Source organism: Phaseolus vulgaris, chromosome 7 (genome assembly GCF_000499845.2).
Source record: "Phaseolus vulgaris cultivar G19833 chromosome 7, P. vulgaris v2.0, whole genome shotgun sequence".
Taxonomy (NCBI): Eukaryota; Viridiplantae; Streptophyta; class Magnoliopsida; order Fabales; family Fabaceae; genus Phaseolus; species Phaseolus vulgaris.
Window position 1 is genome coordinate 8,400,767 of NC_023753.2, and position 60,948 is coordinate 8,461,714.

The following is a 60,948-nucleotide window of genomic DNA, read 5'->3' on the forward strand; positions in this document are numbered from 1 at the left end:
TCTAAATTGAAAACTACAATTTTAGCCTAAAACGCTAATTTTGAGACTAAAAAAGAGTTTTATGGGATTTAAAATTTAAGATTCATAATATAAAGTTTGAAGATTAGACTTTTAAGATTTAAAATCGTTTTTAATAGTCAAATTTACTGTTTATGGACTAAAACTATATTTTATCAATTTCAAAGACTAAATTTCATCAATTTCAAAGACTAAATTTCTTTTTTCTAAAATTGAAAATTGTTCCAAATTTTAACCATTTAAAATACAAATAAACTATATTTATATATAAGAGAATTTTCAAGACTCGAACTTCATTCATTATTTATTATTAATTTTATTTAATTTATCCTTTAAAATATTATGTAACTTATCCTTTGGAAATATTATTTAATTTAAATATTAATATAATTACTTTTCAATTAATATGAAATATGCTTATCAACAATGTTTTTTATAACCGTCCAAAAACTATTTCCTAAGAATACTAGTGAAACAGATACATGTAATTTATTAAAAATTTGTATTAATTATGTAGCAACAAAAATTAATATATAACAAATGAAATTCACCACTTATAAAAAATAACATCAAAATTACATGTCAACGTACTTATTTATGTGATTAGAGTATCAATAAAATTATGTTGTTGTTTTTTTCTTTAATAAGTTGTGTGTTCAAAGTTACACAATATTTACTTAATATCATCATCACACACTCACTAAGGAACAACGTACTTCAAAAGACAACAACATAACCTAAAAAATAACAATACACCCTTAAATAAGAAATGTATGACCATATATATTCTGAATTATATATTTCAACATTTTATTCGTATCCATAACAAATGCATCACACACATACTCTTTTTATCTTATTATTTATTTATTTATTTTGTTGAATTCATTTTTGTAATAATAAAATCTTCAATCAAATTATTTAATTTTAAAAAAGAAATAATATAATTTTTTAAATATTAAATGAAGTCCTTTAATTGAAAACATTTTCATGATCCTTTAATATATAAAAATTAACACTTTTATATGTAAGGATTTAGAAAATAACCTTATGGTAGTAGAAGTGAGTATATTTTAAATGACACCTGAATATTTAATTATTAAAATGAAATTAGTATATAAATAGGAAATTTAGTTATTTAAGTTTTATTTTAAAATAATCATCATCTCTCTAAAAGTTATTTTTTTCTTTCTTTCTCTTCTCACTGAAATTCTTATATCTTCACTTATTAAATCAATGATCGAAGTCCGTCATTAGACTTGTAGCAACGAACTCTACAAGACTGACCAATCAAAATCCTAAGAACTTTTTTCGGCAAGTGCACCGCATTGTCAAAAGTAATAATGTGTTCCTATATGACAGATATCGAACACACAAGGAACAGTTGAATAAAATATTCAATAAATACAAAATAGAATAATTAAAGTTTGTTGAGAGTTGTTATGAAGGCAAGAATCAACAAGAAAACAAGTCAACGAGTTTGTTGCTTCAAATGGAGAAAATAGGATTGGGTTTCATCTTTCCTCACTCTTTTGTATTTTGATTAACATGACAATATTGTGCCCTTTGATTGATATTGATATCCGTATAAAAATTATTTATATCCATTCCTCATATATAAAATTATTAAGATGCTTCCTAAATATCGATTTCTCGCATATTTATAAAAACAACTTTTCATTAAGATTAGACGTTGATAACAATTAACATTTCAAATTTATTCCTAGCATTCAAATATGTTAAGCATTATTGTTTAGGTCAGAATCTTATAAGTATTCTCCAGCCAAATCTAAAATTCTAGATCAGGGTAAACCAAACATTATAAGCAAAACAATAATATCAATCATCAATCAATAGCCTCAAGCCCCTTATTTAACCTAATTTGCTAATGTTAAGTGACTTCTTGCGTGGCTTTGATGGGCTCGTTTGGGTGAGTAAAACGTAAAAAGATCCAATGTTCTGGTGTTATCTCGCTCAAGCAAGATATAGCTCACTTGAGCAAGCAAAGCGTCAATTTTGTCCAATGCTGCTGGAGCATTCTCACTCAAGAGAAAATGGGCTCGCTTGAGCCAGATGCTCTGATGTTGATTTTGGCTTTTTTGTGCGCTTGTGCATTCCAATCCTTCCACCTTTCTCCTTTTAGCTTATATTATTCTTCTTTAGCCCAGTCATCTACATTCTTCCCTGAAAACCTAAAATTAACACCAAAGTTGATATATAGTAGGTATATACAGATTTTCCTGAATATCTCGCTCAGGTGAGATAATTATCACTCAAGCGTGAATAGATTGAAAAATTGGGTGGTCTCGAGTCCGTTTTCGCCCAATGCGCATAGGGCGAGACCATTTTCGCTAAAAAATTGGATGAATTTTTGGATGCTCTTGGGTTCAATCTCGCTCAAAAGAGAGGATTTCCGGTTAGGCGATACCAATTATCATTCAAGCGAGATGATTTTTGCTAAAGCTAGAGTACAAAAAAAACTTAATTTTAAGTTTTGTTTATGTGTTCCTATTTTATTATTGTTTATTATTTTTAATTATATTTTATGTGAAGTATAATTATATTTAATTGAAAATCTTTTAGTTTATGTATTTTACGTGATTTTTTAGATAAATTTTGTTTTGATTGAACTTTGAGTTTTGGTGTGATATGAGATATAAAATATGAAAAATTTGATCGAGATATAGTACATCCGTGTTGAGCTTGTTAGGATGTGCATTGACTAGGAATTCATCTAGAAGGAGGTATCATGACTCTACTGATATAATGAAATCATATAGATGATGTGATTCAGGTGGTGAGAGTCGAATGAGATTCATATGAATGAGTCAGTTATTTGAAAGATAACTAATTTGACCTGTTAAGAGTTAATTTTGTCATACTAGGAGATATGATATTGAAATTATTGATGTGTAGACTTCACAGTGAATTAGTATGACAGATGCACATCTTTGAGTCTAAATCAATGCACGAGTATTCCGGAACTAAAGTCAAGTGTCTGAGTATGTGAGTCCTTAGAAGTCTGACATGAGTAAAATGTGAATGATGAATTATGAGAGAAACTTGATGGTTTGTTGAAAACTTGTATGAAAATTTGATGGATTATGCTTGTTATTAAAAATTTATATTAGAAATCTTAAATATAGCTAGTTTACATTGAGGTTTGTTTTGTGTTTATTTTCTTTAATTTGCGATGATCACGTGTTAATTTACACGGGAGTAGATGACGTTACATGTGAAAGAGCTAAGAGCTACATATTAAAAATATGACAATATTTATTTTCTTTATATTTTGTTTATACGTCTAATAAATATTAAAATTCCTATGAAAATTGATATATTTTGAGATATTTCATGAAATAATTGTATGTATGTATATATTTATTTATGTTTATATATTAATTTTGATAAATTATGGTTATTAGATATGATAAAATTAGGAATCTTACATGTGCATTTGTTATAAATTTTGTCACGTGTAAATTAAAATTGCCAATATTGATTAATTAACGATTTTATTGTTAATTGTATGAAAAATGATTTCATGGTTGAGTTTTCAAATGTTGCGATATTTAATTAAAGATTTTATTAATAACATAATTAAATAAATAATAAGATTAAAAAAATTATTTCATTTTAAAATAATTAAATTCAAAAAATTGAAATAACACTATCATATTTTATGAATTAAAAATAGAATTAATTTTGTGTATTTAAATTAGACGAGTTATAATGTTTAATCGATTGCACAAATTATATAATTGCACAAATTTTAAAATACAGGGACTTTTTAATATAGTTGTTTGAATTATGAAAACTTTACTAAAAACTTATTAAAACTATGGGGATATGTAAAATTTATTCATAATTTTAAGCATCATGTGTTTGTCACTCGTGTCGTGTTATTATATTATACATTTCTTCGTTTCTATAAATTTTCTTTCTCTTGTTACGTATATTATTTTTTCTCTATTTTTTTCTTTTCCTTTTGTTATTGGTATTCATAGGCACCCTAAAACAGAATGGATCTCAAATAGTATACTTTCCATTCACAAAACACGTGAACGCATACAAAACTTTAGGAAAAAATAATCATTAAACTAGAATAACTAGTTCAATCGTGTATTTAATTATAAAATCACAAAAGATCACGTGAAACTAATTTAAACCATCTATTTTGATTTGATGATTGGAATATCATTCAACACATTCGTTCAAAGTTTTGCGGATTCTAAAATTTATTGTTTTCCTACGCATCGCATTCATAATATGATTGAATATCATACATTAATTATAGAGAAATGATATTTAATAAAATATAAGTGAGTGAAAACTTTAAGTTAAATTTAAAGTTTATTTCTTAATATAAAGCATATTTATTCATAATTTATTGTAACGAGAATTTGTTTGACTTATTAAATTATTCAATGAATTTGTTTGACTTATTAAATTATCCACTGTCGAATTTTATAGTATATAAGTGGAGTAAACCTGATGTTATGATGTTAATTTTATAGTTCACTTCTTAATTGTCAAGAATAAAGAGATTGGTTTCAAAATGGGATGAATTCTCATTGAAAAAGTGTAGTATATATATACAAACAAAATTGTAACTAGTGAACATAAATATAAAACCTAATTATATTTATTCAATCAACTAATTATGTCACATAATAATTAATTATATCATATGATAACTGATATATAATTTCCTTAATAACTATTAAGTCATATAATGACTAATAATATCATATGATAACTGGTATATCCCTTAAGACCTCCCCCCCCCCCCCCCCCCCCCTAAGTTGGAGAGTGCAAATTAAGAACTCCCAACTTGCTGCATAAAAATTCAAATTGCTCTGTGTCAAATGCTGAAATATGTGAAAGTTGTTTGATTATCACAAAATAACGAAGCTGGGTTGTGCAATTCAACCTTCAAATTCTGAAGTATATATCTCAATCAAGCCAATTCCAGACAAGTATTTGCCATTGCTCTGTTTTCTGCTTCGGCCGACGAACGCGCAACGCTGCTTCCCAATGTGGCTTTCGGGGTGTGTTCATGAATTGACTAAGGGTACGAACTGAATAAACTATGTCAGGTCTGGTAAATGTCAAGTATATTAATCTTTCAACCAGTCTCTGATACTTGCTCGGATCATGAAGTATTTCGCCATCTTCATTTGTCAGTTTCAAGTTTTGCTCCATTGGAAATTTTTTTGGCTTCACACCTGATAATTTTGTGTCTTGTAAAATATCCAATGCATATTTTCTTTGAGACACAAAGATCCCTCTTTTGGAATGAGAGAATTTTATCCCCAAAAAATATTTCAATTCATCGAGGTCTTTAATAAGAAAATGTTTGAGCATATGAATTTTGAGCAACTTGATTTCATGTAAATCATTACCAGTCAACGTAAATGAGAATAGTGGTAAACTTTTTACCTTAAGATTTGGTAAAAAGTGAATAATCTGTCTTTCATTGTATGGAACTAGCAAATTAATTTAACAGTAGTTTCAAAAGTTGGGAACCAATCTCGTGATGCTTGTTTTAAACCATAAATAGATTTGTTAAGCCGACATACTAGACTCTCTCCCTGTCAGGGAAGACCAGGAGGTGGAGTCATATACACCTCTTGTAATTTCCCATGAACGAATGCATTATGCACATCAAGTTGATGGGTATACAAGTTGCGGACAACAGTTAATAAACAACGAAGAGTGGTGAGCTTGGCAGTAGGAGAAAAAGTCTCCTTATAGTTTATACCTTCAACCTGGGTGAAGTCCTTGACGACCAAACGAGCTTTATATCGTTCAATGGTCCCATCAAAATTATACTTGATTTTATATACCCAGCGACAACCGATTGGTTTATGCCCCGGTGGAAGAGAAACCATTTGCCATGTGTTGTTGCGTTATAGAGCTTGAAGTTCAATAGACATGCCTTGGCGCCAAAGTAGATCATGATCAACTTGCTCGAAGGAAGATGGTTCTTTTTGTGTTGTTAAGAGGGCAAAAAAGAGACGGTGATAAGGAGAAAAACGAAAAACAGACAAATGAGAAGAAAGGGGATACCTTGTACTTTTACGAAAACTTGATTACATCGGATAATGATTAATATGGGAAGACATGTCGTAGCCTTTTTGCCATGCAAAAGGTTGAATATGACGAGTGGAATAACGAAGAGAAGGTTCACCGAGGGTTGATGATGGATTGGAGGGTTTTGACATCACCGAAGGTGAGGAAGAAGACGAAGTAGGCAATGGAGAATGAGATGAGGATGGTATGGCTATTTCTGGGGATGAGGATTCTGGATTAGCGACATCAGAGGAAGGTGTAGGTGATTCGGGATTGTGATCAAGTAAAGGAAGCATGGAATTGGGAGGAAAATCAGGAGAGGATATCGGTTGAATCGGTGTATCGAAAAAAATGTTGTGAGATAGAGGAAAATATGGTGATTAATTTTGAGGAAACTGAAAAAGGAAAATATTTTCTTGAAAATATACGTCATGGCTGATGGATTTTTTTTGGTTTGTAAATAAAAAAAATTATACCCCTTTTGGCCATGTGGATACCCCATGAAGACACAAATAGATGCACAAGAGTCAAATTTTTGTTTAGGGTGAACATTGGTCGCGTAACATTCACAACCAAAGACCCATAAATGTGCAAAAGAAGGAGGGTGGTTATATAAGACCTCAAATGGAGATTTGTTGGATAACAATGGTGTTGAATTTCAGTTGATGAGGTAAACTGTAGTTAAGACACATTCCCCCCATAATTCAAGTGAGACATTTGATTGAAACATGAGAGAACGAGCAACATTCAAAATGTGTCGATGTTTTCGTTCAACAAATCCATTTTTTTGTGGAGTGTGAATGCAAGAATTTTGGAGCTCAATTCCTTTATTTTGAAGAAAATTGCAAAGATGAATAAATTTTGTGACATTATCTACTCTTGTCGTTTCAACATTTGTTTGAAATTGAGTTTTGACAAACTTATGAAATTAGTGAATAAAAATTGTGTCTCTTGTTTATGATGCATGGGAAAAATTCATGTGCAACGAGAAAAATTGTCAACAATTGTAAGAAAGTAATGAAAACCAGTGTGTGTATGAATTTTATGAGGACCCCAGACATCACAATGTAAAAGTGAAAAAGGAAATTTTTTGGTTATTGAGTTTTTGGGAAAAGGCAGACGTGTCTGCTTAGCCTTTGGACAAATTGTACAATTAAGAAAAAGAGAGATGACCCATGCGTAAATGCCATATGTCGGACGACTGAGAGACATGGAAAATAGTCGATTTATTCTTTGATGGATGCATGTAGTATAGACCACCACACTATCTACCCAAGCCAATCATCTTCCCTAAAACCAAGTCCTGCAAAATACAAAATTCATGAAAGAATAAAATGCAACAATTTAGGTATTTTGTGAGTTTACAGACTGAAATCAAGTTCAAGTTAAAAGATGAGACACATAGGACATTTTAAAGTGTGAGTTTGGAATTAAAAATAACGGTGTCAGTGTGTGACTTGTGTCGTAGCACCATTCGGTAAATTAACACTTGTAATATTGAAAGATTTAGGTTCAATTAAAAGAGACATGTGGAAAACAATGTGATTCGTGGCGCCGATATCCAAAATCCAAGAACTTGCGCAGAATTAATCGACACAAGAGTTGATGGAATCAAACCTGTGATATTTGTGTATGCGTCAATATTACCAAAATTATTTTGATTTAATACATTGATTGCTTGAGCCAATTTTTGAATCTGCTCCACAATGAATTCTTGTATGCACTAGAAGAAGTAGAATCAGATACTTCCTGAGATTCTATTATAAGATTGAGGTAGTCAATTCCACCTCTTAATAATGATTGCGACAAGAATATAGAGAAAGTATTTTATGAGTCAATTGTGTTAATATTTTGGAGAGGAAAGCAAAGAATGAAAATGAGGAAAGTGGGGATGGTTGGGTGAATTTGATATTGGAAAGTTGGAATTATTGGAGGGAGAAGGGGAGTGAATAATAGAATAAAATAGTGGGTTTGTTTGTTTGTTTGGTGCGTTGCGTTGTCGAGTGCACTGTGATAGATATTTATTTGTGTTGTGAGGAAACTAATGGTAACGTTTTTGCACATTACGCCATTCTCACCCTTCCATTTTTGTGCTCATTCTCCTATTATTCCAACTCACATCAATCGCCTCTTTTACAACTTTTTCTTCTCATAACTTTCTCAATTTCATGTCAAAACACATGATTTTGTTTATATTAGAAGAGGAAAAGAAGAAGAATTTAAAAGTGATGGCATTTAAAAAGTCAACGAAAGGTTGACAAAATTGGGAGGTTCATAATCTTGGAATGAGTGGTGATGCGTGGCAGACATAACTTATATTCTTGGCATATCAGGCAAAGGCTTCTGGTTGACTTAAACTCATTGGCTTCTCTAACCCTTCTTTTTCTTTTTCGTCAAACAAAGAAAAAACCATTTTTTTAGTTCATCGAAGAAGATGGATCATTCGTTTAAATTTGCTCAAAGTGGAAAAATATTGATTTAGTAATGAGTAGTGCATTTTTTTTTTTAATTTTAAAATTGGACACGTTGTTTAGTGCTTGTTGAAAGGTACCCTCGGTAACTGCTAGTGCTACTTGACATGGGAGATTCTTCTTTGTGTAGAGTGTTTTTTCTATGTGTAAAATATTAAAGCAACCTAAACTAGGGGAAGTGCTTTTCCAGTTGCAGTTTTCTTTTCCCAACTACCATAATGATGTAACTTCAACATGTCTCAAAACCTTCAACATAATTATGTAACTTGAGTTTTATTTTGTGTCTTCTCGTGTAGACTAGAGTTTCACATATTAAATGAATTTATCATTCATTGTTAAGTTCACTATAGAGGATTTTTTTACTTTGTATAAAATCAACGTTAACTTAAATAAATATTAAAGATATATTCATAACATATCTTCTAAGTAATAGAAGTATTGATTTACTAAACAAAACAATTTTTTAAAAACTAAATACATCATTAAAATCTAAATTAGCCAAAATTCATATTTTTCAATTTGATTACACATGCACGTGACAATCTATCATCCATGCAAACAATATAAGTATCACAAATTTTAAGGAAAAATAAAAGAAATTATTTTATTAAAAATCATGTTCACTACTCTTAACATATTCAATACCGCGTAACCTTTTTAATCTTAATTTTTTATGGAACTAAGGGTGGGCAAAAAAATTCAAATTGTCAAATTCAATCCATAATTATCCAAATTCATATTTTTGAATTTTAAGTCTAATCTATTTAATTGGATATGGATTAGATATAGATTGCATATTTTTTTTATTATCCAAAACGAATTTTGGGTTGAATTTTGACTTGGTCCCAACTTAGGTTGAGCCGAGTCAATCCGGGTCCAGGTCGAGCAAAGTCAACCCTAGTCCATGTCGAGCCGAGTCGGTCTAGGCCAAATTCGAACCAATTCGGCCCGGGCTAAAGTCGAGTCGAGTCGATCTGAGCCAAACTCGAACCGAGTCGACCCAAGCAAAAGTCGAGAAGAGTCGACCCAAGCAAAAGTCAAGTTGTGTCGGCCCAATCGATGTCAAGTTGTGTCTACCTAGGCCGATGTCGAGCCGAGTTGGCCCGGGTCCGTGTCGAGCCAAGTCAGCCCTGACCAATGTCGAGCCAAGTCGACCCGGGTTGTATCGAGCCGAGTCGGTTCGGGCCCGTGTCGAGCCGAGTCGGTTTGGGTCGATGTCAAGCCGAGTCGACCTGGGTAGATGATGAACCAAGTTGGCCCGTGCCCATTTTGAGTCGTGTCGATTCTGGCCGATATCGAGCCGAGTCAGTCCGGGCCCATGTCGCATCAAGTCAAGCCGAGCCTAAGTCGACCCAATTTGACCTACGCCAAGTCTAGTCGAGTCCGCCCGAGTCCAAGTCTAGTCGAGTGGGCCTGAGTATAGATATAGCCGAGGTGATCCAGGCCTAGATCGGGTCGATTTAGGCCCAAGTCGAGTCAGGTAAGTCTGTGTCCAAATTAAAATGGATTTAATCTAATTTACAAAGTGAATTTAATCTAATTACAAAGTGGATTTAATCTAATTTAGAAAGTGGATGTATACCCCAAACCCTTTAAATGGATTTGAATATATCCAAATAAATTTGATCTAGTTAAAATGGATATGAATTTTAATACAATTCATTTGTTTGGATTTGGATTTAGATTGGAATTTAAAGAATCTAATTCATGACCACCCTAATTGGAACTTGAAGGCAAATTCTCACTCCACCTTAGTAACTCTCATTTTTCACTTTCATATTACTTATAAAAAATCGATTTTAACCTTTTAATTTTTTTTAAATAAAACTTTATAAAACATAATCTCACATTTTTAAATAATCTCAGTTGCACCCTACACCTTCATACCTTATTTTCAACTGCATCACTTTCATTTTTATCAAACTGCAACGTTTGAGAAAATAGTTTCATCATTGAAGGTTGACGAAAAGATTCATTATATTCAACATTCTCTAATGTTAAAATATTTTTTTTTTTAGTTTTATACTATTTTTTCACCTAGTTGATTTTTTTCTTTTAATTTTTTTTTTTGCTGTTTAAATTTAAATATGAAATTTTGTTCTATTAGTTATTTTTTCACCTTGCAATAATATGTTTTCCTATAGTGTACAACAAAAATATGAAAGTTCTAAGCATAAAACGTCTGACCAAAATACTATATTTGCTTAATTTTAAAATATTGAAATAAAAGTAAAATAAAAAGAAGAAGAAGAAGAAAAGTATTGCATGAATGAACAAAACATAAGAAAATAAGTTGATTTTTTTCACTTCTCTAGATGTACAGAAGAATGGGTGAAAATATTAATCATTTTATATATTTTTATATTAATATCAGATACTAATATCACTCTTAATATAGTTGCTCAGCTGAATTCACTATATCTTACACTAAACTCTCAATACTGTAATTTTCACTGATTTAATGAATTTTCGTACATAATCAAAATCAAATATAATTTTTTCGTTATATAAATGGATTTTAGTAAGGTATATAAAAAAATTACTTTAATACTACAGTAGCGAATGAATAAAAAATATTATTTTGATATAATATATAGAAAGGAACATCAGAGCTTATTCATAAGAGGTTCTCATCAATATTTGTTTTAATATAAACTCTACAAAGATGGAATTTTTACAATAAAAGAAGTTTGTACATAATTTTTTTTATAAATATTCTCAAATGAAATTCTAAGTTGATTTTTTTAAAATTATTTGTTATATTAAAAAAATTTGAGTTTGGAAGTAAAAGTTGGAGGCAATAGAGTGTAGTGTGATGATACCAGATTCAGATTTCCTTCGCATTTTAACAACCCTGCCCGGGAAATCATCGCGCTGCCGTGAAACGACACGTGTCAGACCAGTGGCTGGGAGCTACCGGGCAGCATTTGGGTCAGCTAAGAAATATCTGGTGGTGGAGGCACGCACTTCTAGGATATTTGTTTGGCTGACTCGCTCCGAGTCCACCGTGTCGACTCGGTTCTGCCATGCCCAATCAGGTCTCGTTTTAAGATATACACAAATCTAATTCTCATCGCCTCCCTCACTATGCTTACTTCTTTCACACATTCAAATTTCCAACCCCCACCTGGGTCCCACCTCCTGCACCATCATCATCATCATCATTCACATCATGCACATCATGCCATCTTCTAAATTTCTCTCTCTTCAATATTTAATAATAATAAAAAACTCTTTTATTTAATGTCTCATTATATTTTAAACGCACTCTTACATATAAAAAAACATTTAGTGTGATTATGGTTTAGCTGGTTCATTTTTATTGGCTCCCTTAAGTGGCTGTCTTCACATGCTTTGGATTCCTACTTTTCTCGAATCCTGCTTTGACCAAAACACCCTTTTCTGCCTCGGGGTTAGTTAAAACAGTTTTTCATGCACCTTCCTTTTTATAACTATTGTCACAATATTTATCCAATTAAAAAATGGTTCCTATTTCATTTCACGTTTCAGAATTTGTTTTATTTTAATAAAACATTTATGATATTTTCGATTTTATCTTTTTCATTTTCATATCACAGTAATGTTGTAGTGTAGAAAATGAGTAATGTTAAGGAGTGATGAAATTTAGCTTACAAAGTGGTCCCGTTTTTAGCTTACAAAGAGAAGAATCAATATTTGTTTATGAAAACCTTAATGCCAAACTCACATGCAACAACATGATGAAGGTTTTTGTGGTGTAGTTTAAAATTAAAAGTAATATTATTGTAGAATATTGATTTGTTTATTCCAGTGTTAGTTTGGGAAAATTACAATACAGATTATAATTTTGTGTGTAATTAATTATTAGAAGGCATGAAAAATTGAGATGGAAGAATCTAGAAGGATGATAAGTAAGGTAGGAAGTTGGTCGGTTACGGAATAACGTCAGCCATTGGTACACTTGTCAGTTTGAACAGTCTCTTGGCGTAATGGAGTTAACGATTAAATACTTTACATTAATAATGGAGCTGTCACATACACCGTACACGTGTCCATAATTAGGGTGTTAGGCGCTTTATATGTGGGCTCACGCGCTTCAATCGTCACTGTGTCGGCAAGTGATATGCTATTATAAAGGTTTTGGGCGGCTCCTTAACCTAACAGGGATTAATCACTCTCTGATGTTACGTCTCACTTCGTTTTCCATTATTAACCAAATACCAATCACCCCATGCTTTTCACTTTCCTAATTTTTTTTTTTATCTTTCTTTTTCTTTTTCTGTTCACTCTCATATTTTTCCTTCTTTAATTATCCTCAAAGTCTCGCTTCACTGGTTAAAGAATGGAAAATTAGAGACCCATGAAACACACCAAAGTGTTTTTCTGTGCTGTGTTTTATTATTTTTTTGTGTGATAACAATGTTGTAAGGTTATGAACTATATGAACCCGAAGCTCTTTTCCAACGTTAGGAGTTTGTCTTATATGGGTGATTCCTCTCTAATTTGAAAGATCTATTTAGTGATTGTCCTTAGTTGTTCAATGTCGTGATCGATCCAGTTACTCGACCTCTCCGTTAATCTTTTCTAAGACCGAACGAAGAATTTGCTATATTTTTAAGGATCACTAAACGTTAAATATCTATAAATCATTATTAAAAAGACAATTAAGCTCTTTTAAATCTGATTTTTAACTGTATGTGGAATAAAAGATTCAATACTATCATTATAAATAGATGATTTAAGGTTTTAGGTAATTCGATTCTTTTGTAAACTACCATCTTTTACTTCGATCCTCAACCTGTAATAAATAGTGTCATTTTTGCGATCTAATTAAGCTATGGATGGTTTAAATTTCAATCTACTCCACTTGATGTAGTTTGTTATAAAATCAAAATTTTCACCCGTGGTTCAAAGGTTTTTCTGGGTCATGCTAGTGTATAATGGGTTGAGTTAATTTATATTTCTCTCTTTCTTTAAATCAATCATAAAAATTCAACCATTTTCTTATTATGTCTCTCTTCTTTATAGGAGAAAAGACTTCCTACAATATATAGGGTACTGAAAAACGGTTTTCAAATTTTGTAGATTAGTAGGTCAATTTCCAAGATTCTCATTGAGAATCTCAATAATTCCTCAAAAACACACTTAAGGGACTTGAGAGACGATCTCCTTAATGACTAGAGATTACCCTTCGATTGATATGGGACTTGAGGGGTCAATATCTTCAAAACCATGACTAAAGATCACCCTTCGGATGATAGGGGGCCTGAGAGACCGATCTCCTCAAAATCGGTGACTTGAGATCACCCTACCGATTACTTATGTCTTATCACCTATGTCTGACCCCCTACCAAGATGGTACATAGGTCCCCAAGCTCAAGTCGGGTAGGCGAAGAGATTTATCCATGAAAAACTAAAAATAAATTAAGTTTGGCTTAATCGGTTTATGGTCGTGCACAAAAACATTAGATCCCTCATTTTCATAAGTTGAGTCCAAATTGATAAGGCTTTAAATCGTATATTGGCCGATAGAGTTCTCAAATTTGTTTTATGATGTCCCACTTATTCAAGTTTTTAATGGTTGAGACTGATCGATCGACCTTTCAATAATTTGGTGGTGTCAGGACATAGGTCGAACAATTAAGCCTTTTTATTAGTTGACTCGTAGTGATAGAATTTAGGTTGAAGCCCTATTTTAAGTCAATTGACAGTGCGAGAAATTAAGTCGAAGCTTTTTTATGTCAACTGACAATGCGAGAAATTAAGTTGAAGCTTTTTTATGTATCAACTAGCAGTTCCAAAAATTAGGTTGAAGCCTTTTTTTTATGGCAATTGGCAATGCCAGAAATTAGGTCAAAACCTTCTTTATGTCCATTGACATTGCCAAGAACTAGGTTAAAACCTTTTTTTTTATATAAACTAATATTGTTAGGAATTAGGTTGAATCCTTTTTTTTATGTCAATTAGCACTGCTAGAAATTAGGTCGAAGTCTTTTTTTATGTCAATTGACAGTGCCAAGAATTAGACCAAAGCCTTTTTTACGCTAACTGGTAGTGTCAAGAATTAGGCCGCAATCTTCTTTTTTTTATGTCAACTAGCAATATCAGGGATTAGTTCAAAACCTTCTTTATGTCCATTGGCAATGCTAGGAATTAGATCGAAGCCTTTTTTATGTCAACCGGCAGTGCCAAGATTTAGGTTAAAGCCTTCTTTATGTCAGGTGGCAGTGCCAATAAATAGGCTGAAAACTTTCATTTTTCAGTTACTTTCACCGAACATCAAGAGTTAAAAGAGTAATTTACCAATCTCACAAGGAATGTTTCTCATTAAAGGGATCATTCTCATTTCAATCTTTCCTTTCCATCTGTAATTTTGCTTCAAATCGAATCAAAAGTGCACTCACCTTTTCATGTTTTAATTTATGCTTCAGTTCATGTATGACTCGCTCCATCACAAATCTTTCCGTCTCAGTGGAGACAAGAGGACCAAAACCAAGGGTTTCCATTGAAGTTTCCTTCATATAGGTTGTTGTCATTGCGTCGCTCAATAATTACAATTTTCATGATTACGTGGTGTGATGTTTTTTGGAGGTAGGACAAATTTTGCATAACCTCACAGTGAATGCCAACTTGTTATGGTTAAAAGGTTTGTCTAAGTTATGGTTGTGTATAATGGTTTGAGTTAATTTCTATCTCTTCCTCTCTTTAAACGAGTCACAAAAATTTGATCCCATTTCCAATTAAGTTCCTCCTCTTTATAAGAGAAAAAGTTCCCACAATATATGGGATACTCGAAAACGGTTTCCAAAAATCGTGGATTAAATGGTTGGTTCCTGAGATTATCGCTGAAGATCTCGATAACCCTTAACATGCGCTCAAGTGACTTGAGGGGTCGGTCTTGTTGAGATTATGAGAGTCTAAGTTGAAGAAAGGGTGAATTGGACTTAGGAAAATTTCCCCAAAAATACTATTTAAGAAATTATGACAGAAAAAGAAACATATTGATTTCCTGATTTCAAGAAGCAGTTTCATAAATATAACATATTAGTTTTAGAATCAATAGATTTTATTTTTGACTTATCAACTCTAATCTTTATACAATGCACTGTTATAAACCAAATGCTTTGAACACAATGGGATATCAAAGATTCAGTTTAGTTTCAAAAACCAAAATCTTGAAAAACAAATCAAGTGAGACGAGACATTTCTTTCAAATTTAAAGAACATTTTTTTACACTCACAATTTAAAAAATCTATTTAAACAGGTTTTGCAAATATTTTTTTAAAAAAAAACAACAACAATTTTTCTTTTTAATTTTTTTTTTATATGAAGAGTTAAGAGTAAATCTTAAACCAAGATTGCTTTTAAGAGGCTTATCTTGAAGAGATAGTCTATCAAAGAGTAAGGTTCCCTCAAGTTCAAAGATTGATTAAAGACTTATTAAAAACTGAAAAATAGAATGTGTTTTTTTTTCAATATACCAGTTAAAACAACAAATTCGATTTTAAAACAATAGATTTATTTATCACAAATATCCATATTTCAGTTTTTAAATGCAGAGATTGAGAGAGAAGAGAAGCACACACAAAATTATTTTGGTTCACTCAAAGTAAGCTACATCCAGTTTCATCTTACACCAAGATGAATTTCACTATAACCACAACAATCTTTACAAGAAGACTACAAACAAACTAGTTCTTGAACCCTACAAGAACCAAAAAACACACACTGAAAACCCTATTTCAGCAACTTTCTACTTCAAGAAACACTATCAAGAAGCATACACAAAAACACTTTTACAAAGAAAGAAAATTTTGAAAAGAAAACACCTTGATTGCAGACTCAAGAGTTAGAACCAGGACCCTCACAGCTGCAACACTTAGCAGAACCGTGAATTCCAAGCCAAAGGAACTAGCACAAGAGCACTTACAAGTTTTTAAGAAAAACTTTCAAAAACTAAGCTAACTTCAAAAACTCAATGAAAGCACTTACAAATTGTATGTAAATTTGTAATTGCAAGGGATGATTTGACCTGAGATTATGCTTCCTTTTTATAGCTTTCAGATCAAAACAGTTTTCTGAAAAACAATTATAAATTGTTATAAAACAACAATTTGAAGTCTAAAAGAACAAGTTGTTTTTTGAAAATACTTTTGGTGGTAACATAACCACTTTCTGATTAGTTGAAAACTGAAAGTGTAAACAAGACAAAATTTTGAAAAAGCCAATCAATTTTGATACAATACCAATGAATCAATTGTTTTGTAAGACAACAAATTAAATTTTTGTGCAGTAAAATAATTTTATGAAAAATTTGAAGCAGTTTCTTAAAAAACTCTTTTCAAGAGACCCTTGTGCTTAAGTTCATCACCATGACTTTGAGATATGAGGTTTGACCAAGATGCAAAAGGCTACTTAAACAATTCTAACCTAACTAAAACCATGAAGAATATTTTTCATACATCTTCAAACAAGTTGTCTTCATCAAACACTTCTTCATGGAAGTTGAGTAGAATCTTCACTTTCACTTATCCTCAACAGGTATTCTCAAAACTGATGAATAAAGATCATCCTTAAGGAGTCAATTTCCTTAAAATCGATAACCAGACATCACTTTTCGAGCGATAGAAGATTTGAGAGCTCGATCTTCTCAAAACTAATTATTAGAAATCAACCTTTTGAACGATACACATTCATGACTGATTATTTATGTCCAATTACCTATGTTCAACTTCCTATCAGAATGCTACACTACCCAAACCTTTATTTTATTTGGTTTCATTGGTCCTTGTTTTCAACCATGATTACTATTTTGTAAGCATATGGTAATTAGATTTTCAAATAAATTCCTGCTTAATATCATTAATGAGAAAAGAAAAGGTTTCTTTTGAGAAGCAAGTGCAATCCACAATGATCCATAAAGTACCCAATCAATTAATGTTATGAATTGTAATGGGATATTGGTTTGTATTTTTTGTTAGAAAAATACATTCTTATCCACTTTAAAAGCAGTTTGCCAAAAGAAAAAAAAAATCTTACAAGTTGAAGCTACAGTTTTATCCCAACTTGTGATTATACTAGTTGTCTGGGCATATGCGTAATTTCAAGCATAATTTAGAAACACAATCATTTACCAAACATAGAAACCCTTGGGACAATGCATTCAACACATTGCAACTAGACGCAATCCATTCAGCATTGTCTGAAAGCATTACGTGAAGCGACTTGAATTAATTGAATGAAAATGTTGGTTTGATTAAGCGTATATTTGTATTTTAATTGTTACATTCAGTAAAATAATTTCTCAACGTTAAAAGTGATCCTAATTCCGTAAAAAAAAATTGTAATTAATTAGTAAGGATTAATTATTTTAAGATATAAATAGCATGAAATAATGGATGTAAGAAGGAATCGAATTTCATAACCAAATTATATCTTTTTGTGCATATTAAAAATTTGCCAATTACTTCCTGCCCAGACCTTTTTTTAAACTATGTCTTATATAAAATATAAAAATATTTTTTTGGATTTTATTTTCTATAATATCTTGTTCAGAATGTATACTTTTTATTTCAGAATAAATTTTCTATTTTAAAATTCTATTTCGAAATTTAAATTCTATTTCAATATTTCATGAAATATAAAAATCTAAAAAAAGGATCTTCTTTTCAAAATATATTTTTTCATTCCAGATTTTTAATTCTACCGTGAAGAACGATCTTAGAAATTCAGAAGTTGATTAAATGCGGCTAAAAAATTGAGGACGAAGTCTGAGAAATTATTAAAAAACTATCTATTTATTGACTGCTACAAAAGCATAACAAGAACAAATTGTCCTAGTAACCAATCTTTTGTATAATAAGACCGTGATAATTAGTAACTCTTTAATGGTATGTTTGGATTAGAGAGAAAAGGTAAAGATATGAAGAATTGAATTTGAAGTAATTTGAGAACAAAATGTGAAGAAAGTGAAATTATTTGAAGTAAGATTTTAAAATGGATTTGTGGAATTTTTTTTTATTCAAGTTTGTGACGTTAAGAGATAATTTTTAATTTTTTAAAGGTTTGAAATGTAGTTTTACTTATTTATACCTATCTTTAAAAATATTTGAATAATGAAATATAAGTATTTTTTTTTTTTGTAAATTTGAGATAATTAAAATTTTGTAAATAATTTTTGATATCTTTATATTAAAAATTGTCAAAAATTTTGTTGTGTAAATTAAAAATAAAATTATAATAAATTTATGTATGATATAATGAATATAATTAGTAAATTTTTTAACTAAATATTTATTTAAAAATAAAAAATAAGTTACTTACTTGTATACAATTTTTTTAAAAATTAAAATATTATTAATAAAATATTTCAGTTAAAAAATAAAAATTATCTAATTATAAAAAGGTACTAATTATAAATTTTAATACAAATAAATAATATCTAAATATTTATAATTATAAAAACTCAATAAAAAATACTTTTAAACTAAATAACATTATTATATATATATATATTTTATAATTAATATTATTATTATATAATTTTTTATTATAAATAATTACATTTATTGTTATTATTGTACAATTAAAATTTAATTATTATAATTAGTTACTATTATTTTTATTAATAATATTATTAAGTATTTTTATAACATAAATTGATCAAGAACATGTTGTGTCATGGAGAGAAAATTTTGCATAAGCACAAATCTTTCTTCTCTTTTTCTTCTCAGAGAGGATGAGAAAAAGATACCTCCTTCAATTTTGTAATTACAAATCCACTTAAATTATTGAATAGAAATACAAACACAATTAATTCCCTCAAATCTATATGTATAAACAGTAATTGAAGTGAAACAAACAAATAATAAGAGTTTAGCATTCTCCAACTCACCTATACAAACATTGATCCTCAAAAACAGACACTTCAGAGTGAACCCCTAAAATTACACAGTTAATATATGAAATCACTCAAGCACCATCACTGTTAATATAGTATACTCTAAACTTGGAATCTCTGCACCATATAATAAGCAAAAAAATAGTAGGTTTTACAAGAATAATAAGTTTTCTCAGCTTAAAGTTTAGTTGAACGAATAATTTTTATTATAAAGTTTCTAAAAGGTGAAAATAGCCTTCATGACATCAAAAGCTGTTTTCTCAAAGAATATATTAAAAGAATCTGATGGACCTTCCAAACTCACGAGTGGGTGAGTGAAGATTGAAAAGAGGGTAATTACTTTATGCACCCAATTTTTTTGAACTTACACCCAATCAATTTTTGAAATTATAAAATTGTCATTCATTCTTAAATTTAAAATTTAGAATTAAAAAATACATTTCAAAAAAGGAAATACGGAATAATTTTTTTGTGTTTCGAAAATAAAATTTCAGAAAATAAAATTCAGAAACATATGGGATCCGAAAAAGTATTTTGAAAATCCAAATTCAGAGACATATTTTAGAATACTAAATCCGAAATATATTTTGACCTACAATCTTTACTTCTATTTAAAAACTATAAAGGATATTTTAGTCATTTTGCGTCAATAATAGGATGCAGGTTCAAATTTGTTAGGTGGAGGAAGTAATTAGCTTGAGAGCCAGCCCATTTAGAGCCCAAAAGAGAGAAAAGGCAACACAACATTACTTGAATGTGAAAATTTCGATTTTTCACGTCACGTGAGGGACCCGATAAATCGCAACAAAACGAAGAAACAACCTGAGCCTGATGCCTGAAACCAACATCATCACCCACGTCGATGGTTATGAAGACGAAGCTCCTATTCTTTCTTCTCCTTTTTGCTTCCTTAATTTCCTCTTCTCTTGCCAAGGGTTCCTTGCAGCAAACCCTTAATTCTTCAGGTCTTCTTTGCATCTCAAACCATGCTAATTGCTTTTGTGTTTTTATTTTATTTTAGTTATTTGAGTTTATTTGAATTAACACGTCTCCATTGCGCTATTTGAGTTAATTTGGCTACATTAGAAATTAAGTTGTGATAACTAATATTTAAGGTTTGGAACTTTTTATTTTACGATATTGTTTACTCGTTATAATCATTTGTTGAATTTCTCGAGGTTCTGAATGGATGAGACTGTGGAAGTTATCTTGACTTGCATCTGGATTTAATTATTCTGTTTATTTTTATTTCAATTGCCTGCGTTAGAAGTTTGAAGTGAGATGTTTCAACTTTGGGGCGGCTCAGAATTTACATGTTGTCCTTAGTAGCTTGATAAGGTCTGCTGTTTAGTTTGAAAGGTGGGATTTTGAGTTTGAAGTTTCTAATTGGCATGTTTTTGTGTGTATTAGAAAAATTCGATGACTGTAGTAATGCAAGCCGTACAAGGCATTTGTTAGAGGATGAATCTCGGGCTCAGACAAGGTAATCATAATGGATCTTCTCCTGGATAGCTATGATGTGGTTATTTCTATGATTTGTTCTGCATTTAATGTGTTTTCATTTTTAATGTTTATTATTTTATTTACCAGTGTTGATTTGGCACAAGGATATATGTCCAATGATGACCTGGAACGGGCCATCAAAGAATTTGGACAAAGATGCAGCAACATTTCCAGGATATACAGGTGATTCCTCATACTGGTACAGTTCTCAATTGTCTATCTCAACATTTTGCCTCGACAAAGGTCATTAGAGTTTAGTGTTCATTAATACCTCCATTTACGAATAAATAAGCTTCTTAAAAAGTCTTCTCTTCTTGCAATTGATCAACTGACTTGCAGTTTGTTTCTCTCTTTGAGGGATTCTTGGAATGGGCTATCAGTATTGGGAATAGTGTAAATGGATTTCCACTGGTAATTTCTTCTTCTTTTTGGAATTAATTTATAACTTAAACTTGAATCTCAATAAGTTTCATATTACTAATCGTCATCGCTTTTTTCTTTTCCTTTATTCCATATAGTTGGTGATAGAGATTTCTGACAAGCCAGGAGAAGAAGAGAGTAAACCTGCATTTAAGGCGAGTGTTTGCCACCCAATACCAGTGGAGCAACTAGCTTATGCAATTATTTTATTTAAATTTTGCTGCTTTTGACTGGGAAATATTACAGACATTTAAAACTTTTAAAGTAAGAATCTCATGATACATTCAATAATAGATTGAAATTAGTTTTCCACTCATTTTAATCCTTTTGATTCCGATCATTATTCAATGGTTATTACTTAGAAATTCTTGGTAATCAATTCTCCTATCCGTGTCATATGGGATACTTGTCTTGATATTCCAAAATTGTCTTGCTCTTTATTAGGAGCACTAAGGCATTCTGCATGCATCAATTTACTAAACTGGCAGAAGTTTTTTGGGGTAAGTGGTTAAATAATTCAAGGATTTGAAGTTTAAAAGAAATCATTTATTTGAAAGTGTGTAGAAAACATTTATCATAAGAATCCCACTACATGTTCAATGCCCCTCTAAAATAATTATCTCAGCTCAATAAATTGCAATAGGATGCAAAATAATATTCGGAGTGACTACTCAATTATTTTTTTCTGGGACTTTTACACTTTTGCATATAAGGTTTAACAAAATGTTGTTGCTTTTGCTCTCAATAAATTATTCTTTATTGTTTTTTTTACTGATATATGGAATAGTTGTGTTTCCATTTTTTGCTATTATTTTGTGCTCTAGGTCATATCTATACTTCTTCTTTGTTAATCAAATCTGTGGTCTTGTATTCAGCAACTCTGACCAAAATTATGCTGATGCAGTATATTGGAAATGTGCATGGTGATGAACCTGTGGGACGCGAACTTCTTATATTTTTGGCCAATTGGTTATGTGATAACTATTTGAAAGATCCATTGGTATTTTTCTTTCCTTTATTTACACAGATATAATCTGATATCTTTCCTGTGTATGTCACTTTGATGTGCATGACAGATATGTGCCATTGCTGTTATATTGCTGATACTGTCAGAAAATCACAAGTTACATAAGAAATAGTTTGGGGAAAACTTATCTGAACTTTACAATAGATAAATTTTTAGGAGACATTACAGTTGTTCATGCCACATGGACTGAAAATTGTAATGTCTAACTAAATAGTAATGGTAATAGAATTATAATGTCTAGTTAATAGTAATAACAGCCTAAAGACAGATTTGTATTGTACAACTGTAACTTCTAATAAATAATTATGACTTGACAGCACAAAAAACATTACTGATACTGGTGGAAATTCTTGAAGATTATAAGCTGTTGTAATAAAGGTTTTAAATTGAGTTTGTAGTCTCATCGCATCCTTGATATTGTGGGAAAATTGGGGAGGTGATGTTCGATATTACTGTAAATTTGGACAAATTTGGTTGTCCGTGACATCCTTTATATTGCTGTAAATTGTGGACAAATTTGGTCATGTTGCAGTCACAGTGACTGCAAACTTTGTTGTGGCAAAAATTATTGTTGCATACTGTTATTTAAAACCTTGGTTGCAAATTGGATAATTACTGTTGTGCACAGAAACTCTAGGGACTGGCCAAAAGAGAAAATTATTCTACAGCCTATAACAATTTCTTTTTTTTTGCCGGTATTGGATCTTTTATAATGAAAAAATAGAAGGAATTCCATCCTGCTGTATACTCAGATGAGTGAATGTTAAAAGACTATTCATGTTACTGATTCATTCAATTTGTAAGCATGAACTAAATTTTCTATATATTGGAATTTCATTAAATCAGCTTTAGTATTCATATCTTGCATTTTGTCTGTTACAATCACTATTTTATGATTTTTTATTATTCGGTTTTTACTTTTACATTGTCTTGTCTTTGTCCGACTTTTAGTGACATGTTTCAGGTGAAATTGATTGTGGAGAATGTGCACCTTCATTTGCTTCCATCAATGAATCCTGATGGCTATAGTTTAAGAAAGCGTGGTAATGCTAATAATATTGATTTGAATCGGGATTTTCCTGACCAGGTATATGTTTTTTAATTCTAATAGTAACTGTAATGTATGCAATATTTTGATGAACTTGGTTGAAAACTGTTACTATGAAATAAAATTCTAATATTAGAATCAATATTGATGTTTTCATGTTGAATGAGAATTTACTATTAGAACCATGAGCTTTTACTCTTTGGATGTGCATGTAGACATAGTTTTATTTGCATTTAATTTAAATTTAAAGTTACAATTTTTTTTTGCATATCAAGTTATTTGTTAAAATTACTGCTATTCTTGCTAAATATCATCTTAACATTATCCTACAATGTTTCAATTAAAAAAAAAAACAGTTTGTTTCTATAAATGATGATGAGGATTCCCGGCAGCCTGAGACAAGAGCAATAATGAATTGGTTGAGAGATATACGATTCACAGCATCTGCCACGTTACATGGGGTATTAATTCTTTGAAATCACGTAATATCGTGTTTCCTTGATTTATTAATTCATTAATTTTTATGATGTGTACTCTGGACTAAACTGTTTATTTCCAGTTTTTCTTGCATCTATGGGGATCCTTCTATACATCAAGAAATTGCATCTAGTTTTCTTTCTGCAATCTTTCAATTTCCTTCATTAGATATACATACTGCTAAGCAGAATTATATGGGGTTGGTTAATGGCAATAAGATAAATTTGTCAAAAGTCATTGAAAACTTGTGTTAATTTCTTCCCTGACATTCATTTTATTTATTTTCATTCTATGGTTGAAAGGCCAACCTATGTGAAATAGCTTTGAATAGTTGATATTGTAGAATTGATTATGGCTTGTCTTTATTAATATTTTTCATGTATGCAGACTTGGTTCATTAATGGTGTCTTTTTTTTAAACCTCAGGGTGCACTTGTTGCAAATTATCCGTGGGATGGTTCTGAAGATAAAAGGTCGTAAAATACTTTGGTTGTACTCATTCCTTGCTATTTAATTTGCATTTTGTGTCTACTTTGCAACTCTTTATGTGTTTCCTATGTCATAATAAAGGCTATTTCAGTAGCTCACCATTTTTCTTCTGAAACGAAAACTTTACCTCAACTTTAAGACTTGCAGTGTCGTATGGAGCTGAATGTTGGATGGTAAAAAAGTCAGTAAGAGAAAAAGTCAATATAGCAGATACGATATTACTGCATTGGATGAGTGAACATACTAGACAACATAGGATAAGAATATAAATGCATTAAAGAAAAAGTTGAAGTAAATTGTAGAAAAGATGGTAGAACATGTCTTAGTTTGGGCATGTGTGAAGAAGACTAGTAGAAGCTGACAGTTAGGGGAGTAAATCAGACGGAAGATAGCCCTATTGTTAGATGTAAAGGGAAACCAAGAAAAACTATAGATGAAGTTATTAAGAAATTATTCAGACCATCTTCAGTGCTTTACTTTGGAAATGTATAATGGCATGCTTCCAATTGCGTTGAATTTGTCTATTGATATGAATAAATTGCAGGACAAAGTACTATGGGTGTCCAGATGATGATGCATTTCGGTTCATGGCAAGCATCTACAGTCATTCTCATTACAACATGTCTTCAAGCAAGGAATTTCTCGGAGGAATTACAAATGGAGCAGAATGGTATTGTTTTCTGAATGTATTGTTCTGTAGTTCATTACTGATGTTTCCTTTTAATGTGTGCACAATTTACAAATGGTACTCACTCCAGGTACCCTCTATATGGGGGAATGCAAGATTGGAACTATATACATGCTGGCTGTCTTGAGTTGACCTTGGAAGTTAGTGATAATAAATGGCCTAATGCTACTGAGGTTAGTTCTAACTTTTAATTCCGAGCAGTCTTTAAAATTACAGAAGAGTATATGGTAATATGTTGTTTATCACCTAACTCTGCATGTAAGGAGCTTGTGTTTCCATTTTGTATCCTAATTCCAAGTATCTGTCAGATACTTGGTTTCCATGTTTGGTATCTACATATTATTGGTTATCATTTATTTTAAAAGTTTCTTATGATGACACCTGTTTACTTTGTTAATGTGCAGCTTCCTATTCTTTGGAGATACAACAAAATGAGCTTGCTTAATCTCGTGGCAAGTTTGGTGAAGGTATGCTGTTTCTGTTCATATGCTTTACACCTAAAGAACTAATGTTAAATCTATATCCTGTCTTTAGCTTCAGAATTTTTCTAGAGGCCCTTCAACGGTTCTTGTAAATATTCAAGAGAGAGGACGTAGGAAGCAACAACCTATGTGAATGTATAATTGTATACAAGTGATCTCTCACATTATGTATCAGTTTTAATTTATAGAGATAATGAGGCTCTTTACAGTCTGTTGTAAAAGTGTGTAGTATGAGAACACATGCTAATTACATTACATACAATATATTATTATGGCTACTATTTCAACAGCTCCCAGTGATAAAATCATATTTTCTTTTTGACTCTTGAAGTTACTTCACTCATGATTGGTCACCTTTTTGCCCAAGGAGAATCATGATAGAGACTGGTTGACATAAAATACCATAATAAGGAAACATCAGTTCTTAATTCCATGTTCTCCATAATGGAACTGGACATCTCTCATCATTTCAGTTATAGTTTACACTGGAAAATCCACATCAAAGAAATTACTCTCACCCTTCTTCATATTCCATTCTATTAGAATATAGATCCAAAATATTAAGGCGTTGTCAATGTGTCCTGAGAAAAGGAGAACATAAGCTTCCAAGAATTCTCAGGCATGTCATAACCAAACAAGTATGAATCTACTGTGTCGTGTATCCTCTATTATTTATACCAATTACGAACTAAGGCTGGGAAGCCTTTTTTTATGTGATCATCTACTCAGAATATGTTCAAAGGGCAATGCGCACAAGGAAAAGGAAAGTTTAAAAAGGGGCTTCAGTAACTGAACTGCTTTCTGTCAATTGCTACCATCTGCACGTTATTCTATAGCAGACATAGTCGTATTCTTTGATTTCTAACATTTACTGTTCTTCCCTTCATTTTTTACAAACATTGAAGGAGACCTGAAAGATTCAGTTTCAAAATGCTTGAAATAAGATGTGCAATAATATTTTGGGAGTTGCATGTTTTTTGTTTATTGGGCTTAGTTGTATTTTATTCTTTCCTGTATCTTTTTTTATTAGAAGATAACCTTTTACATTATATTTCAAAATGCATAGATCGGTTAGCAGATTCTTATGGTTAAAGTGTTGGTCCTGCTGCTTCCTATTAGATTGATTAGCTATTTGTTTCTACTCTCTAGACAGGAGTGCATGGAAGAATATATTCTTCAGGCGATGGAAGGCCATTACCAGGCTCTATAACTGTCAGTGGAATAAATTACACAGTATGTGAAAGTACATGTTCTTTTTTGCATTTTTCCTTTCAAATTTGTCCCTACCCCTCTTCGTTTTAATTGATAGTCTATGGGTTGTTTTGTTCGTTGCTACAATTCTTGATATCTTCTAAATGCATGTTTGATTTTACGCTTCACTTTGATGGTTTAATTTGTATCTGTTAATTTTCTGGACTAGCAGGTTACAGCCGGAAAAACTTTTGGTGACTATCATCGCTTTCTTGCTCCAAGAGATAAATACGAAGGTATTATTATATTGTGATCCAAATTATTTTTCCAGTATAGATTGAAGTCTACCCAGAAGACGTTCTCAAATAATTAAACTCTAAAAATGCAATTCTCATGATTTGGTGAAATCTAGGTGGGTTCTCAAGTCGTCTAAACCCAAGTAAATTATTACATCAAATTGAATTCATATGAAACTTTGGGCTCTAAATTGAACTCAAAGGGAATTCAGATTGTACTGTCATTGGTGAAAAATTCCTGGATGGAATATAGATGTTATCCCAACCCAGATGACAATATCCTCTCTTTTCTTCAGCCTATTATACAAGTTTCAGTTTATATTTTATAATAAATTTCTCATTCTAAATTGCAGTAGTGGCAACCATGCCTGGCTACAAGTCAAAGAATACTACTATTTGGCTGGATGATGGACCCGTGACGTTGGATTTTGTTCTTGATCCTGAGGTCAGTGTCAAAGGAAGTGTGCTACAGAATGCCTGTGATTGTGACTGTAACAGTAAAAGCACACAAGAATTTGTTCAGTTTCTTTGGGGAGCTCACTTGGAAGTTTTCTTTATTTTGATTGTCATTTTAGGATTTTTACTTTTATTATTTAAGAGGAGAACAAAAGTCAAATTTCCAACAAGTAGACCGTTGGCGGGGTCAAAAAGAACTGTCGAGGTTTAAAGTCATTGAAATGTTTTTTGTATTAAAGTTTTGTTGTATATTAAGGTTTGATTCCTTCAGATAGCTAACGTGTATTCATATTACTGAATGGTGTTGTTTGAAGGAACTAGGACTATTTTCATATGAATATTTCTGAAGATGGATAATGTTAGTTCATGTTTATTTAATGCGTCAAATGTTGGTACACTTGAGTTCGTGAAAGGAAGAAAACGGAAATAAAAAAAAGAACGTTGCTCAAAATATTCAATAGTACTGGTATGGACATCTGCAGAATCTCGACCAATGTATTAACTGTAAGTTAAAGCTGGAAGTTCAGCTCCTACAATAACCCAGACAAGGCAAATGCTCCCTGCACCCAACACATTTTAACCTGCACCCAACACAATTTTAAAAATTCCAAAAATGCCCTTTATTCCGGAAATAAAAATCCAGAATTGAAAATAATATATTCCAGAAAAATATATCCGGAAGTGGTTATTGAGTTTCGGAAATAAAAATCCGGAAACAAAATTTAAAATTCTATTCCGGACAAAAAAATCCAGAATTGATAAATATTACATTCTGGAAAAAAAAATCCAGAAAAGAGATTATTGTGTTTCGGAAATAAAAATCCGGAAACAAAAATGAAAAACTTATTCCGGATAAAAAATCCGTAATATAAAATTTCGTTCCAGAAAAAAAAATCCGGAACACATATTTTGGAAATTTTTTTTAAGGATAGTTTCGTCTTTTCCGCTGAAATCGGGTGCAGTGATATGGTGCAGGAAGCAATTGCCCCCAGACAAAATACTCATGATCTTTGGAAAAATTATAAGGGTGTTTCTTCTTGCACCCCATCATTTTTCAAAATCTCAAAATTGTCCTTCACATTTTATTGAAAACGCAGTTCTGAGTTGCAGGTGGGATTGTGAAATTTGCTGCAGCAAAAGTTGAGCTGTTGTTCATGTGTTAAGAAGACTTTGTCGCTGATTCTAGGTAATAATTGAGATGTTGTACTCTTTTTGGATTAAGTATGGTAGCCTATTTTCAGAATTGGAAACCTGTAAGTGAAAATACGCTCCGAAATGGAAAGTTGTTTTCTGGAAGCAAAAAAATCTGCTCCGGAATGGAAAGTTATTCTCTGGAAGAAAAAAAATCTATTTTAGAATGGGTGTTCCGTAATACAAAGTTCTTTTCCAGAATAGACATTCTAGAAGAGAAAAAAACCTCAGATTTATTGTTGCCATTTCACATTTTTTATAGAGTGCAGGAAGAAGAAAGATGGGTGCAGGAAAGAAACACCCAAATTATAAATGCACCATTTGAGCCTGGGTGAATCATATAAGCTTGACGTGCTAGTTGGACACTTCAAATTCATAATTTACGTAACTGAAGACAGTTAATGTATTTCAAAGCTATTGATTTGAATTTTACATTCTCCATGAAGAGATGGTTGTACAGGTTGAAAACATGTTTTTCATTTAAAAGTGAGAAGAAAAAAAAAGACTTTTAGGGGCGCATATACCACGAGCTACAATTTCTTTTATCACTTCCTTTCCATAACTCTGCTCTATTGTTTCGTATTTTGAATAAAACGAAAGAACCATTTTTCAGCGCTGAAAAAAAAAAAGATGAAATAAATAAATAATGTACATTTGTTACAATCTCTGCTTTGTTAGCCTATTTGGAGAAAGCTCCGGGCAGATTTTATTCAGGCTTTATGACAGCCCAAATTTCAATTTAGGCTTGAATTTCCAGGTCCAAAAGGGCTTATCTTGAGCTCACCCTTTCAGGCCCGGCACCAATTTAGGAATGAAGCAGAAGAGGAAGAAGCTGAACAAAAACTATGAAATTGAATTAAATGTGCATTGCAACATCATCAGCTTAATCCCTGCCTAGAAGAATCTCACTTCTGAATCTAAGCTTTGGGGTGGCGATTCTGAGCAAGAATTCGCTTTGTCTTCTCAAGAACACAAAAAAATATTGAACCTCCAACTCCTATCCACAAAACTCTAGGCCCAATACCCTGCAGGACAGTGCAAATTACAAAGTTAATCGAATTAAGCATTCGGCAAGTTTTGGGTAAGGAAAAGTAAGAAGAATGAGTATACCTTAAAAAGAGCACGAGTTCCTTCTTCTTTAATTATTGTCCTCACACAATCACTGATGCCTTTGTAATGCTTTTGTGATCCCTGAAGTTAGTGACAAAGAATTCAAATAAAGCACGTTCGAAGAAAGAGAGCGAAATGCACAAAGCAACCCGTTAAAAAAAGGAGCTTCATTTGGGACCCGTCCCAAAGATTTCTTTCAAATAATAAGAAAAAATTCTGTACCTGAACCATCAATCTGGTCTTTACTACATCAAGAGGAGTTGTGACTGCTCCAGTTATGGCACCTGTCAGATATAAAATTCACCATTCTCAGTTCAAATAAATCAAGTTGGGTAAGATAATAGTATTTCAGCATAAAACATCGAAAAATAGGCTGATTCGAAGCTAATTTTTGCAGTAGTAATGCTTCTTACGGCCTAGCTACTAGATTAAATTATTGGTTCAGCATGTTGCAAATTCATATACTATCTTCCCTTTAATGGCACTTTTTACCAACTCGCAGGGCCACCCAATTATGAAATAGTTTATCTTTCACAAAAAATACATGGCAAAGTATGGAAAAGAAGGACCAAGAGCCAATATATAAAATTAGAGGCAACATTGATGATTAAGATAACCTTTTACATAAAACCAAGGTAAAAAAAAGAATAGAAATTCCAGATGAATTCAGCCATACAAGTTTGCCATCAATTCCAGGTAATAATGTACTTGAAGCATAACTGAATATTTCAACAGAGAGGTTTTAATAGATATGTAGTACCAGCCACTGCCCCAAGCATAGCATTCTCTGGATCATTAGGATCTCTTTTCGCCTGTAAAGAAACAAAAATTCAGAAACAATGAAGTACCTCTAGCGAGCCTCTTATTGTAGATAAATAATAGAAAACTTTATTGGACAAAAAAGATGGCAAAGTACAAATATGCAGAGAATATATCATCTAAAAGAGTGAACGAAAATGAAAATACAAGGAATATTTAAAGACTCAGTAATATAGTAAAGTTGTAGGAGTGGGCAAAATGCTCAACTATCATAAAACTGAACCAAACTTTAAAAGTGGTTTGAGAGAACTGAATTGAATTTTATAATGGTTTAAATGAATTGAACTGAACTATAACATAGTTTGACTGAACTAAACTAAATTAGAGTACTCTAAATTGCTTGAATTATATGAATTATTTATATTATTACCAGTAAACATCCTATCTTGAAGTATATTTTCAAGCAATTAAATTCAAGCAATCCTAAAGTAATTCAATTTTGTAAAACTAATTCAATAGAACAATTCAGTGCAGAACCTTAGTGTTCAGTCTCTCAATATCAAAAAGGGCAACTACCATGAAACAGCCAAGAGCTTAACATCAAAGACAAGCAACAAAACAATACCATTCCTTAAAATAATATTAGGGGCAAAGAGACATTTATAGACTATAAGGAAGCGAGAAATTTGTCGAAAACCAATAGTAGAAATGGGAGAAAAATCAATTCTATTAATTTGAAAGGAAAAACAGAAAATAGGAGTGATATCTCTCCTCCAAGGATTTTCCTTCACAAAGGATTTATCTTTTCACAAAGAGCAAAACTTCAATATACAAATGATAACCCAATAAAATGTAATTTTTCCTCTTAATTCCCCCTATTTATATATAACTAATTTCCTCTTCTATATCTAATTCCCAACAGAACTTCACCTGGTACTGACCAAAACACTCTTTCAAAGAACTGAAGAACATAGAGAAAACAATCCCAAAACTATCTCTGCATATTGAAAAAATAAAATAGCGTCACTTCAAACTCTAACAATCAAGATAGGAAACTTAGAAAAATGATAGATACATTTAACACATGTAACTAAAAAGAGCTAGCCCCAAGTTTTTTAGTTGGAATCATATAAAATTCACTCTATAATAAAGTGTGTTCCAACGAGAGTGTTGTTAGAATTGCTCAAGGACCTATACATCAACCATTATCGTCAACAGAAAAAGAGAAAGAAGATAAGCTGCATTCTCTCAAGAACTTTTGTCTGCACTAAAAATTTGTTTACCTGGAATGAAATCCCTTTGGTTTCTATCTTATAGAACCTCATTCAAGCAAAGAGAAAGACCCATCCTTGGTTGTAATGATCTTATAATATTAATATATATGCTTGAAATCCTTATTCCTGAGCTAATTATAATAACATCTATCAAAATGATGTCATAAATTCGATAAATATTTTAATATTCATCAGAAAAATTCTAATGAGCACAACCTTACTAATTTTATGCACTAACTTTTCTTCAACTCATACAAAATCAGATATACAATTTTGCATGAAACAGAAGCTTCATTTTTTAACAGATGGTTTAAAACCAAAAACAACTTTTATAAAATTCCATATAAATCAATTGACACTTAAACAAGCTTACCGCTAATTTATACCCAATACGGAGCTGCTCATAAATGCATAATTCTATGGCATCAAATGGTAAATCTCGCAATAAGAAAGATCCATATCCCTACAATATCAAAAAAACAAAAATAGAGATCAAGGGAGGTAAAAGAAAAAAAAAAGAGTTCACATATACATAATATTCAAATAGCATGTAAAATGGAAAGCTAAACAATAATGTAAAAAGGCATTATGGTATCCTGCAAACAACAACAAATCTCTTCTCACTTACATAAAACTGCCTTCCAGTGTTCTCTGAATAAAAGGCACCACCCAGAACAATATTTTTAAGCAGAAATCATATGCTATCTAGAAATTAATAACTAATCAATGGTGATTTCTAAGATATGAAATTAAGCCACACATACCGCATAAAGACCTTTAAAACCCTCATTTGAGAGAATGAGACGAACAGCATCTGGGGCTGATCTAAATTGCCCAATTTGCATCCTTTGCTTAATAACCTAGAAAGACATGGCTATACTCTAAGTTCAAGAAAGAAGAGAATGCTTGGCAATAAAAGCAGTAAAGCTAATTACCTCTGTTGGAACACGAACAACTGAAGAAGCAATGCCTCCAATAGCACCTGCAGCCTGCATTCAGTTTCAGAAGATCAAAATAGCAAAAATTGAAAAGAAATGTCACCCCAACTTCAAGGTCAGGGCACCAGGCTAAGTGGCTTGTGTGCCAATCATAGAAGACAAGCTTGATGTTTCGACGATCAACATAATAACTCACCAAAAAGTTCGGTTAACTAGTCATTAGTAAGTTTTATAACTTCTATTTGTCTGTTTCTGTTTATATGCATTCTGATTATTATTTTTCAGTGGCACCAAAAGTAGTGCAAATTTATGTTCAAGATATAATATAAATTGACCTGCAATTTAAAGCACAAACATGCACAAGGTGCATATCAAACTAGAAAATCTCTTTCAGGCCAAACATAAGCCCAGGCACAAAATCTATCACTGTTCATGTCAGCTTGAGCTACTCGAGCTATGACAGTTTGGATAAATTTCTCAATAAGCATTTGCAAAAGAAGAAATGGAGAGGTAAAATGAATCAAAGTTTTCTCATACAAAAAATTAAGTTATGCACCTCAACTTTTGAAGAAGCTTGATGAAACTTGAGAGAGCTTCTAAAGAATCAGAGTACATAAGTTGATTTTTAACCAATGAGAAAAGCTTGATGCATTTTACCTTTATTGTATTCGCTTATAAGTGCTTGTTGAGGAGCTTATCAAACTGGACCTCATGCAGACTAAGGCTAACTTGTAAGCATTGCAGGCCATTGTAAAATATTATAAAGCCGCTATCTTATTGAATTGGTTAAGAAAATGTTTTGGTGAAATTTCTTGGAAATTTGGAGATCAAACAAAATTACCAAATATCAGATACCACGATAAGTCTTCTAAGATTTTCAATTGGACAAGATTGACTGGGGCATCATCACATTTTTAGTTTGCAATGTCTTCCCTCATATCGTTTACAAAGGTTGAAAAGTATCTTCAATATGCATATAAAACAATAAAACATGTCTGAAAATATGATTTGGAGGTACCCTCATCAATGTCATATATGAAAGTACTGGGTTCTCATGTTTTTGGTTATCTACTCATCTTGCTGTCACTCCTGGTTGGTGTATCCTAGGATTTAACTCGCTAAGCAATGCTATGAAACCAGAAAATTGGTATACAGACATAAAAAATTAACATCAGAATTCTAAAATTGTATGTGGGTGAAGAGCATAATCACATACATAGCTAAGGTGGAAGTTGGTGGTACATGGCAAATAAAATCACTGCGAAGTTAATTTGAAGAGATTGTCTCTTTTAAAAAAGTTAGCCAACTTACAAAATGAGCCACAGCACTGAGATTCTCAGGCAATGACTTTAGCAATTGCTGCTTTGTGGGTTCATACACTCCAATAAAAATTGCAGACGCTCTGCAAGGAGGAAGAATGGTCTATCAGGCATACATACTGCATAAAATAATCAATTAAGAACCAATGTTTTTACCAAAATAAAAGAATGTTAAGGTCAAGGTATCCTGAAAAAACTATCTTGTTGCAGTAGATAGATTAAAAGTATAATTATCTTCCTCATTAAGATATAGCAGAGTAAAAGCAAGAAATGCCCAAAATAGATCCTCTCCAACTATTGCCACTGATAATAAAAGGTAATTATGTTTTCTAATATAAGTTAGAAGAACATTAATCTTAACTTGTGTCATAAATCATAATAGTCATGAGCTCTAGGTTCCAAAAGAGCTGAGATAGTTCTGAGTACAGAAATAGTAGGTAGTGTCTATGCTCTTGCATATTTACTCAGATTAAAATGAGAATACAATCCATCATTTTCTCTAGTACAAATATATAAACCACCTTCAAGAAAATAAAAATAAAAATATTTATTCAGAACAAGCAGATACAGAAAATTTTAAAAATGATTATAGAATAAAAACAGATTCCTCTAGTCAATTCCTAATATAGATAAAACTAGGAATAGAAATTTTCCATGCTAAGTTTATGGCACATAACAAAAACATCTAATTAACTTGAATTCAAAAAAGTTCGTCATGGAAAAAAATAAAGTGAAAACCAAAGAACTCAAGATAAACAACAAAAAAGTGATTGCCTTAAGAAGTGCGAAGGATGATGATGTAAATATGAAAACAAAAATTCACTCACGGCAAGACACCAACAAGATTTCCAGACAGTCCAGAGTACAGACCCTTCAGAACAATTTTTCCTCCATCACGAGCAACCTGATATGGGATGGAATGAGATATAAAATCAAAATTGCTGCAAGTCTGTTTGTTCTACAATTTTGACACTGAAACTGTAGAATAACATGGCCAACAAGTTACCTGTTACACAAAAGGAAGAATTCCATGCATTGGTCAAAGTCAATTTATGTTTAGTGGCTTATACGACAGACTCTTTCTAGAAGAAATGGTGAAGGGAAAATGGAAAAATATAACAGGACTAATATTGTTGTTAGAATATATGAAATATCTTATCATATCTTAGATTATCCTTGAAAGCTAGTTTCTTTATCCCCTTGTTATCTCTTAAGATTAGTTACTATGTTTTCTTATCCTATCAAGATTTGTTTCCCTAATGAGTTAGGATACGATTAGTATAAAATTTAAAAATAAGGATTAATACTCTTCGTTGTATGAACATATAAACATCATCCCACTGTAATACATTTCAATTAATATCAATTCATTTTCGTTCTCTTTTTTCTATCTTCCTCCTTCTATGATGAAAACACCATAATTTCAACCATTCTAGTATTCCTTTCCTTTTGAGGATTAAAATATCACAAGTTAAGAAATGCCAACACACTGCTCCATTAGCATAAGTGTTCACATCAAGCAGGGTAGAATGAATATCGAACAAAGTCAATATCTCATGCAAAAATACAATTTGAATATCACATCTTAAGTGACAATTATGAATTTACAGAACTCAAACTTTGACATGAACTAACATTTAGAAGCCACACTAAAATGGGGAAAAGAATATAGTATTTGGACAACTGCATTTTCAGACCTACAATACATGCTTCCTCTTGTAAAAATGAATTTGGTTATTTATGTTTCCTTCCTAGCTCCTCCCTCCCCTTCAACCGTCACCAAACAGATGATAACACAGAAAAAGTAGATTTAAAGGTTTACAATATATACACATAATTCACCTGTAGTCGAGTTTTGATGGTATCAATGGGGTATAAAGCTGTTTCTACCATGACACCCGCAACACCTCCAGCAATGCAACCATCTGCAATTAGATAATATTTGTAAATATGTCATACAAAAAAAATACTAATAGCAAAAGACAAATAGAGATGCGTGATTAGATGCAACTTATGACCAGTGGCAGACCCGGCATCATGAACCATGACTATGCGTAGAAATAGAAACATCGTCAACTATTTTTCTTGTAAAATATGGAGCCAAACATTGGAAAATCCAACTAAGACAACATAAGTTGTCATGGTTATCAATTCGCAATAGCATATACAGGAGGGGGGAAACGAGTATTTGAAACAGAAATTACAGTCTCAATGCTTTGAAATTTTCAACATTATATATGTCACTGGTCTCACTATCTGCTCGAAATGTAACATAGACACGCGACATATGCATAATGCAATAACAAGACAGACTGACCCAATATTTAAACACCAAAGGATTGCAGTTTTTGTATCCATGTATCTAACAATCTTCAGCTGGAATGGCGAAACTTACCATATAGAAGACGTAAAAAGTCAAACGGCTTTTTCTCTCCTTCAGTGATGGACATGAAGAACTTATCTGTGTCCTTCTGAACAGACATTTTAGACTTCAATGCATCTGTACAGACAAGTAACTTGTTCAAGATAAGCAAGGCAAAGCACAAGCACAATGGGGTCAGAATGAAAGTCAAAATCACCAAAAATAAAATTGAAATTTGAGGAAAACCCATGTGGAATGCGACAGAGTAATGGCTACTATGATTCTCTGTTACGAAATAGCAAAGAGCAGAATACCAATTGAATCTGGGGAGGGAACTTTCGAGGTCATGGGCGCAAAGATCAAAGCTTTATCAAACAAAAACAACTTTCTTCCGACTGTTCAACCAACCAAGTTTGCTGTACTCGTTCACTTCACGGCGGGGAGTAGCCAAATCCTGCAACAGATGGGTTTTACATGCGTTTATTTATTTATCTAATAATAATAAGGTTAAATTAGGTTTTATTGTTTGATTTTTTTAAGAAAAAAGACATTTAATAACTGTTACGAATTTTTTCTCTCAAATAATCTCATATTTCCCAAAAACAATATCCAAAAAACTGGTTAAATAATTATAAAACTAGACCTCTCCACTATAGCAGGTCAGAAATAAAGTTTTAGAGAATCGATTTCTGTGACCTAAAATGATTTTCAGACAACTTAAAATAAGTTGAAATTTGATTCTTCAAAATCCAAATTTTGACTTTGTTATTAAATAACAGTTATGGTAACGATGATCACAATGCATCTCGGTACATGTCTATAGTTGCTACAAAGACTTCAAGGGTGACTAGCATATTATTGGCTCTTAAAATAACTTTTATTCTATTAATATTTTTCATTTAAAAACGGATGATTAAAAAAAATCTTGAATTATAAAATTTGGAATAAATTTTTAAACTTAAAAATATTTTTTAAATTCTATAATTTAAAATGTGTTTCTTTTAAAAAAATACCGAACTATAAAATTTATAAATTCCTTATATGCCCCTTAGAATGTATATTTTTTTTAAGAAAAAAAATATATATCTAGAATGTATGTTAAGTTTAAGTTTAAGAAGTGGTCGCTTGACTTTAATTACTCATATCAAATTTTCAATCATATTAGTTCAATAGCTTTATGAAGTAGTTTTATTATTATCTTTAGGGAATATATAACATGTTTAATGTGAAATATGTATCAAATTTTAATTATATTACATAATCTCATGTGATTTATGTTAGAAAAAACTTGTCTTTATATGGTAGATGATGAACACTTAAGAGGTAGAGATATTTATTTAATAAAATGGCATGGAAGCTACCTATGAGCTTAAGGAGACACTGCTAGAGATTTGTCATTATCTTTTTCTTAATAAGATAAATGTAAGAACTTGCATTTTTGTGTGGTAAAATAAGGGTGCAAATTATTTTGTAAGTGTTAACTGAATTTATTTCGTGTTTAAGCTTTAATTTATTCAATTATATGTTTTATATGGTGTATGTATTTATATACAAGTGATGTTAAGAACAATGAGAGAGAAGCCGTGAGATTAAAAACAGGGGTGCCACTAGAAATCTTCATTTTCACCTCTTTCAAACTAAAAAAATGGCTACTACTTCTCATTTTTTCTTCCTCCTTCATTTCTACTCTTTCTTAGTTTTATACACCAAATTTTCTTCTTATTTTTTATGATCTAAGCCATGCATGCAATAGATTTGGGACATTTTATGAGATGATGTAATTTAAGAGGTGGTGATTTTTGTGTCAATAGTATTATTTTGATATAAAGTGAAACATTGCTATGATTATAAGTGAAATTTAAGTGTGTTATGTATATTGGTAGTATGTGATAACTTTTAAATTTGTCAAATTGTGAGTTTTTTTAAAAGTTGTTCATTTTGTAAATAGTGTTGGATTAATCGATATTTCGTTTAAATAATATTTTTAAAAGTTGCTCATTTTGTATATAACGTTGGATTAATCGATATCTAGCTTGAATGATATTTTTTATTTTATTTAAATTTTCAAGTTGGACTTCAAATATGATGATGACCTCAAATCTAAAAGCATGCAAAATTATTAGAAAATGAACATTTGTATTAATCACTTTTTGACTTTTTTATTAATAGTCTTGAATTTAAAAGTATATATAAAAATAGACATTATCCAGATTTATAATATTTTGGAGCATGATATTGCAGAGCATGGGGAAATAGCTGCGCGACAATGGACATTTAATGTGCACTTCTGCTGTTTATTCTTTTTTTTTTTCTTTCTAATAACCTTTTTATTTCCATTTCTTTATATCCAGGTTTTAAGTTTGTAAATTTCTATATACGATTATAAAACTTTCCCATGATGTAATTCAGTAAAATCTATTTATTTTAAATATTTAACATTATAAATGTTTATTAGTTAATTGTTTGAGATAAAATATTTAATAATTCAATAATATATATAATGTAAACGTATAATATCAAATCATTTATTTGTGATAATCGAATACAAATCTTATCTTGTAAATTTAAAATTCATTTTTTTATTAAAAAATAATTTTAATAAAAATTATTTAGAAAAATTAAATATTTTCTAAATGAATTTAGTCTCTTTAAAATTAAATTATTATTAATTAATTTCTCAAGAATCATGCTATAAAAGTGTTAGAAGTGACTTGACTTGAAGAGCAAATGAAGAGTGAATCACTGGTAGTGAGAACAAAAATTTGTGGTCAAGAGTGTGTGACATGTGATGTTGGACCCACACATATACGCTGCGTTCTTGTACTTGTAGTGTTATTTTACCGTCAAAATTCTTTATAATTAAATGAAAATTAAAATATTGACTAAAAAATGTGACGATTACACATTTCGTCATAAGATTTTGTTGAACTTAATATTAGTTATTTTGTTTAAAATATCTTATTATATTAATACTACGTAGTATATAATCTAATGTAATACGAAAACAATATGTTTTATTATTAATTTATAATGTTTGTGTAACGCCAGACACAACCGTCCATGTCGTGATATTTTCATATACTCGTTTTCAACGCTCATAGCCGAAAAGCCAAAAGAAGAAAAAGCTCATTTTCAATTTAATATCTAACATTCTTACCATATCCATTTCAACACAATTCAAAACTGTTTATTAACGCGCATTTACAAGACTTTTTACATATTCACGTTGTTTTATATTATAACTGATAAAAATAAATATTTTTTTTTACTAAAATATAAGAAAATATTTTTTCATTTAACTATGTAATTCTCAGACAAATAGTTTTTTAATTAAAAAAATATTCTTATATTTCAAATTTGGTGATACTTATATAACCCCATTCATCATACGTTTCCTGAGAACATGGTTCATCTTTACCCAAATTTGACCTTTTATTTCTTCTAAAAATCCCCTTATTCGTCCTTATCCTTTTCCTTTTTTTTTCTCATCATTTTAATATTACACACAGAGACAATTTAATATTAACGAACGTGAACTTTTTCCCATAATAAATTATACTTTTCAATTATGAATGCAACGTTATAGTAGTGTTTTGAATAAACTTTGTTATTTATAATAATAATAACAACACTTTGTACACTGAAATGGTCGTGAGTATCTTGTATTAACTCTTGGGGTTTTTTTTGTTGATTTTTTATATTAGTGAATTGCTATCTGTCTATTCTCATTTATTTTGCTTGGTGATAGCCATGGGAAAGTTTGACTATTGGAATTAGAAGAAATCTTTGGGTCTAAGCTACCAATATAAATGTTTGTTGAACATAAAAAAGAAAGGTGTGTGGTCAAACAAAAACCAAATAAATTCGCACTGTAAACGGCTAAGACTTTAGCTAATAGAATACTTGTTATTTTTTTTTTCTCTGCCTCTCTTTTTATAAATATATGCTCCAAGCTTTCTCACTTCACACCAACATACAACAATAACACTGTCAGTTTCTCATTACTAAACTCTTCCCTCTGTTTCTCTGCTTCTGCTTCTGACTCCTTTTGGTAGGTACCCCAAACTCTCTAAATTTTACTTTTTCTTTTTTCCCTTTCTCACCCTTTTATCATTCTTCACTGATCATTCATTCCTGACGCTTCACCTTTACTGGGTTGCAAAAAAGTTTCTGTCTTTTCCACGCAATCTTCTACTTTCAAACCTATTCGCTCGCAGCATTTCTCCTGTTTTCGAACTCTGTAATTCTCTATTTTGGGGTTGTGTTCCAGAACACGCAACTCTACTTTGTTTTCTTACAATTTTCTTTTAAAGGGTAATCGGTTGGTGAAGTTTTCTCGCAATCGGGTTCTCAAACCCGAATCTTTCTGCGTATGTTTGTGCATGCAGAAAAGCACTTAACAAAATTCTGTTTCAGCTTCCTCTGTTTTTGGGCACGTACAGAGTTGTTCTGTTTTCGAGGATGGCCATAAAGACAATTGAACTGTTGAAAGGGTGCGGATCGCAGGAAGAGATAATGGAAGTGCTTGCCGCGGTGGCGTCGGATATGGGTGATGTTATCGATGATTTGAGCACTTTGCAGGTGATTCCACTTAAGGGTGCAATGACCAATGAGGTTTTCCAGGTAAAATGGCCTTCTAAAAATGGTGGTGAAGTCAAACAGGTTCTGGTTCGTTTATATGGGGAAGGGGTTGAAATTTTCTTCGACAGGGAAGAAGAAGTGAAAACCTTTGAGTGCATGTCAAAGCATGGTCAAGGACCTCGCCTTCTTGGCCGTTTCACTTCTGGCAGAATTGAGGAGTTTATTCACGCCAGAGTATGTTCTATGTTCTTATCCTCTTTCTTTTTTAATATTTCCATTTACAAAAAAACTGACATGATTGTTACATGGCCTCAGAAAGTTATCCTTTTGCTGACGAGATCATATAGTTGGAGTTCAATTTTGATCCTTTTTTTTTTTACATTTTTACTAAAGTTAATTAGAAAAGTTGACCAATTTATCATATTTACTATTTTGCTTAATTTTGATATAACAACCATTTTTGGTTTGTGTGGAACAGGGCAAAAAAATAATGATGTGTTAATGTGTAGTTGGATGAGTGAAAAGGCATCTTTGGGATGACTGAGTCATCAAAATTGGCTGATTTTCAAAGTCTTTTTGGCACACTTGTTAGCTGGTTTTCTAAACACAAACACTCCTTGAAAAATAAGGCCATGTGACCCCAGCATGAAACTACCTCTTATGACCATAAACACGTTTTAATTTGCTTCACTTATTCTAAACATCCAAAAACTTAACAATACTTTTTTTATTTTTGTTTATGTTCAGTGTTGATACTTTTAGATACTTCATTAATATGTAATATAAAAATATTATTTCTTCATAAATCAAATAAGGATATACGTAAATGATAGAAAGGAGTTTATATGATGATAATTATTTATAAATAGGTTTTGAATTTGTAGAATTACATTAATTATGTGTATAGATTTTTGAATAAGTTTCAAGTATTGTATCTTGCTTTTTAGAATAATTTTATGGTGTATGAGTGGTTGCAATCATTATTACAACTGGTGCTTGATCTTTAGAGAGTATATGCTGAGTTTGAAAGTGAATAAACTTTTTGTTCTCCATTTTGGTTTTGTTGTGGAGTCAAAAAGCTTTTCTTAGGGCTGATGCTCTCTTTTGGGTATTTGATTCCCTTTTCTTTTGGAGCAATGGAGGGTTATCAATACATACCTGTTTAGGATTAATAATTAAGAAGCATATTTTAGAAGTTCAATTGAATGGTGTTGAGTCAATAGGATCTGGTGCTCTTAGGTGTTGCGTTTACCATTCTTCTTACAAATTTGCTGAATGTCATTTTCTCTATTAGAAATAAAGAAACATAATATAACATTGATGTTACTGGGAATAAGGATCTGGATTTTTTTGTATGCATACATGACTTGGGATGTCATATTTCCTTTCACCCATTAAATGCTCATTAATAACTTCATAGTTATTTAATTAAGTAGTTGCCAACAAATTCTTTTGTCAACTTTGTATGGAACACTTCTGGATGGATTAATTGAAGAGTTGAACCCAAATGACAATTGATTGGTAATTTGCTTGGTCCATCCAGAGATCTCTTCTTTTAAAACCTCTTCACTATCTTTTTTAGATTTTTCAACCCAAAATCTTAAATACTTAATGTTTGTGACTTTTTTTCTTTCCAAATAGTACTCTCACGTAACAACCAACTTCAATAATATAATAATAATATATATTAAAATTTTAAATTGAAAAATAAATGAATGTTTTTTCTTTTAGTGGTATCAAATAAATGTATTTTGTCTTGTAGTAGTGTCAAAGTATAGTATTCTTTTCCTTTATATCTTTATATGTAACTCAACTTTCTTAACGAGTTTTCTTGAATTGAACAAATGGATAAGTTTTAGGTGAATTTCTCATTTTATGTTACTAAAATGGCACTTTTATCCTGAATTAACAGTGCCATTCAGAGATTTAATCATGTTTCCTAGTATAATGATTGTGTAAGTATAACCTGTTTTTTTTTCTTCCTTTTTTTAGACTCTCTCAGCTGCTGACCTCCGTGACCCTGAAGTATCTGCTTTGGTAGCATCTAAGATGAGAGAGTTCCATAATCTTGATATGCCTGGCGCAAAGAAGGCTCAGATTTGGCACAGATTGAGGTAATTATTGGTCAGATCAGTCTTAAATTCCTTTTTCATTGCTATGCTTTGCTCAATATTAAATACTGTCTCTTGTGCTATTTACTAGGAATTGGCTTGGTCAAGCCAAGAGTCTGTGCTCCCCAAAGGATACAAAATTTTTTGGCTTGGACAATCTGGATGAGGAAATAAACATCCTGGAGAAGAAGTTATCTGAAGGATATCAAGAGATTGGCTTTTGTCATAATGATCTACAATATGGTAACATAATGTTGGAGGAGGAGACAAAATTAATCACTATAATTGTAAGTTGTGATCATATATTCTTTGCCTCTGGTATTAGTGGTCTCCTTAATTTTTTCTTTTAATTTTTACCATTGAATCAATCTGAATGCCAAATACTTGAAAATTTGTGCATGATAATAAGACAAACGAACACTTTCTGTATCAACTTTAGGACATAGGAAGATAATACCACTTTTACAGGCTCTTTTCATCTTTTATCTGTCATATAAATATTACACCAAACTTACCTTTTGTTGGTTTTTTAATTTCTTTTCACTATACAGGACTATGAATATGCGAGTTATAATCCTGTTGCTTATGACCTAGCAAATCATTTCTGTGAAATGGCGGCTGATTACCACAGTGACACACCTCATGTTCTTGACTACAAGAAATATCCAGGTAGAGTTCTTGTTTGTAATATCTTTGCTCCTCTATGATTAATAGTAGCTGCAAATTTATGTTTACTGAGATCACTCTGAAACCTGACACACCAAATTGGATATGATAAACCAGGCCTGGAGGAACGTCAAAGATTTATCCGCATCTATCTGAGTTCTGAAGGTTAGTCCACTCACTCCACTAGTACACATGATTCTCATAAATCTGGATGTAGATAATTGCTATTAATCTATTCTCAGTTGATGAAAACCCTTAGAGAAATGAATAATTAGAGCTCTAAGTTTACACAGTTTACATTATTGATGAACAAGTCTTTGCTTATATGGAGCTGGCATTCATTTGTTTAATTTGTGCTTAACTTAGTTATTAGTTTAAGCTCATGAACTCTTCAATGTATGTTTGAATGTGATGTCACTCTTCAACATGCCTTGTCAAAATGAAGTTGAAATCATATCGTGAGAGCTAGCTTCTAAATCTCATAAATGCCTCAAATTTGTTCTGACAGTTCTTTCTACACAGGCAATAAACCAAGCAATGCTAAAGTGAACCAGTTGGTGAAAGCTACTGAAAACTACACTGCTGCAAACCATATATTTTGGGGTTTATGGGGACTTATTTCAGTAAGTTTTTGTTTTATTTGAATTCCGTAAAGAAGCTTATTTGTGTATACTATGAAGGTAAAGGTATAGATGTATATACTAATGTAGATGTTATGATGCACATGCAGAGTTATGTGAATAAAATAGAGTTTGACTACAAGGAGTATGCAAGGCAGAGGTTTCAGCAATACTGGTTAAGTAAGGCTACTTTATCAGACTCACCAAGCATTGTTTCCCAAGACCAAACTCTGAATGGATCTCTACCACTTTCATATGATTTTGCTTCGGATTCTTACTGAAGTTTAGTCTTAGTAATTATAGTATAGTATATATAAATAACACCTAAGATATGATATGCAGGAGCATCTTATATGTAAATTTATTTAATCACCAACAATGTGTAATGTTTATCAATCCCTCACTTTTGGAGTTGAGTTGAGACTTCATTTGCTTAATGCTGCATATAATATTTATATCTATCTCTCCTATTCTTGAAATCTATTTTCAATAGTTCCTCTCATGTAACATGGTTACTATAATCCACTGCTTTGAAGTTTATCAAAGTAAATTATAATTAATACTGTTTGACTTGACATCTTTAAGCCAATTAAAAAGTTTAAGAAATTCATTTATAAATAATTGTTTGATTTTTATATTAAAATAATTTTTAAATTTTATTTTGGTTTTATTTTTACACATAAACACATAACCTTCTATATGCAAATAGAAAACACACACACATATATTTATAATATATATATATATATATATATATATTATACTACTATTAAAATATCATCAATGTTAAAAACCAATTTTAAAAAAATAATTAATTATTATATTATTTAAATTAGATAATATTTAATAGACTAAAAAAATTATTAATATCTAAATTAATTTTTATTATTGATCTAAATTAATATTTAATTAACTATAAAAAATTAATTATTAATTATTTATATTCTAAAATTGACTGATAAAATCTTGGTAGGTAATTTCATTCATTTCTCACATATGTATTCAGTGTGAAAAATAATTATGCTACTATTCTCTCTTCTAATTCTGTTTTTGAGTAATTTAGCTCAGCTACTCTTATAAAACAACCATGTTTCTTTAAAAGAACATGTTTTGCATTTTTATAAAAATTGTTGTGAACTAGGTGATAAAAGTACATCGTTACACAGACACACCTGGATATTGTCTGTAATGTAGGGTTCTTTGATGAGCTTTTAGTCTGTTTGTTTTTAGTGTTGTTGTATAAGTAAAGGAGTGAGTTTACAATGATTGTATAGGTTTGGATCTCATAGATTTGAGAAGAAGATCTAAGTGAGTGAGTTATTGGTGACAATCCTTTTAGACAAAGCAAGAAAAACAATAAAATGAAGGTGACACTCAATATCATTTTTTCCCTTAATTCACTATTAGAAAATTATTAAATAAAAATAAATTTTAAACATAAAAAATAATTAGTTATTATATTAACTAAATTAGATATTATTTTAGAGACTAAAAAAATTATTAATTTTTATTATTGATAAATAGTTTTAAAATTGATATTTAATTAATTACAAAGATTTTTGCTATCAAAATTTAAAATCTAAATAATTGAAAGTTAAAACCTAGATAGTTAATTGACACTACAAGAAAATCATGAAATAGAAACCAATTTTTAGAAACCAAAATAATTAGTTACAATAGTAACTAAATTAGAAACCATTTTAGAAACTAAAAAAAAAAAATTGGTTTCTAAATTAGTTTCTATTATTGTTAAATAGGTTCTAAATTGGTATCTAATTAATAACCAAAGTTTTAACTACCCATAATTTAGAAACGGTTTAACAATAATAGAAATCATTTAGAAACCAAATTTTTGTTTAGTTTCTAAAATGGTCTCTAATTTAGTTACTATTGCAACTAATTATTTTGGTATCTAAAAATTGGTTTTTATTTTATGATTTTCTTGTAGTGTGAATACCAATTTATAAACTATTTATCAATAATAAAAATTAATTTAAAAATCAATAATTGTTTTAGTCTCTAGTATCTAATTTTATTTTATTTTTTTTATAAAGTTTTCGTGTTAGGCATCACTATGCAACTTGACATCTCAGCTAAGCTGACACCTCAAGTAACAACAATCATCTGCCATCACATGAAAAAAAAATATTATTAAAAAAAAGAAAAAAAGAAAGAAAATACAAAAATATGGGGGGACTAGACCAAAACCCATATGTTAACACAAACGATACATAGGTAGATTATACCTATTCATAAAGAATTTTAAGAACAGACTAGCTGGGAGTCTATTATACCAATGAAATGATTCTCTATGAATAAATCCTAAATTAGCCAACTTATCAGCACACGCATCCCCTTCACGAAAAATATGAGTTACCCTAAACCTGATTGTCCCACAAAAATTAAGACAAGTATTCCATCGATTCTGAAGCATCCACGGAACATTAGTCATAGCAGTAAACGCAGCACAAACCAAGGCAGAATCACATTCAAGCCAGACATTAGTAAGCCCCATTTTTTGAGCTTCCTCCATAGCATGTATAACTCCATAAAACTCAGCAACCAAAGCAGTTTGAACTTCAAGAAACGCTGAAAAAACACCAATAAATTCTCCCATACTTCCACGAAAAATACCTCCACAAGTAGCAAGACCAGGATACCCCCTAGCAGCCCCATCAGTATTAATTTTGACCCAGCCTGGTGAAGGAAATTCCCATCTAATAGGAAGAGGACGAAGAACTTTACCACTACGAGTCTTAATACCAAAAAACTTAATCACGTTGAAGTCCAACATATCATTCTTCATTGAAGCTTTAGACGAATTTCCCACTAGACAAGTTAAATCTTTAATTATCGAAATAGCCTTAGAAACCCCAATCTTATCCTGAAATCTAGCATAATTCCTCATACGCCATATCATCCATATAGAAAAGGTTATCACCGCAAGCTTAATCAATTTAACCAAAGGACTACCATCACTCTTAATAAAAGAAAGTAGATCATCCTTATTAGAGAAATGAGAAGTAAGAAAAATTTGTCGAACCCAACTCCAAATATGCAATGCGTTAGAACATTCAAAAAATAGATGTTGAATAGATTCCTCTTGCTTTTCACAAAGCGAACACATAGAACATATATGCAAACCCTTATTCTGAATATGTTGATCTGTAGGAAGTCGCCCATGAAAAATTTTCCAGAGTACTAGAGTTTTGGAAGGCGAAATAGATGAAGACCAAATGAATTTACCCCAACCACCTGGAACTCCTGGTTCCAAGAAAAAAGTCCTAGCCGATTTAAGAGTGAAACGACCAGACTCATTTAGAATCCAATTAGGAATATCATGTTCCTCTCTAATCATGATATGATTAAAAAAAATGAGGCATCTGCTGTAAAGATAAGGGAATATTCCAATCACAACCTGTCCAAAATTGAGAGACTGTATCCGGAATGCTAACACCATAAGATAACCCTGCAATATTCGCTAAAGAAGTAGTAGAGCACCATTTATCATTCCAGAAATTAATAAAAGAACATGTACCAACAGTCCAAGAAGTATAGTCAAGTATGGTAGAATAAAATTGCTTAATTCCAGGCCAGAGAGAGGAAGATCTATAAACCGTTCTAAATTCATATTTTGATTTAAGAACCCTGGCTTTCAAGAGTAAAGACCAAGGTTTGTCGCTATAAGCAAAGTTCCAAGCAAGCTTAAGAAGATATGCATTATTTTCATGATGAAGATTAATAATATTCAAGCCTCCATCCTCAAGAGGTGAACAAATTTTCCCCCAATTAACGGTAGCAATACCTTTTTTCAGAATATCACCAGTCCAAATAAAATTCCGACACCACTGCTCAACTTGCTTAATAACTGAAATAGGCCACTTATACATATTAAAACTATAAGCTAGAGATCTAGTAATCACTGTATTGACCAGCTGAATTCGACCCATCATGCTAAGAGATTTACCTTTCCAAGATGCTAGCTTCAATTTAACTTTATCAGCCAAAGGTTGAAGAAACCGACACTTTGGAGTACCAACAAAGATAGGCACTCCTAAATAATTGAAAGGCAAACAACCATGACTACAGGAAAAAATATTTTGAATTTTGGTGACAAATTGATGAGCATATATTTATTCACACTCATTAGCTTTATTCATAGATTATTGGACTATAATAATAAATAAATTCATTGTTTTAATTAATATTCTTATAATTGGGTTTATTTGGGCCTTAACTATTATTATTGTTAATTTTGTCTTTTTAGAGTAAATTATCCAGAGGAAGCATCTACCTTTGTGAATGGGCCAAATATGCAAAAGTCCAAGTTGCTTCTTGAACCAAAACAGAAAAAATATTCTGAGGAGAAGAAAGAGAAAATAAAAGCTACAAGATTCTAGAAACAGAATTGGAAGCAAATCTTCTGCAAAATAAAAAGAATTATGGAAAGTGGAAACTGTTTACAAAATCTAAACTGCAATATTTTCCCAAGATCCTTGGAGCAGAAAAGCCTATAAAAGGACACAAGCATAAAGGAGAGAAGGGAGCTTCATAGGGTTTTCTTAGTTTATTTTCTTCTTAGTAATTCTTTTGTTTTGCCTCCGCATGGAAGGCTAAACCTTTTTGGTTGATTCTTTTGTAATTCCCCATTGAGTTCTGAGGTTTTGTTCAATAAAAGTTTCGATTTTTAATTCTCTATAGCAGTTGTTTTTATTGTCTAATCTCCTAGAAAACTGGTTTTTGTGAGAGGTTGTACTTGAACGCATGATTGAGAGTCTTCCTTATCTTAAACTTTGGTTTCTTAGTTAGTTCGCATTGTTCTAATTAATTTCTTGGGCGCATGATTCAAGGGAGAGGAGGTAAACATTTCCATGGAGTATACGCATGGAACAAAGTGGGTATTGATTAAACTAGTAGACGCATGCTTTACTAGTGAGTTTCAGTTGAATCAGATCGGCGCATGTTCAATCTGGTTTAGCTCTGTTGGAGGATTGAGAAAAGATTAATCTTTAGAGAACCTGTGAAGAATTCAATGGTGGAAGAACTTGGGATCAACTGCTTTTTATTTGCTATTTTAATTTCTTTTATATTTTTTGCACAACTATCTCAAACCCCCTTTTCATCTTTATTGTTATTGCTAACTTTTATTGCTTGCAGATAGATTTTAAACCTTGATCAACTGATTTTACTATTGGATTCGTTGGGAGACGACTTGGGGACATTTGTCCACAATTATACTATCATCTCTCTAGTGTTACACAGTCTACGCTAGAATCATATTAATTTGACAGCAAAACGACAACTATCACAAATCTTGGAGAATTATCCATGGTGAAGAAACTACTTTTAGAGTTATTAATATATTGACCAGAAAAATCACCATATGTTTTAAGAAAAGAACTCAAATTTCTAAGAGACTTAATATCCCCCTACAAAAAATAAATATGTCATCAGCATACAAAATATGAGAGGGAGTGAGATAACCTTGCGGACTGGCCATATTTAAAATCTTCTTATCATTCACAAGCTTAGAGAGACCTCTACTAAGAACTTCCTTTGCAAGACAGAAAAGTAAAGGAGACAATGGATCACCTTGTCTTACCCCTCGACTGCAAGGAAAAAAACCCACCAAACTACCACTTATTCTTATAGAAAGCATAGCTGAACGGAGAATTGTACTAATCCAACCGACAAAAGAGGGGTGAAAACCAAAGCGTTTTAAAACTAATAATAAGAACTTCCAACTCAGAGTGTCAAAAGCTTTATGAATATCAACTTTGTAAGCCACATTACCTCCTCTAACCTTTTTAGAAAGCATGTTAATAGCTTCAGAAGCAATACCAATGCAATCCTGAATCTGTCTACCCTGCACAAATCCATATTGATTAGGAGAAATGATTCTAGTAGCCACAAGTGCAAGCCTATCCGCCAGTATCTTGGAAATAATCTTAAACTTGAAATTAGCAACAACAATTGACCTATAATCTTTAATGGAATCAACACCCTGAACCTTTGGAATAAGAGATACCACATTACTATTCATTCCAGGGAGAACCCAGTTTTGTTTAAAAAACTGTTGAACAGCATTGCAAACATCTGTCCCAATAATTTCCCAGCAAGAATGATAGAAAACACCACCAAAACCATCAAGACCAGGAGCACTATTACTGTTAAGATTAAAAACAACATTTTTAATTTCAGAAAAATCTGGACATTTAATCAACATCATATTCTCCTCAGAGGAAACCATCGCAGGAATATAAGTACCAATAAAATCTTCCATATTATCAGTATCCAGAACATTAGAAATAGACTCAGCATAAAGATTTTTATAAAAGTCCAAAATATGATCCTCAATGATTTTAGGATCCTCCGTAACCTCATTATCAATCCGTAGACGATGAATCCCACTAGAATTATTTCTCCTTTTGACCACCGCATGGAAAAAAGCAGTATTTCGATCTCCATCCTTGAACCATAACATCCTAGCCCTTTCTTTCCAAAACAAATATTGACAGTGAAGAGCATGATCAAGCTCCTCCTTAGCAATCTTTTCTTGACAGAGAAGTCCATCACTATCAGACAAACTAGCAGTCTCTAAGCTTTTTTGAATACCAAGAAGGATGCCCTGCTTAAGAAGAACTCCATTATGAACATTACCAAAAGAATTTTTATTCCAGTCTCGGAGCTTAAGTTTCAACCTTTTTAACTTATGTTGCAAGATAAACATAGGACAACCAACAACCTTATTAGCCCAAGAATCATGAATAAGCTTTAGACACGAAGTGTCCTGAAGCCACATCGAAAAGAAACGAAAATTGCTAACCTTCCGCAAAGAATTACTAGCAAGACTAGCAAGAATAGGGGAATGATCAGAACAATTTTTAACAAGAACCTGATAAGTACAAGATTCCCATTCATCCAGACACACTCCATTACATAAAGCCCTATCCAGTCTTCTGTGAATTCTATGCAACCCTCTCCTTCCGTTACACCAAGTATAACAAGATCCAGTAAAAGGCATACAAGAAAGATCATTAGTATTAATCCAGTCCAGGAATTCATTACAAGAAACCTGATTAGGAGCCACCCCCCCTTTACAGTCATCCGCCGAGAGCACAGCATTAAAATCTCCCAGAATACACCAAGGCCCTGTGAAGAGACTAAGATCCCTCCATAAAAATCGTCTAGACAAGTATGTGTTAGCACCATAAACACCTGCAAAGCTAAAACTTTTCTCTTGCAGACGACAAGTTACAGAGATAAATTGATCATTAACCAAGAAATTTTGGACAAGATTAGGAACCGACAAACACCAAAGCTTAGCAACTTTATTAACAATAGGAGACGTAGCCACCAAATGCATATTAACAGATTTGAAAAGGACGTCGAAAGCATTAGTGTATGACATCATGGGTTCAGCAAGAAAAACCAGGAGAGGTTTATGTAGGTTAAGTAAACTAAGCAACAACTCCAAAGTTTTGTGGTTTCCCAATCCTCTGACATTCCAAAAAAATGAAGAGACCTTCATTGCGACGTTGTAGAGAGAACTGCCTTAGCAGTTTTCCTGGATTTACCAGTCCCCTTAGGTGGTCTCCCTGGTTTTCTTTTAGTGTGAACTGTTTCCTCCCCATTATCACTGCCATCCTCCTCCATGTCATTAGAGTCAGCCCAAAATTTTGAAACAACCTGATTTTCAATATGATCAGAATTAATTCCAAAAATGGTAGGCGGAATAGTTGACGCTCCAATATGAGAATCACCTCCCACATCTGTAGTTTCCAAACCATCAAGAGAAGAAAAGTGATTTTGAAGGACCAACGATATTGCTTTAACATCCCCAAGATATTTAGCCTTCCGATGGGAGGTATGAGGCGACTGAGATGGTACAGTCACAATAGCAGAGACCTCCACATTAGGAACTGGTGCATTAGTATCTGCGTGTGATTTAACCCTCCGAGGAGAGGTAGAACGCAACGGAGATGGTACAATCACAGGAACAGATACCTCCACATGATGATCATCAATAAAAGTTGTTGAATTTGACTCTGAGTCCTTAGCTTGCATAACAGCAAGTGAATCCAAAGTGGGAGTGGACAACCCCTGCTTGGGTGAGGACCTATCATGATCTGAAGCATCCTCAAGAGGAGGCATATCTGCAAAATCATCCTCCCCTCCACCTGTTTCATCAACTTTCAACTTATCAATGAGGCCTTCCACGAGTTTTGTCTCCGAATTTTTTTTCCTATATTCTTTACGTTGTTTAGGAATCACGGTCCTCCCTTGGTCCCGTTCATCAGAAGATGCCTTCTGAGAAGGTTTATGTTGAGGCCCAAGAACACGACCCTGGTCATGGATCGCCTGACACTGAGCAAGCTCGTGCCCAATCATCTTACAATGAGAGCAAAATGGAAGGAGCCATTCATATTCCACACCAGCTACAAAAGCAAAGTCTGGACGTTCAACCAAAAGTTGATCGGAGAGAGGGGACAGTAGATCAATATCCACCAACACTCTAGCAAACATACCCCTATTCTTCCTCATAGTATGCTCATCCAAAGACAAAGGAGTACCAAGGCCTCTAACGATGGAATATATTGTCCTTGGTTTCCAATACTCCAAAGGCAAATGGTAGATTCTAACCCATGTCTGAGCTTTGGTACTCTTCATGGTAGCTGGGACAAAGTCTTTTGTCCAGGCAAACAATCTCAATAAACCAGGAGATAACTTCAGCGAACCCATCCCGAGGGCCCATCGCATGTCTTCTATAGAAGCGAACTCAAACTCATAGAAACCTTTTCCAAGAGGAATTGCTTTCCATGGTCCAAGAGCTTTCCACACCGGCTGCAACTTTTTAGTTAAATCCAGGTGTGTAAGAGGTTTATCCCCCTTAGATAGAATAATCCGACAATGGAGATGGGTTTTGCAATCCTTAAGACCAGCCAAGTAATCTGCCTCATCAATCCGGACAGCAATCATGTCACCCTTAATACAAGAAGTAGGTAGCTGGGACAAAGGAATGTCACATGTATTTCCCAAAGCCTGAGCAAAAGTCTTCCTTTGACCGGATATAAAATATATTTTTTTATGTACTTCCCGATCCATCAAACAAGCCCATGGTATGAGAAAACCCGCAGAACCCTCCGTCATATTAGAAGGCTAATAAGTTGCCGCCAAGAACTTCCACAAGAACACGGAACACCGCGCGAGCCAACCACTCCGCCGCCACCAGAGCCACCCCCTTCACCGGACCTGCAGACGCCGCGCACCAGCCCAGCAACCACCGCGCTCCGTCGCCCAGGCGCCGTTGCACAAACGGAAACCGCACGCTGCCCACGCCGCCGCACCGGGCTCTAGCACCGCACCGCGTCGTCGTCCTGTAGCACCGCCGCGCCGCACCAGCTATTCCGCTGTCGTCACGCACAAAGCTGCCGCCTTGCACCGGAAACCCTAAGATGCGGATGCGTTCCGCTGCCGTCACACACGCACAACAAACACCCTAATTAGGTCTCTCCCGTGCTCTGTGTTCCAGATGTCGTCCTGTAGCACCGCCGCGCCGCACCTCCAGCTATTCCGCTGCCGTCACGCACAATGCTGCCGCCTTGCACCGGAAACCCTAAGATGCGGAGGCGTTCCGCTGCCGCCACGCACGCACAAGAAACCCTAATTCTTTAACCCAATTCTTCAATTCAAGAAAAGAAAAAACATACTCTCTTGCAATATTTAACTTTAAGAGAATAATTCTCCCTTGTAACAACACCACTCTAGTATCTAATTTAGTCAATATAACAATTAATTATTTTTAATTTTTAAAATTGATTTTTATTTAATAATTTTATATTATTGCTTTAAGCACATTTATTTTTTGTTAGAGAATCACATTGGTCAAATGAGTTTAAGGATGGTATATGTTTGGAGAGTGTGTTTATAGTTTTACTATTTTAGTTTTATTTTTTAATTTTTGAATGCTTAAAATGACTCCCATAACAACAAAATCAATTTGTATTGAGTAATTTAATATAAGGATGATCCTTCATTCATTTTAAAATATTTATGAAATAGAGTAATATTTTTATAGTTAACCAAAACTATTTTTAAGTGCCAATTTTAAAAATAATTATTAATTAGTATATACTTTTACTTTACTAATGATAATAAAAATAATATTATTATACATTTACATTATATTTTCACAACTTATTGGATATAGTGAGAAACTTCCTATAACAAAATTTAATTACTCATATTCAAATCCAAAATATTAGAATAAAAAAAATCATATCTTTTCATTATAAATGAAAATAAATATTTTTATGTTTCATTTTTATGTGTGTAGAAAATGATAATATCTACATTTTTTTCATATAAAATTTTGAACATTTTGATCGAAATTAATTTTCTTAATATTTATTAAGAAAGCTTAGATCAATTCTTAAGTATCTGAACTAGAAAATTTTAATCAGAATCCCAAACCTTTAAATTTATATTTTTTTAATAGAAAATTTCAGTTTAGTTATCGTTACAAAAAATTAAATGACTGAATTGTAAGAGTATGGAGAGATTTGTCAAAAAAAATTATACTAAATGAACTTATAATGACAAAAATAGTAAAAAATATAATTCAATATTTATATTTCTGTTAAGAGTTTAAGTATGATATGAAAGTTACACCTTAAATAAAAATGAAAAATGAAGTAATATAATTTTTTTCATAAACTTCGGTCTTAAAATTTTGTATTAAAAATGGCGACCTCAAATCTTTCCCATCTTTTTTTTAAAAAGAAATTGTCAACAATTTCTTCAGGTAATATTTTACAAGTTATGCAGGAAACTCGTATATCAAAAAAATTACCAACAATTTAAGCAGAAAATATTTTACAAATTATGGAGGAAACTATGTATTTACTATTTATATTTAAAAAATGAATACAAAATTTTTGCAGTAATTTTCATCACATAAAAATCTCACATTCAAAGGTTCATTTGTCTAGAATAATTGGAAGAAAGAAGAAAAAAAAGAAGAAAAAAGAAAAAAAAGAATGTTTGATACACACAAAGCATACATGTTATTAGGGGCACAAATAAACCATGGGTTTAGTGTTAGCTCTTTAAGAACATTACCATGACAATACAAAGTGAAACACACTATTAATTCACATATTGGATCATTACTGAGTCCCCCCACATTTTATTTAATTATTATTATACATGTAAAATCAAACAGGGAAGGAACAAACAAGGCACGTGAGTGGTGCTGTGGGGTGGAGGAAGAACAAACACTCAAGTTTACTGTTGCTGAACTAGCGACGGAAACTCCTAACTTGTCGCGGTGGTTCAGCCTCATTGTCACGCAGCTTGACCAGCGTGTAAACGCCGGCACCGGCGAGAGCACCCAGCGTGGGAGCCACCAAATAGATCCATATATGCTTGTAATTTCCTGCTGCAACGGCTGGCCCTAACGTGCGCACTGGATTCATGGAACCACCACTTGTTGGCCTAATCAACATGCCATGCCATGTCATTCATTTATTCTTAATTTAAATTTGAATCATGTTTTTGTTTAACTAAATGCATTATTCTTACCCTGATATGAGAATGTTGAGCAAAACTGTAGCCCCAACAGCAATACCCGCCATTTCACCGACCTGCATGGCAGAACCAAATCCATGGTGTAAAGAAAGGAAGGTGTTGATTATGTGAGAAGAAAAAGAAAAGGTTTGTGAAGGATGAAAGGAAGGAATGAACGCACCGCACGAGTGTCAGTGGCAACAGCAGTGACAACGAACAAGAGAATGAAAGTGATGATGAACTCAGTTGCAAAGGCCTGGCCAACGCTGACAGAAGGGACAGTGACCCCACCGGAGAGGAAAGGGTGGTAAACACCTTTGAGAGCAAAACAGGCACAGATGGAGGCGGAGACTTGAGCTGCTATGTAGGCAGGGACATGGGTCCAAGGGAAGTGGCGAAAGGCTGCGAAGGCAATGGTGAGTGATGGGTTGAGATGTGCACCTGAGATGTGTCCAATGGAGAGGATGATGAACATCACTGTTAGCCCTGCACATGCTGCATTTCCCATCAGAGTCTCCACTCCATTGTACTTGTTGTTCACTATCGGTCCAGCCGTTGCTGCGAATATCAATATGAATGTCCCCACAAACTCTGCTCCAACCTTTCGTCATCACAACACACAACAACCTTGTTTAGTACCCAATGCATAAGTTTTTCCTTTCCACACATGTTCTTTTGTAAAACCTGTTCTTTTGTAACAACAACACTATTCCCCATTATTGAGAGGTTTATATATATGTTTAACAACAAACACATTTTTTTATTACATTTTAGAAAAGTTAACTATTCTAAAAATCATTTTTCACCGAAACTGTCTAAATATATAGAAACTTTTTATATTGTAATCAATTAAAACCGTAATTAAGTATACATATAATAATTTATTGAAGTAGTGCAACTTCACAATTGTCTCAATCATTTTCTAATTATAACACATAATAATTCATTTTTTTATCGTACCGAGATATAGAGAATAATTTATTTAAGGATAACTTAAGAAAAAAGATTAATGCAGAGAAAATATCAATGAATTTGTATTTTGTTAATGGACTAAGTCTGAAGTCAAACGTTTTCCAGGAAAAGATTAAAAATATAAAAAAAAAATGTTATAAAAAAATGAAAGGAAAATATCAAAGCCACTAAACGTATGTTTTTGCTTCACTTGAGCAAGTAAGACCCTCTAGGTTATCAAGGTGACTATGTTATCCATGAAAATGAAAATAAAATAAAATTGACACACCCCGTTTTTGTTAGTTATCTAACTTTGTTAGCTATAATAAATTTCTCAACGACTACTTACATTAGAAAAAATAGAACAAATTAAGAAAGTAGGATTAAAATTAACTTTTGCATATCTCAACTTTAAAAAAAGTAATCATTCTTTTTTAAGTTAATTTTGTTATGCCCATCTATACCTAAATGCAAGTGCATAATATTTATTTTTAAGTCAATGATATAAAAGCAAACAAAAAAATGCTTTGTATTGTCTAATCCTTAATGCCAATGCATGTCATCAGCCACAATTATTTATTATTTGTCTTAAAATTATTGTCAATTTAAGGTTATCAAATTTTAATCATAATAATAACATCTTTCCCTTTTAATGAATGTTTTCGTATTTCATTTACTGCATTAGGTAACGGTTAGAAAAAACAACTTAAAAAAATATTTATAAAGCAATAAATATTTGAAACAAAAAAAAGATTTCAAATGTAAAAGTAGTGACAGTTGTGAAAAAACAAATATAATTTGTTTTCATAGGCAATGAACTAAAATGCGATTTGAACCTATGACGATATATATTTGGTGAATAAGAGATCTCAAACTGAATAATGATGGTGTGCAGGAAAGTTAAAGAATAGGAAATTTGAGCACAGACAAGTGAAGGTGTATAAAAAAGTTAAAGAAAAAAGAGAGCATGAAAGGAAAGAAAACAAAAGCTTAGTGAATAGCCATGAACACCAACTATATGAGAGGAAAGCAATGTAGAAAAGACAGGTACTGGCATTAACAGAAGCTTGTGACCCTTCATTTGAATTAGTATACATATGGAAAGGAAAGCAATAAAGAAGAGAATGTAAGGGAACAGTGATGGATCTCATCTATATTTGATCACATCCAAATCTTGGGTGAAAAATGTTTCCAAGTTACTTGTTGTTTTCCTTAATTCTTGTTAAAAAGAATATCTCAAAGACCACTTAATTTTACAAGAAAAAGAGTTATAATGATCAATCTATGAAATTTCAAGGAGCCAAACTAATGCTTTGACTTTCTTGAAAAAGCACTTCCAACACATTTAAAATGAATGCTTAATTCATGGAAATTATTGATTTTTTTGTATGAGCGTAGAAATAAATAGATACATGTTGCTTAATATAAGTTAAATTAATATTCATTTTAAGAAAAGAAACACAGAAAATAGACTAATTACTATATAGGATTGCAAAGAGAGAGAAATGACATGTTTAGTTTAAGTAGAATTATTAATAGGTTGAATCTTTTAGAATGAGATTAAATATGTTTTTTTATCTATTTTTTGTATTATATTATAATATATTGTAATAAGAAAATTATTGAAATAATTTATAAGTTTTTTTTATGTGTGACAAATAAATATCTAATAACTAAAATGAAATAGAATGTTAAAATATATATTGACTAATTTTTTTACATAAATGTTATAACAATTAAAAATTTATTTATTATTTTTAAAAAATTATTTTAATAATTTCTTTGTTATAAGAACCTATTGGACTGTATTAAGAAAAAAACTAATTTTATATTATAACGATAAAAACATTTAATCCACATATACTCTCTCGTAACAAATTATTTTATATTTCTTTTTAAATGGAGGCACATTGCAAAGGGACAAAATTTGATGTCTGATTGTATTTTAATAAAAAAAAAAAAGAAACCGTGAGAATATACACTACCGGTTGATTTATGTGACATTTTTGTTTAAGTCGAGTTAAGATGGTGTATTGAGCTACTCTAATGTGATTTAATGAATGTTTAACATATTATAGCATTAAGCATTTTTCTTTTTGCATCTTCTAGAGAGTTGTTCTTATTAACTCGCTACACTAACAAAAATTCTTCACTTCTTTAACAAATTAGATATAGTTGAGCCACATTTAACAAATTTTATTACAATGATTTTTTTATCAAAAAGTTACAGGAAATAGAACAAGGCACAGCCAGCACGTACTCAATGTGTATGATATGGTGGGCGTGACTAGAAAAATAATTATTTCATAATCTTTTTAATTTATTAAAAAATAAATACTTAAGAAAGAGATTTAAAGGGTTTTGTTGATTTTTGTTATTTTAAAAAAAGTAAGATACAACTTCATGTGTTCCTAATATTTCCTCACGCAATTTCTCATCAATGTCGTGAAAGTTTGAGCTGTTATAATCGCAATCTCATTAATTAATTCCTGACATTTATCATCACAGTCATATAAAAACCGCATTTCGAGGCATGGCATGACGAAGGTGGATGAAATAAATAGATAAGGAAAACAGAAGGAAAATACTAATGATTAATAATGAAAACAAATTGAAAAGATATACATTACGATGAATTCATAATTTTTTATTAATTAATATTTCTCTTCTGAGTTAGTTATTTGGATTTTATAGACAGTAAAAAAAAAAAGATGTAAATGTAGAAAATCACCGACTGAGAAGAAAAGAAAATGCGAGAGAATTGCAACACGTAGCGTTGACAAAAATGGAGATAAAGAAAGGGGTTCGATTGGTATTACCTTTTGAGTGAGAGAAACATTGGGCAGTGAAACACCGAGAGAGAAATCAGTGAAGCAGCTCTGATCTTTCGTCGGAAAACATTTGCATCGATTCATGGTGAACGAGTTACGCTCGTGCGACAGCGAGTCCACTCGCAGCGACGTGAACAGCGGTCCTCCCGGAGTGTCTGGCGTGGCCGGCACCGAAGCCGCCGTCGGCGTACCTGTCTCCGATTCCGGCATCCTCTTTTTTTTTTCTTTTCAAATTTCACAAATATAAACAAAAAGTAGAAAAGGATAATTGGATATTAACAGTGGACGACGCACTACATGATTTTGCAAAAGCAAGAGAAAGAGAAGTATTTTTTTTTTGGTGTTTTTTTGGGGAGAATTTGAGGGGAAAAGGAAGAGTTACATAATTGGATGGTTTTTATAAATGTGTTCTTAAGGAATGTTGGGAGGAGAGAGCGGAGCCAGGCTTGGGAAGCTTGAGGTCAGAAGAAGGAGGTGTGGAAATGGAGCATGTGATGATGATGACGGAAGTGCGATGTGATTGGAGGTGTTAAGGTTGGAATGGAATCGGAAAACTTGTGAGAAAGGTTGTGATGCAAGTTGGAAGATGGTGGAGGAGAGAGGGAGAAAAGGGAAAAGTGCGGTGGTGGAAGGTGGAGAAAAGTGGTGGTCAACGAGTGCTTGAAGATGAATGAGAATGGAGGAGAAGTGAGGAGTTGTTAGTTAATAATACTAAATGGATTATAAAAATGAGGTGTGGGAGAGCTATGCTATGCCATCAATATAATTATTAAACACAAATAATTAAAGTCGGTTAGTTCCTTTCATAATGGAAAAAGATTGTTCTCCTTATTCCTATTTTTTTTTCTCTTAGCTTTTATTTTTAAAACACCAATTCAATTTATATAAACTATATTAAATACAATATTTTATTTTCTATAAAAAATTATTCTAAATGTCACAGAAAGTAGGCTGTGTGTGTAATTTTCCAGTTCGTCAAACTTTTACAATAACAAGAAAATAAAGAATAATATCATAAATGGTTAACAAACTTAAATAATGGACGTACAAATGCTATCATAATGAAAAAGTCAAAGCCCTTGCATTATTGTTTATTTTACTTATCTACTGATTCTATAATATATATATATATATATATGATTTTTTT

The 60,948-nt window shown here is 31.9% G+C and overlaps 4 protein-coding genes across 8 annotated transcripts; 2 read left to right on the forward strand and 2 right to left on the reverse strand.

Moving 5' to 3' along the window:
- The first annotated feature begins 20,165 nt into the window (after positions 1 to 20,165).
- LOC137827955 (carboxypeptidase SOL1) lies at positions 20,166 to 27,907 on the forward strand. 4 transcript variants are annotated; one of them, XM_068634339.1, is made up of 15 exons: positions 20,166 to 20,409; positions 20,855 to 20,927; positions 21,035 to 21,130; positions 21,328 to 21,358; positions 21,466 to 21,522; positions 22,272 to 22,367; positions 23,359 to 23,481; positions 23,799 to 23,903; positions 24,345 to 24,391; positions 24,952 to 25,077; positions 25,166 to 25,268; positions 25,500 to 25,562; positions 26,727 to 26,810; positions 27,001 to 27,064; positions 27,418 to 27,907. In XM_068634339.1, exons 1-15 carry the CDS (start codon positions 20,307 to 20,309, stop codon positions 27,729 to 27,731), a joined length of 1,485 nt encoding a protein of 494 aa, XP_068490440.1. In that variant the 5' UTR covers positions 20,166 to 20,306; the 3' UTR covers positions 27,732 to 27,907. The 4 variants fall into 4 exon arrangements, with proteins under 4 accessions (XP_068490440.1, XP_068490442.1, XP_068490441.1 ...); XM_068634341.1 differs by having other exon boundaries at positions 20,187 to 20,409; positions 21,287 to 21,358; XM_068634342.1 differs by having other exon boundaries at positions 20,222 to 20,409; positions 21,305 to 21,358.
- A 1,409-nt stretch (positions 27,908 to 29,316) lies between these two features.
- On the reverse strand, positions 29,317 to 36,967 carry LOC137830392 (S-adenosylmethionine carrier 1, chloroplastic/mitochondrial-like). The gene is made up of 12 exons (XM_068637702.1): positions 36,788 to 36,967; positions 36,507 to 36,611; positions 35,954 to 36,036; positions 34,939 to 35,015; positions 34,104 to 34,194; positions 32,790 to 32,843; positions 32,619 to 32,714; positions 32,228 to 32,317; positions 30,582 to 30,633; positions 30,044 to 30,105; positions 29,822 to 29,902; positions 29,317 to 29,736 (listed from the first exon to the last, which is right to left on the reverse strand). The coding sequence occupies exons 1-12, from the start codon at positions 36,819 to 36,821 to the stop codon at positions 29,629 to 29,631; spliced, it is 933 nt and encodes a 310-aa protein (XP_068493803.1). The 5' UTR covers positions 36,822 to 36,967; the 3' UTR covers positions 29,317 to 29,628.
- Positions 36,968 to 40,303: 3,336 nt separating this feature from the next.
- Positions 40,304 to 44,930, forward strand: LOC137830391 (probable choline kinase 2). 2 transcript variants are annotated; one of them, XM_068637700.1, is made up of 8 exons: positions 40,304 to 40,524; positions 40,890 to 41,288; positions 43,047 to 43,168; positions 43,257 to 43,452; positions 43,717 to 43,834; positions 43,949 to 43,996; positions 44,354 to 44,454; positions 44,562 to 44,930. In XM_068637700.1, exons 2-8 carry the CDS (start codon positions 40,935 to 40,937, stop codon positions 44,730 to 44,732), a joined length of 1,110 nt encoding a protein of 369 aa, XP_068493801.1. In that variant the 5' UTR covers positions 40,304 to 40,524; positions 40,890 to 40,934; the 3' UTR covers positions 44,733 to 44,930. The 2 variants fall into 2 exon arrangements, with proteins under 2 accessions (XP_068493801.1, XP_068493802.1); XM_068637701.1 differs by having other exon boundaries at positions 40,393 to 40,524; positions 40,916 to 41,288.
- A 10,563-nt stretch (positions 44,931 to 55,493) lies between these two features.
- Positions 55,494 to 60,602, reverse strand: LOC137830393 (probable aquaporin NIP5-1). Its single transcript, XM_068637703.1, has 4 exons — positions 59,790 to 60,602; positions 56,201 to 56,620; positions 56,035 to 56,096; positions 55,494 to 55,947 (listed from the first exon to the last, which is right to left on the reverse strand). The coding sequence occupies exons 1-4, from the start codon at positions 60,009 to 60,011 to the stop codon at positions 55,752 to 55,754; spliced, it is 900 nt and encodes a 299-aa protein (XP_068493804.1). The 5' UTR covers positions 60,012 to 60,602; the 3' UTR covers positions 55,494 to 55,751.
- Between the last annotated feature and the right edge of the window lie 346 nt (positions 60,603 to 60,948).

Bases quoted from the DNA above. Each gene is read 5' to 3' on its own strand.
- LOC137830393 (XM_068637703.1), bottom strand. From the start codon at position 60,011: ATGCCGGAATCGGAGACAGGTACGCCGACGGCGGCTTCGGTGCCGGCC. The intron at 56,097-56,200 runs GTGCGTTCATTC...TCTGCCATGCAG, and splicing joins TTGCCACTGACACTCGTGCG to GTCGGTGAAATGGCGGGTAT. The intron at 55,948-56,034 runs GTAAGAATAATG...CATGTTGATTAG, and splicing joins CTCAACATTCTCATATCAGG to GCCAACAAGTGGTGGTTCCA.
- LOC137827955 (XM_068634339.1), top strand. From the start codon at position 20,307: ATGGTTATGAAGACGAAGCTCCTATTCTTTCTTCTCCTTTTTGCTTCC. The intron at 24,392-24,951 runs GTCGTAAAATAC...AATAAATTGCAG, and splicing joins GATGGTTCTGAAGATAAAAG to GACAAAGTACTATGGGTGTC. The intron at 25,563-26,726 runs GTATGCTGTTTC...TCTACTCTCTAG, and splicing joins TCGTGGCAAGTTTGGTGAAG to ACAGGAGTGCATGGAAGAAT.
- LOC137830392 (XM_068637702.1), bottom strand. From the start codon at position 36,821: ATGACCTCGAAAGTTCCCTCCCCAGATTCAATTG. The intron at 30,106-30,581 runs GTACTACATATC...TATATCTGACAG, and splicing joins TATGCTTGGGGCAGTGGCTG to GTGCCATAACTGGAGCAGTC. The intron at 29,903-30,043 runs GTACAGAATTTT...CACTAACTTCAG, and splicing joins AGACCAGATTGATGGTTCAG to GGATCACAAAAGCATTACAA.
- LOC137830391 (XM_068637700.1), top strand. From the start codon at position 40,935: ATGGCCATAAAGACAATTGAACTGTTGAAAGGGTGCGGATCGCAGGAA. The intron at 43,169-43,256 runs GTAATTATTGGT...GCTATTTACTAG, and splicing joins CAGATTTGGCACAGATTGAG to GAATTGGCTTGGTCAAGCCA. The intron at 43,997-44,353 runs GTTAGTCCACTC...CTTTCTACACAG, and splicing joins CATCTATCTGAGTTCTGAAG to GCAATAAACCAAGCAATGCT.